Consider the following 72,089-nt stretch of genomic DNA (forward strand, 5'->3'; position numbering starts at 1 on the left):
CTCATTTATCTTTTTAACTCCTTTTCCAGTTTTTATATGTTCTTTATTTTCTTCAGTTTCTATCCATGTTGCCATATGATATGGAAAACCTCTTTGTACTGCTTCTTCTTTAATTATTTTTATACTTTTAGAAACTAAAAAATAATCAATCTCTGACATAGCATTTCCTCTTTTATACGTACTTGTACTTATACTTCTTAATACCAAATTTCCACATCACAGGATCTCTCTCATTATTTTTTGTCTGATCTATCTTTTTTTTTTCTTTTTGCCCCTTAAATCACAATTAAAATCACCTGTAATTATGTCTATATTAATCACTGAACTTGCAAAACACTGACACAACAACATGGAAAATAAACAACTGGCCAACATAAAAAACAAAATGCATCATGTCAAACTCTCCCCCCAGCTAAATATGCCAACTCTGGTATTGCACTACAGTGGGGAAAAGGGCAAATTACCCAATGTTGGCCAACTGTTCATTTTCCCTGTAAAAGACATTGGTAATATGTGGCGTCAGTGCTTTTAACTTCGGTGATGTTGTCTTGCTCATTTTGGTTTTGGGTAAGTGGGGATTTGATCATTTCAAGTAGACACCCTACCTCACATTTATTGCACCATTCCAATATCCCTATCTTCCTTACTAAACTCTTTATACAATTTACATTAACTACCAGAATTCTAAGATTATTTATCTCTTTCTTTAGTCTGTATGAGATCATTTGTTTTGTTATCAATTTCCTTTCTGTTTAACTTTTAATCCTAAATCTTGGAATTGTATTTTCCTATACTTCACCCTTTTTTCAACTGGCTTTTTTTTTACCACTTTTCAATCAACATCCCTCTCATCACTAACTTCTGATTCAATTTCAAATTCAAAATCTTTTCTTTCATTGTGTCATTACATATTCAGTCTGTTCTTCTTCTTCTTGCAATTTAGATTCCTTAATCCTTTAATTGTCACTTATATTCTCTTGCAAACACAACTTTTCTTTTTTTACAATTTGCCCCTGAATGTCCTGTTTGCATTTATAGCATTTCATTTCACATTTTTATATCATGTCTGTAACCCCTACATACAACATTTTTCTTTTTATCACAATTGCCCACAAAACTCCCTTCTTTTCCACAAAAGAACTCGGCTTTAGGTTGCCCCTTATTTTTTTACAACAGCTCTATTTCCCTTTATCATACTAGGAATTTGAATGATTTTATCATTTTGTATTTTCAGTATAACATTGCAGTCCTAACCTCCAGTGCATAATCCACTGTTATCCAAAACTTTTGAAATATTCTTAACTTCTTCACAAGAAATTTGCAATACATTTTCATTGACAGTCTATCAGTCTCTGAAATTGAATGTTCACCTTCTTTTGTGTTTCATGATAAAACAATCTTAACAATATATCTATTTTATATATATATATATATATATATATATATATATATATATATATATTCTTCATATAGTTTCCCCTAAAATTCTCTAGTCCTGTAGCTGTTTCGAAAAAAAATGTCATAATATGTCTCTTTTTTATCAAAATAAATGATCTTACCTCTTGAGCATTTATTCGTAATGGAGCAATTACTCTGTTCCATATCTCATATCTGTCCAGTTCCTTCTCTTATTTACCTTGTACACATGCTACAATCTTCTGTGTTCCTGGTTCCCATTTTCTCATATTTACCCATTTCTCTTATTTCTTTTTTCTTCTTTACTACTTCCAGAAACAAATTTATCTCAAATTCCTCCACCTCTCTCTTCCGAATGCTTTCCATTGCTTCTTCTCATGATAGGTTGTTTCCACTAAACACGAGTAAGAAAAAAAAATCAGTCTTATTTATTTTTTCTTTCAAGAAAGTCATAAGTTGTAGCCAAAGCTTTATGTTCAAAGATGACACAATAGTATCTCACAATAAACTAATAAGCCAGTTGTTAGAACTACAATGGGATACAAAATGCTGTGCTTCAAATTCCTCCACCTCTCTCTTCCGAATGCTTTCCATTGCTTCTTCTCATGATAGGTTGTTTCCACTAAACAGATAATTTTCTTCAAGTAAGTTAACCAATAAATTATCCCACAATCCTCCCAATTGGAGGATTGTAACTATAACTTCCTCTTTCAATCGCTCATCTGTGTAGGATGCAACTGCAGCCTGAATAAACCTCGTTGAATCATGAAAACACAGATTCTGGCATGACATATCTATAGATTTCAATAAAGTTTTCTGAAAATCTGGGGCAGTTTTACTCGTGTTTTACTCGTTTCAATTATTCTTGTCTACCCTGACACTGATGACGCTGGTGGATTTTTAGAGACTATATTGTAGGTAGACTGACATATTACCTAGCTAGACTTTCCAGTTAAAAGTACGAACAGAAAATGTAAGTCTTTGGAAGTTCATTTGTTATAGGAGTATTTTTATTGAACAGTACAGACTAGAGATATGGAATGATCATTCGTGGGTATATTCCCAGCTACTTTGTTGATTTTTTTTTTAAGAGGTGCATTTTCTTCCCTCATCCCTTTTCTGCATATGAAGTCAGGCTGGCCTGTGGGGAAAACCAAAATATCTTCATGAGAATATAGGGAGGATATTCTAGTCTGGATAGAAGGTACCCCAGCTGAGAATCAAACTGAAGACTCTCCTACTGTGATGTGGCAATGCTGAAATACATATGAAAAGCCAATTCAATGCAAATCAAATATCTAATGCACAAGGACTCCCTTATTACCTTTCACTTTAATGCTAACACACATGTGAAACAAGGTTTAGTTCCTATATTTCTGTGTTTGAAATATTTTATGCTACATTTTCGAACTGTACAGCATGCTCAGTTGCCTACTTTTTTCTATTAGTTTTATGGTATAAGAATTTATGTTTTTTTTTTATATGATCCCGACATCAGCTTGAACATGGTCCAACTGCAGGGCCGGTGTTAGCATTTTGGGGGCCCCAGTAGATGTCAAGTTGGGGGCCCCCTTGGCACTTCCAGTCTACATATCACCCTGTCACTGCCACTGCTCCCAAGCAACCTTTTAGTTCATGCTGCAAACTTTTAAGAATAGTAAGCACAGATTGACCTGTAACTACAATGCTCTTACATTACAACAGGGCTATTTACCACACTATGTTGGCCCATCTCACAAAGGGACATTTACAGTTACTGTCATTTAGTTGTAACAACGATACATTGCAGCAACTGTAGGTCTGGAGTTAGGTGAAATGGCGCCCTAGGCCTACTGTTTTAGTCACTCCCTCCTAACACACACACACACACACACACACACACACACACACACACACACACACACACACACACACACACACACACACACACACACACACACTTCAGTCTTCCCCTGTTTTCCCCCACCTTGAGCTCCCTATTCTCACAGTTTGCCTTACTCTTCAGCTTTTCAAGAAGCCATAACTTTCTATATTATGCTCTAAAGTGCATTTTAATTTATTTTTCTTTTTACACAAACCTTTAATCCAGTGATGGCTTAAACAGAAATTATGATTAAGGAAATAAATTATGTTCCTGTTCAGCTTTAGTTTTCCTTGCATCCTTAGAACACACCTTTCCTGACCAAGTAAGCACAGTAATAACCATTTAGGAAATAACTCAAATAAGCCAGGGCCCAAGAAGCCATAGGGTTATAGATGTTTGGGGAAATAGTTTAGAACATTTTCCTAGCCTTTTAATCCAATGGTAATGTAAACAAAAAACATGAGTAAGAAAAAAAAATCAGTCTTATTTATTTTTTCTTTCAAGGAAGTCATAAGTTGTAGCCAAAGCTTTATGTTCAAAGATGACACAATAGTATCTCACAATAAACTAATAAGCCAGTTGTTAGAACTACAACGGGATACAAAATGCTGTGCTTCAAAAGAAGAAAAAAAAAACATGTACTAAAAAAAAAATAATAATTTATTCTAGCGCCTCGGTGTAACCACCTTCATGGAATACAGAAGTTACAAAAAACACTCCTTATATATTACATTTCTAATTGCATCTCATCAATCCATTAAACAATCAACTTTTAAAGCAAACTTTTCCAATTCAATTAATTATTTAAACCTCTAGGAATCAATGTATTATACTTTAAAATATAAATACTTTCTTTATACAATAGTCTTTGTTTCAATAATTCATCTGTACCATCCATGCATTCAACTTGTTCCAAAATAGTACATTGTAACAAATCAGCATTACTTTCATGGAACATTTTAAAATGTGTAGCAATTATTTTGTCTTCCCTACAATTTTTGTATGTCTCTTAAATGTTCCATAAATCTCATACAGAACTCTCTCTTTATTTCACCTATATAATATAGGTGACAAGAACATTTTAGGGCATATATAACTCCCTTGCTTTTACAAGAGAAAGTGCCTTTAGGTTCAAATTTTATACCATTCATCCTGTGAAAAGTTGTCACAATGTGGGTGCATATATCGCACCTACCATATTTTAACATTCCCTTAATGGGTAGAGCTCTAACTATCCCTATGGCTGACATAGTAAACATACCATGAGCAACCATATCTCTTAGATTTTTTTTCCCTAGTATAAGAAAAAGAAGGCTTTCGTGGAAAAATATTACCTAAAAACTTATCCTGTATTAGATACTTCCAATAATGTTCTATTATTTTTTTTCCCCACTTTTGATATTATAACCTGTTACAAAATATACAGGATCCACTGTTTTATTCTCTCCTGTATTGGTCCTAGTCAAAGAAGTTGATTTTATACTCCCCTTCTAAACCTTGATCCTTCCATCTCTTTCCAAACCCTATTTTGGGCTTCCTGTATGTCACCAATATTGTAGCCTCTTGCTATAAACATTTTAATGGTCTCATTCATCTTTTGTGTTAACAAAGCTTTGTCGCTACACAGTCTTGAAATGCAAAGCATCTCACCATAAGGTAAAGCCTTTAGGACATGAGGTGGATGTCAGCTTGTATCCCAAAGATACTGGCTGCCATCTATAAATTTTCTATGAATATTTGTAACAATTTTCCCACTATTTCCTTTTAATATAAGATCTAAATATATAACTCTATTGCCCTTCTGTAAACCATCAAAAGCTAAACCAAATGGATTTTTATGCAATTCTGTTATGAAATTCTCTACTTCTTTCCAGCCATTCTCACATACAAAAATCTAATCATCTATATAACGAAAATAAAACTTCACATATTTTTGCATAAAATCTAACTTAAACAAAAAAGAATTCTCAAAAAAGGCCATAAAAAGATTTGCATACATGGGGGCAAAAGCTGCCCCCATTGCTGTACCTTGTTTTTGCCTATATAGTTCATTATTAAAATAAAAATAATTAATTTTTAAACAAAGATCTACCAAATCTGAAACAAAATAAGAAAAAGGACTATCTCCTATAAAATATCTAATAGCCTTTATACCATTTTCATGTTTGATACTAGTATACAAGCTTTTAACGTCTAAAACCAACCAATATTTCTCTTTATTCCATATTATAGAGGAGATTTTGGCCAAAAAATCAAAACTATCCTGTACATAAGCTGATGATTTTTGTGCATAAGGCATCAAAATAATATGTAACACTAAACTGATGTTATACAAAAAATATTTACATGCAGATATTATGGGCCTACCAGGGGGGTTCTCTAATCTTTTGTGAACTTTCGGCAAGCAGAAAAAAACGGGTCTATATTACATCATCGAACGCTGAAAACAGCGAACGATGAATGATCGACCCCATTTCACTGAAAGTTGAAAATATCGACAGCTCAGAACAGCTGTTCCAACAAAAAACAAAAAAAGTAAAAAGTTAAAACACATACACACCTACCTTAACCCTACTTCTAACCCAAAATAAAATAGTAAACAGTTGAAAACATATATCCACCTAACTTAACCCTACTTCTAACCCCCCTCACAAAAAGTAAACATATATACACTTAACTAAACCCTACTTCTAATGCTAAAGTGTACGCTAAATACATTACTAAATATGCACTTACCTTAACCCGCACCCTAACCCTAAGGTCAGTAACTATTGCACATTTACGTTTGGGAGCCATAACAGATAAGGGAATCTGTGAAACTGCACTCCGAGACCGCACTACAGTGCAAAACACGGCAAACTAATGAAACGGCCAAGCGACTTCTTTCCCAGGGAAAGAATTTGCTGAAAAGCCACTTTGCTATTTTGCCTGTTCGCTATTTACAGTTCGGTGAAAACGCACTCGATAGAATGCATTTTCGATAACGTAATACGGACCTGAAAAACACAGCCTTCTCACTATTTCTATTAAACAATCTTTCTTTCACATCTTTCTCTGTGAAATAACCGAGCCTAACACTTTTATCCAACATCTTTTCATAAATAAGTAATGCTTGTTTGTATTCCTTCCTATCACACTTTATATAAATTTTAGTATTTTCTAAATGTTCCATACACATCCTATAATACTGTAAAACATTCATAATTGCTATTTTGTTGCCCTTGTTCGAGGGCTTTATTACTAGATCATTCCTATTACATAAAGCTTTTAATGCTTGCCATTCTTTTAAGGTCAAGTTATAATTTATATCACTTTTTACTATTTTTTTTACAAATATTATCACCATCAAAACTAATCATAGAATTGAAATGAGATATATGCATGTTATCAAAAGGGTGTATATCTAAACACTGAATGCTGAAAGGTTTGAATCCCAAAACCTCGAACTTGAAAGATCGATGACTGAAAATATCGAAGCCACCGAACATCGAATTCTTTCCCAGGGAAAGAATTTGGTGGGACATTTCCGCGGCTTCACTATTTCCTCCACTGTGGTGTGATCTCGGAGTTGGTAGATTTAAGTAGGGGCCATTGGGGGGTGTGGGGGCAAAGCCCCCTACATTAGAAATAGTTTGTAGTGTTTGTGTGTTTCGTGTTTTGTACTGGAACAGCAATTTTTTTTTCCCAGGGAAAAAAAACGCTGTTCTCAGTCTTCGAGGTTTTCAGCTTTCGTGGTTTTGGGTTCGATGTTGTAACATTTTAAGTTCTGACACTTCGATGTTATGATATAGACCCTTATCAAAAGGGGGAATAAATTGCTTACTATTGGAATACCAGATACATCTATTTTACAATAAGCATTCAGACTTACCACATCACTACTACCTTCATTATTTAAAAATTAATTTTCATCCTCACAGCATGAAAAAAAACTTATATCAGAATCACTATTAGAAAATACATCTCTATCACATAAAATAGATTTGTTTAAATGCATGGAAAAATGGTACCTCAAATACAATTTACGTACAAACCTAAACATTTCCTGCTTTAATACCTGGCTTCTAGGTATTACTGTAGGCACAAATTTCAAACCAAGGTTTAAAACAGCTATTTGTTCCTCTAACAAACTACATTGACAGAAATTCAATACTAAATTTGATTCAGAACATACTTTAGTGTCTGAATCTTTTGTTATTATAATGTCCTGTACCTTGTCCTTTTTCAGTCTGTTCTTTGTCCCCCATCCGAGCTGTAAAAACAAGGTACAGCAATGGGGGCAGCTTTTGCTCCCATGTAAGAAAATCTTTTTATGGCCTTTTTTGAGATTTCTTTTTTATTTAAGTTAGATTTTATGCAAAAATACGTGAAGTTTTATTTTCGTTATATAGATGATTAGATTTTTGTATGTGAGAATGGTTGGGAAGAAGTAAAGAATTTCATAACAGAATTGCATAAAAATCCATTTGGTTTAGCTTTTGATGGTTTACAGAAGGGCAATAGAGTTATATATTTAGATCTTATATTAAAAGGAAATAGTGGGAAAATTGTTACAAATATTCATAGAAAATTTATAGATGGCAGCCAGTATCTTTGGGATACAAGCTGACATCCACCTCATGTCCTAAAGGCTTTACCTTATGGTGAGATGCTTTGCATTTCAAGACTGTGTAGCGACAAAGCTTTGTTAACACAAAAGATGAATGAGACCATTAAAATGTTTATAGCAAGAGGCTACAATATTGGTGACATACAGGAAGCCCAAAATAGGGTTTGGAAAGAGATGGAAGGATCAAGGTTTAGAAGGGGAGTATAAAATCAACTTCTTTGACTAGGACCAATACAGGAGAGAATAAAACAGCGGATCCTATATATTTTGCAACAGGTTATAATATCAAAAGTGGGGAAATAAAATAATTAATAGAACATTTTTGGAAGTATCAAATACAGGATAAGTTTTTAGATAATATTTTTCCACGAAAGCCTTCTTTTTCTTATACTAGGGGAAAAAAATCTAAAAGATATGGTTGTTCATGGTATGTTTACCATGCCAGCCATAGGAATAGTTAGAGCTCTACCCATTAAGGGAATGTGAAAATGTGGTAGGTGCGATATATGCACCCACATTGTGACAACTTTTCACAGGATGAATGGTATAAAATTTGAACCTAGAGGCACTTTCTCTTGTAAAAGCAAGGGAGTTATATATGCCCTAAAATGTCCTTGTCACCTATATTATATAGGTGAAACAAAGAGAGAGTTCCGTATGAGATTTATGGAACATTTAAGAGACATAAAAAATTGTAGGGAAGACAAAATAATTGTTAAGCATTTTAAAATGTTCCATGAAAGTAATGCTGATTTATTACAATGTACTATTTTAGAACAAGTTGAATGCATGGATGGTACAGATGAATTATTGAAACAAAAACTATTGTATAAATATAGTATTTATATGTTAAAGTATAATACATTGATTCCCAGAGGTTTAAATTATGAATTGAATTGGAAACGTTTGTTTTAAAAGTTGATTGTTTAATTGATTGATGTAATATATAAGGAGTGATTTTTGTAACTTTTGTATTCCACGAAGGTGGTTACACCGAGGCGCTAGAATAAATTATTTATTTTTTTAGCACATGTTTTTTTCTTCTTCTTTTGAAGCACAGCATTTGGTATCCTGTTGTAGTTCTAGAAATTTGTGGAGGTGGAAGTGTTGTTGCAAACTAATAAGCCAGTTGTTGTCTGGACACACAGGTCCTATCTGGGAACTGCCTGTCTTCCTACCCCCCCCCCCCCCGACAAAAAAAAACAAGGCTGCCTATGCATCCCTCTGGTGTTAGAGTGGGATGAAAGCAGAGGTTCAGATTGCTACAATCATGCATTTCAAGTGACTTCTGACATACATAGCATGGCTCCTTAGTCCTCACTCCTAAACCTCAAAGGCAGCCACTTGTGTATGTGTCAGATGTGTGTTTGTGAGGAAAGTGAAAAAATAATGATTATAGTAATGTAATCTTCTTTGTTGCTCCTAGACAGTATACTGCTCCTGCACAAGCTATAGTAAGCTTCTTTGTACACTTCTGAGATCTGTGAGAAAAATGAAACAATGACAACACTGAATGTCAGCCCAAACATAAGCTATAATAACCTCATGTGCACAGCTCTAAGATCTGACTGTGATGCAAATTAAAGAAGTAATAACCATACATCACCCTTCACATAACTTACAGCAGCTTTCTGTACACAGACATCAAAGCAGGCTAAATGGGTGCAGCTGAGAGCAGAGGCCCTTATCAGCTTTATCCTAACAGGGTCATGTCACGGTCCTTTTCAAGTTAAAGAGCAGAATCAGAAGGTAAATACATTTTTTTCCTCCTCATTTTCCCAACCAGCAACAGCTTTTGTGGGACCCCCACACAGTCAAGGATAATTAAGGGAGCTCCAGTATCCAGTTATACAGTCTGGGGAGTGGGCCCCCGGACTCTTAGAAGATTTAAGTGTCTGAATGCTCTGTGATATATTTTATGCATTACTTTTGAAGTATAATTACTTGTTAGCTACTTTTTTTTACAGCTACACAGAGGAATAATGTATGTGTTGTAACATTATGGGTGTGTGCACAGATAAAAATCACTGATGTGTTTTATACACACACACACACACACACCCACACACACACACACACACACACACACACACACACACACACACACACACACACACACACACACACACACACACACACACACACACACACACACACACACACACACACACACACACACACACACAGACATGCATAAGCCAAAGCAATACTAGTTTTGTACTTATTTCAGCAAATGGCAATACATTGTGCTACACTGGTACTGGCATACAAGATCAGTGACTGCCATTTAGCAGTCATCAAACAGCAGCAGGGGTAAGTCACTTTTACCTCAGTGAGGAGTAATATGGAGCTGTCATTGTCCCTGATTTCAAAGACCTTCCTATTTTTCTCATAATTTTGCACTGTCTTTTGTAAAAAGTTTGATTTGCTTGTAAATCGTTCAGGATTACAGACAGTCAATAAATCCAGACATCAGAATTTTATACTTATTGTCCAAAAAATGTATGTTGATGCATAAGATGTTATACTATTAAATTTTAATCAAACTAGAGTAATATGTACAACTCGTTCATGATTTAGTGCCTTTATGGGGCTATTATTGGTATTATGCTAAATTCTTCTGCAAAGAAGTTGAAAGCTATAGTATCTGGTATTCTGCCAGTGCTTATAAAACTCCCCGAAAGAGAAAACCATCCCTGAAAATCAGAAGCAGAAGCTTTTCTTAAGGTCCAAGGTTTGCACTGAGATCAGTCACTGGGCTGCTGATCTCTGTGTTTACCTTGCTTATGTTCAATATCAGCTTTATCCCAAGAGAGTCATATAACAGACCTGTTCAGGTTAAAGAGCATAATCAGGAAATTAATGCACATTTCTCCTCATTTTTCCCAAACTAGCAACAGCTTTTGTGGGGCCCTCACACAGTCAAAGATGATTAAGGGAGCCCCCTTGCAGCCATGGGTATTACAAGTACCTAAAGCTGGCTATGTTGTGATTTTAGTGGAGTGAATATACACTACCAGGGTTTAACTAAGCCAGGGGCACTATGTCAGTGATAAAATTTGTAATGGAATTGTGAAGCCTGTTGCTTGATAAAACTCTGTTACCATAAACAGAGATATCTTTGAATTTTAAAGGAGATATTAATACGAGTTATTACTCAGCTGGTTTATTAAGTACATAAGGTTGCTGTACTAGCTTTTGTTGGTTTGACAGATATGTTACAAAATATCAAGGTAAGATAACTTTCTGTGGTTGGGGGCCCCAAGAATAGGGGGCCCCCAGCGACCACAGGGTTCGCTGGTGCCTAAAGCCGGCTATGTCCAACTGGGTTAGTGACTCACTGCTCTACTGTACTTTACCACAAAGGGCGGGTCTAAGATCCGTGGTGTTCCCCAATTGCGGGTTTTAAAAGCGTGGAAGGCTTCCTTTTTCTTTTCTTTTCTTTCTTTCATTCTTTTTTTTTTTCAACTTGGAAATATCACATCGTAGAACAAACAAGGCAACACCGTAGCAAAGAATTTCTGCTTATAGGGGGTAAATAAAATGGAGACAAGGTCTGGGATTTGGAAATACTGAAAAACAGAGCAGTACTTAATGGCAGCTCATTACAATAAAAGCCATAGACTGAATTGCCACTACTTTATCCAGTATGCTAAAATGCATTTACCTTAGCAGTGTGAGTATCCAGGTTATATTACCATGAGCGCAGTACACCCATGGTAGGCAGTACGGCCAAATTCCAGAATGCAATGCAGAGTATCCATAAGCAAGAGTTATACCACTAGCAGTCTCATTGCACTCCATGTCCCAGTAACTGCACTCAAACTGGTTAGTATGTGTCCTGTAGTCACATGAAAAAACTCCAATGGAGGGGTGCAAAACATGAATGACTTGATGAAACTGAAAGTTAGGTCCTTCCTGACAGGTAGAATCAGAAACTATGCTGCATTCTTCTACAGAAGTAAGAACCAGAATTGCCTTGGTAATTGAGAGGTGATGAGGATTAAAGCACCCTTTCTTTTCCTTTCTTTGCTTCTAAGAGAGATGTTCAGGGGGAACTGGAGGAAAGGCGGATGGAAGCTTTCTTTTCCATCTTTTTGCCAGTGTCAAAAACTTTGAAAGTTAAGCAATGTCCCTGATGGCAGCAAGGTTTTACTCCACTTGATCCAACACAGAAGACAGAGATGACATTCTTTTGAACTAAACTTGTGGTCATCACTGAAGTGTACCAATCCACTGAAATGAGCTGCCAGCACACTTCTTTCCCCTAGTAAGTGAAAGGCCACTGACTAAAGGTTCAGAGACAAGGCTTACTCCCTTAACTGCATAGCTACTGATACTGTCTTTTGCTTCTTTTGTTTTTATCCTTACTTCATCATAGGCTTTGCTTTGGGTACTACTTGAAGAATGCATGCAAGAAGACAGTTCATTTTGCTCCTCAGTGACTGCTGAACATTAAATCTGTCACCATCACCTCATGACATGCTGTGCCTTCATGCAGATAACCATCAAGGGATTGTATAGCCTTTACCAGGTTTTATGCCCAAGAAATACTTAAATCAGTGTGTAATATCTACAGAAAAGAGATGATACTCATTTTGCAAGTGATGTAACCCAAGTCAGTCCTGCCTCTTTGCAAGCAGATGCATAACATCAGGTCTCTAGTCTCCACCAAGGATCCTTAATGGCATGTGCACTTTGGAGGCACACATCTCTCACTCTCCACAGGGAGACATGACTGGACATTACCCCACCATTCCTGTCCTTCCCTAGCCATCTCTTCTGATGCCAAGACTGCTAATCAAACCTGGGCCTTCTGGATCATAGTCAAAGCCTATGTATCCATACCACTGAGCAGATGGAGAGTAGGACAACTTTTAAAGAATTTTGAATGATAAAATCACTGCCAAAACCTTGCAAACTGATGAGTAATTTTATCTGTGATGAGGACCAGGTCTCTTAATCCAAGAAGAGGTCTGTGAACTCCAGCCCCCTCCCCATTCTTGTTTAGTGCATCTGTTGACAGAACCTTGGATGCAGGAAGAGGATGCCTACTGTGCATATGTCTTCAAATATTCACTGTGTTTAGCCTTATTAAGGGACCCATCTGTATATCTTCAAATATTTGGTGTGTTTAGCATTAAGGGACACATCTGTATGTCTTCAAATATTTGGTGCCTTTAGCTTGATTAATGGACCCATTTGTATGTCTTTTTTTTGGTTCCCCTTCTGCTTCATTCGTTTTGGCTTATCCCAATGTCCCTGTTCATACTGGGACTACTAGCATCTCCTACAGCCCCCAGGCTATCTACAGTCAGTGGCTGTTTCTGTTCTAAGGGTGGGGCCAATGTGGAACCTATTGGAGTCCTGCAGTCATGCTGTTGACTGCTTCCACTGGTGTCCTGTGGTTGTGCTGTTGACTGCTTCCACTTGGGGTATTTTTTTCATTTATGGCCTACCCTATGATTTCCTTCTCCTACATTTGCTTGTTCTATCTGAAGGGAACTTCCCCTATGGGCCACACTTCCCTGCAGAGAACACCTAGACGCATGCCCTTCCCTCCCTGCCAGCACCTCTAATGCCTGAGCTGATAAATGAACCAGGGTCACTTGTGCCATAGTTATGGCTTTATCCTCTGCATCATGGTGCTGGCATGTATGTCATGCTGTTGAGTTCCTTGTACAGTTTTAAGCTGCCTGAAAGTAAAACTAATGGAGCTGCCAGTGCTATAATTATATCTTGCATACCAAATATTACAGGGAGAAATGGCTTGCCCCATTTCTGCTCAACAGAAGTAATCCACCAGTCCAGTAGTCTGAGCAGAGAGAGTTAATGAAATCTTCTTGTTCAAGTCGTCTGTCAACTGGTCTTACAGGCTTTTAAATTAATATAGGAACTCCTGAAGTGATGCCTCATGTTCTGCACTATGAAAAGTCAGCTAATTTTTAACTCAAAATGATCAGGAACATTCTGGCCAATAGCCTGGCCTGATGACAGTCCATTCAAACATCATAAGTTTCTGTATCCTTTTTTGTATTAAACAAATGTGAAATCTATGGAGCAGGGCCCTCAGAAGCACCTTTTACTGAGCTGGGACCAGGTAAGACTTTTTCTTGTTCTTTGTGATACCCAGGAAGTCCAGGAAAAGAACAGTAATTTTCAATCCAATAAGTGAAAAATGGACAAGGATTGAATGAGGAAGTTGTCCAGGTTATCGTATATGTGAACCCCACCCTCATTCGGAGGGTCACAATTGCTAGAGTAGGGCACTTATAAAATTCCTTTTGGGGGCTGTTAACCCAGGAGGTAGGACTACAAACTGACATGATCTGTATAGTAAATCTCAGGAACCTTTTGTGGGGATTGAGCATTGTAACATGCCAGAGAATATTCTTCAGTTACAGAGTAACTATCCAAGTCCCACAGGACAACAAAGAAAGGAAGATCTGAACAGTGATAATCCTGAACCTGTACACCCTGATGTACTTGTTGAGGTTGCATAAAACAGCCCTTCCTTTGTGGGTCTAATAAAGAAGCAAAAGTAATAATTTGTAAACTTGTAAGAGGAAAACCCCCATCCATTACTGTTTCTCAACATTTATTTCTTAAAAAATTATTTTGCCTTGGAAGGTAGGGTCTTGGCCATCTTTGGAGTAGCATGGTATAGAGAAGTTGGAACCTGACTATAAAGTGCCTCTTATCCAAAGATCACCAAAATTCTTACCAATTGTCTAAGCATTTTGAAATCCTGCTCCAAACCTAAGAGTCTCCAAAATGGGTGGAAGAAAAGGAGGGGTCACTGTGTTGAAGAAGTGCAGGATTATTCAACAAGTCATCTGGAAATTTCTTCAAAGAAGACAAGGCATCAGGAACAAATACCTGCCTTCTGCTGTGCTCCTCTTGTACTAAAACATTGGCATGACTCCTTCCGTAAGTTCTGATGCTGACTGACTAACCTTTTTTATGGTATCTGCAGATTAAAAGCCTTCCCCTAAAGGAAGGAAGCTTACTACCTCTACCCTAGAAATTGTCATGTCCATAGAGTTGGCAGACAGGATTGTAGTCTGTTATCCCTGGGAGTTCTAATCATGACTGAACATAGATATTCTAGAACCAAAAATAATGTCATTAAATGCCATGCAACATCTAAGGAACAGCTGTGTTGGTAAGGCTGCATGTATAACCAAGCATGGTTTTCTAAACACAGCCTGGTACATTGGTTTATAAAAGTGCAGAGATATGTTAGCAGCAACATTTAATAAGTTCTGCCTTTTAGTGGACTCATCAGGCACAACAGTGAACTAGTTAGATAAGGATGTGACTTTGGATTTCAATAATTGATTATATATAAGGACATTTGCAATGATTACAGCCACAAAGCCAAATGAATGCAATATATTGCCCAAAGAGAACCAATGGAATGTAGTTTACTGCCCCCCCCCCCAAAAAAAAACAAATCTCTATTTTAATCTTATTTATCGTAAATACACTGAAAGGTCTGAAACTAGCTTTTTTGCCATCCTTAGCTGAAGCCAAAATGTTATGGGCCAGATCAGGAAGAAGAGATTAAAACCACCATTTACAATCCAAATCCAGAAAAGTAATACATGGATGCATAAATATTTTTTTATTTATATTTATAACTGGGCTATAGCACTAATCCACATGGACCGTTTTCAGACTCCACCTTGGGGCATTGTTTCTCATAAAGCACCAGTATTTTTATAAAGTAAGGGAGCTGAGAAAGAAATGCTTTTTAATGGAAGTACACCAGTCAAAGTCAACTTGTAAAAATTCTGCCATTCTTTTAATACGGTGGTAGTAGTCTGCTCATAATGTTTAAGATAGTAACCTGAAGAATCACCAGCATTTAAATCATCTTGAAGTGCTTTTTCATCTTGAACAATGTGCCATTCCAAGCCTTCAAACTTCAGATCAGCACTGCCAGAATCATTAACGTGAGTTATAATGTGAAGGGGTGGTTTCTGACAAAAGGCTGTGCTATGGTTTTAAAACAGATCTTATCAAACGTCCAAATGCCTTGTGGTCACATTCAGAGCAGATTTATTATTCCTCTCAATATTGCTGCTCTGAATAGAATTTACCTCAGTATAATCTATTGGAATATTAGTTTAATTTGAAAAGGGTGGTTGACATTTAAATCTCATGTTTGCTGACTCCACATGCTCATTCAGCAATGGGACACTGAAATCCCAGGAGGTCAGTACTTGTTGGCAGTTTTATTTTTCTTTTCACTCTACTTAATTCTTCAGTGATAAAATGGTCTCAGATGTGAATTTGTCAGATTCAACAGTTTCACAAGGAGATGAAACACTTACACTTTTAAAAGTTAAGTGTTACAAAGAAAAGGCAAAATTTTAAATTAGACCCTGACTTTGCAGTAAGCAAACCAGGGTATGAACACTGGTAAGAAATACAAAATATACCACCAGAGTTATTTTACGTAGCCTGAATCAATCTCCTCCCAGTTGTTCTTCAATTATAGTAAAAGGAAGCTGGTAGCTTAAAGTAAATCAGTTTTGAGTCTGTAAGTACAAAACAAGATAAGGTAAAAATATAACTAATTTGATTTAGAAATAATAATTACAATATTCTAAGCACAAAAGCAGCCAATGTGAGTTAAAGCCAAACACACAACAGTGTCCATGAAAGGTAGCTGCTTCCTTCAAATGTTCTGAAGTCACATATTTATAATTTTTTGAGGTTCAGATGTTCATAGGAGATTACCAGGCTAATGGCTGAAAAGCCCTTACCTAGATTTTGCCCAATTTTATATTCCCTAGGGGAAAGATAACAAGGGTCAGCAAGCAGGGTTTTCAGTATTTTTACAGACTGCCTTTGCTCATAGGGAACTTAGGCGCCACCCCAGGAATGAATATGAGATTTCACAACCATCAGTCCAGACTGCATTTGAAGATGGTTAGGGAAGGGCTCTGCTTCACATGAACAGGAAGCCTATTCCAGTGGAGGGGCACATATCTGTCTATCCAGCATGATCTATTCATGTCAGAGATCAGGTTTAGATCTTTGAAGCGGGTAACCCTCATACAGTTAGTTTTGTAAATTTTCAACATTTCCATTAGGGATGGGTTAGAGACTGCCTTGTAGGTCAGACACAGATTATCACTCAGTAATCGGTAGGAAACTGAATACAATGTTAGGACTTTTAATTTGTTAACATATGACATGTTGGTTATACCATGTATTTTTTTGGTGAGAAACCGCTGAGGATGGTCCAGCTGTTGCAGGTGCCTGACAAGGTGCATGCCAAAGGGTGCATTATACTTGATTATTGGTCTGATAAGGGCTGAGTACAGTGGTGGCATTACATCCTTAGATCTGGATGCCACGTCCTTATAAGTAATGATCTGAAGAAGGCTTAAGAAGCTGAAAGTGCTTTTCTCAGCTGGGAATTGTGTGTGTATTTAACATTTTTATTGTTTTCCTTTGAATAAAGAATGTTTTTATCACTGTGACACAGTGCAAGCTTGTGGTGGTGTACCTTGAAAACTTTCCTACTTACTTTAGGTTGTGTCACACAGAAGGATTTCCTCATCACTCTTGACACATGGTGGTCAAAGTTCAGATTACTTTCTAAGTGCCCAGATCTCTCACCACTTGCTCCACTCTTAAGGTGGTGCTATCAATGTTGTCATTTGTAGGGGTATTTGAGTTCCCAAAGGGTATTCTTATGCATTTCTTCACATTTAGTTTGAGGCCATAGCTTTGACACCAATCATTAGTCTGTGTCAGACCTTTCTGTAGGATGCCAGCATTGTTTGGGTAGTCAGTGATTGCCCCCAACCTGCAGTCATTAGCAAACTGGGTCAGCCAAAGGCCATCTACATTTGCCTTGACATCTGAGAAGTATATTCCAAACAGCAGGGGGCCCAGCATTGAGCACTGTGGTACTCCATTGGTGACTGGCCTATTGATGGATGTGGATCCACCCGCTCTAACAACATGTGTTCTACCCATGAGCCATCTGGTGATATAGAGGTTTACACCCAATTTTGTGAGTTTACCTATGATACCCAAGTGGGGTATTTGGTCAAATGCCTCAGTCAGTTCATGGTAGGTGCTGTGCACTAACTTATTGTCATCCATGGCCTTGGTGGTCTTCTCAAAGAAGTGTACCAGATTGAGCAGGCAGGATCTGCCCTTGATGAAGCTGAACTGGGTTGGGTCTAGAGTCTGGAGATTTCCTATGTTGTTGTTAATCAGGTCCAAGATTATCCTCTCCATAGCCTTGTATATGAGGCTAATCAGACTTATAGGTCAATAGTTTCCTAGGTCAGTTAATGCCCCCCCCCCCTTGTGCAGAGCAATGACTGTTGCTGTCCTCCACTCTACTGGGGCAAAGCCTGTCTGGAGCCTGCCTAATTTATAAGCACAAGTATTTGTCCATTGTCCATCAGAATGCTGAAGAAAATATTGTTCTTATTAAAAATAAAAACATTTTTGAGAAAAAAAAAAGAATGCTGAAGAAAAAGATTTCTTTTCACAAAAGATTTAAAGGAAATCTGCTCTAGATTACATTCCTTCTTCTAAGGTTTGTTCTAGAAGTTTGGATTCTGGCTTGTGGCATTCTGCCTCCATCTGTTTTCCAGTTACTGGCAGTATGGCCAGCCATTAGACCTTTAAACAAGTTGTATACCAAAATAACAAAGGTTATAATGAAGATATAAATGGGTGAAATTATATCTTACCAGCAGAGCATTTGATGCAATCCAACATGAGCTCTTTCTGTGTCACCAGATTAGTCAATGTTATGTTGAAAACCTTATAATAAAATGTTTTTAGCTTCATAGCGTAAGGTCCAGTAGCCCAATGATGAGCCTTGCCCAGTTTACCAGTTACCTCAGAGTACTGTCTGGTTGAGCACCTTGCTGTGACTCCCACAGTGGATAAATGGAGACTGAGGGAATCAAACTATGGACTACAGGAAGCAGTCTGACAGACCAACTAGTTTAATAATAGACTTTTCAGGAAGAAAACATGCAGTTTCTTCCTAACCCCCATTTTATATCTGTCACTTTTATAGCAACTCCTTCACACAAGAACTACCTGGCTTAGAACCTGTGCTCTTCCATGATATCTAGTATTAAATCATGGTTTCTCATTCACTCAGGCATTAGGGTTAATTTCCAGCAGGATATCGGTAGCACAACAACATGATTCAAGGGAAGGAAGTTTGTTTTAAATGCAAACAAAATCAAGAGCTAGCTCTGTGGTGTAGTGGGATGAAGCCCTGTCTATAACACAGATTATTCAACCTCAGTTAGTGCCTCAAGCACCTGTAGCAGCTGGCTAGGGAGAATATGATTGAGAAACTGCTATCTGCTTACTCATCCTGGAGAAGAGGAAGGCAGCTGCGACTCACCACTTAGGTGATACTTAGAGAGATGAGTTGGTGCTGGATCCATGGAGCATGAGTGTGTATGCACATAAGCTGAGAGAGCATGTGGGCATTAGCACAGGAATGGAGCTCACTGTGCACAGCAAGGGAAAGAAAGAGGCTGCTCCACTAACCTGGTCACTTGGCCCACTCCAAATAACCCAAGTCTTACCAGAGGAGAACAAATAAGATAGTAATGCACTTTTGGCATGAGCAAATGGTTGCAGGTCTCTTGCTTAGCCTGGGAATTTCTGGCTTTTACCTTCATGATGAAATGAACTGGTCACTTGGATGAAGGTAGTGGACTATTGGACAAGTCCAGTGGGTGAAAGAAAATCACAAATCCAAGTCAGTGATATTTAACACTGATGCACACCCCCTACTGTAATGTCTTCCCTGGTTATGTCAGACCACAAAATGGTCTACTTTAAAGTAATAATAAAACCTGGACCCCCAGCTAAACTTGGAATATTCAAAAACTACTGTAAGGCTAACCTCCTGCTATTAAGTGATAACCTGGCAAAATTTCAAGCCCTCATAACCCTGAAAACACTGCTGCCTATGCAGAACTGTTCACAGAAATCCTGTATAAGCATGTTAATAGCAGCATAGAGGCAGCTGTACCCACCAGGAAGAAGTACAGAACTAACTCAGAAATCAAGCCACCCTGGTATAATCAAAAAATCAATAGGCTGTATAACAGAAGGAAGAAAATCATGGCAAAAAATTAGGAGGCGCAGTACTCAGCAGGATAAAAGCACTCTCTTCAAACTAAACAAAAATCTTGGAGGACAAATAAAGTCTACCAAAGCCGAATTTGAGGTGAATTTGGCCTCCCAGGCTAAGGGCAACCACAAGGCAAACTTTAGCTATGTTTGCAACCTCAAAGGCAATACACCATTGTGTGCAGAGCTCATTGTAAATGGAGTCACCTACACTCAGCCAAAAGATATAGCAAACCTACTAGCCAATAAATTCAGCTCCAACTTTACCCCTATCTCCCCCTCAACCTTCCCTCAGGAAATACCATCAAATATAACTCCCCCTGCTATCACTAGGGAACAGGGCCTTAATACTCTATCTAAGGCCTAGAACACTGCTTCAATGGGCCCAGACAATATCCCAGGATACCTTCTAAATATCATAAAAGGTGACCTATCAGGGCATCTGGAATTGCTATTTAACTATAACCTCCAAACAGGCTTAGTGCCTCATGAATAGAGAACAACAACAGTCATCCCTCTGCACAAAGGTGGACCATATACAGACCTTTGAAACTACAGACCCATAAGTCTCACTATTTATATATAAAGCCATGGAAAGAATTATCATAAAAATGATCAATAGTGATACAGTAAACCTCCAGACAATGGATCCAACCCAGTTTGGTTCTGTCAGGAGCAGATCATGCCTACTCAACCTGGTGGACGTCTTTGAGAAAGTCACCAAAGCAATGGATTAGGGCAAAATGGTTCACACTGCCTACCTTGACCTGGCCAAGGCATTTGACACCCCCACTTGAGCATTGTTGACAAACTCAGGTTAGGTACAAACTCATATGTCACCTGGTGGATAGCCAACTGGCCCACAGACAGGACTCAGGAAGTTATAATTGGGGAGTCCACCTCTACAAAGAGGTCAGTCACTACAGTAGTCCCTCAGGGATCAGTCCTTGGACCTCTCCCTTTTGGCATTTACTTCACTATAGTCAAGGCTAATGTCAGTGATCTCTGGCTGACTAAATTTGCAGATGATTGCAAATTAGCAGCTGCCATTGAATCCCACACTAACACAAATGCTCTACAGGAGGGGCTGACACAGACAAACAACTGGTGTCACAGCCATGAACTAAAACTAAATGTCAAGAAATGCATAATAGTATCCTTTGGGAAGTCATCCACCCCTGGTAATTATCATATTGACAACACACCCCTTAAAGTTGACACAGCAGTCAGGGACTTAGGGACACACATAGATAGTAATCTAGCCTTTGACCATCACGTGTCTACAGTGGTGAGGAAATCATTCCATGTTGCGCAACTTATAAACAAAGGTATGGCATCTAAGTCCAAGGAAGTCATTATTCCACTGTATTTGGCATTCATCAGACCTATCATTGAGTACAGTGCCTCTTTTGGTATGTACCTAAACAGGCATATCCAACAACTGGAACATCCACAGAGGTTCTTCACTAAAAGAATACAGGGCATAAGTAAAATATCCCATGCAGACCACCTCAAGGCTCTATCCGTGTATTCTGTCTCCACCAGGCTTTTGAGAGGAGAACTATGCCTGACATACAGGGCATTGTCAGACCCCACTCTGATGGACCTCCTGCATATCTGCCAAACAAACAGCACCAGAATTATCCATTTTAAAGACTTAAACCTTTCCTGGGATACAACTAGGACCTGCTGGAGTAACAGGTATGTATCCCAGAGAATACCCTATCTCTGGAACAGGCTTCCCATCCATGTGAAGCAGAGTTCCTCGCTAACCCAATTCAAGTGCAACCTGGACAATTGGATGGAGAACAGGAAATTCATCCCTGGCTGGGCACCTATGTCTCTAATGGACACAGGCAACCTGTAAATGGTTCATTTCCCAGGCCCTAGCTTGTAAATGTTTCATTTCCAAAGCCCCTGCTTCACTTATCAAGGGTATCAAAACTTGTCAGAGATTTGGGATGCATGGTTATGCATAAAAAGGCCCTTGTGGTCATTAGCCTCGTAAACACCTATGAACACTCAAGATATGCTCAAACAGGTCCAAAATGGCTTGTCCATTAGGAGTAAGAAAGGGGAAATACTACAAATATTTACAGCATCAGGTACTTGGATGCATGGCTTTCCTTTCTTTTGCCATGGAAGTACTGTAAATAAGACAAAAGCCAGGATCCATTAGAAGCTTGAACTTGGTTGTCAGTCCTGTTGGTACTTGTGCTCTGAAGCTAAAGCTCTCTTACCAGAATTAGAGTAAGAACATAATCATTATCTGGCACGCTCATACAAAGTTATGTACCACCTACAGATGTTAGCTATCAGAATATGGGCATGCTCATACACAGTTATGCATCACCTTCAGATGTTAGCTATCAGAATATGTAGGTTCCCATTGCTGAACCTCAAAAGGAACATCACTGAGTCTCATAACAAAAAAACAAAACAAAAAACAAACAAACAAAAAAAAAAAACAAAAAACAACAGACCAGCTCCCAATAAGGGAGGAGGAGGGAGAGAGAGAGAAAGATAGAAAGAGAGAAATTATATATTGCTTTGTACTCTATACTTTCCAAAACCCAGTTAGAGAGTATTTACCCTTTGTAGAAAGGGACTGGGAGTCCAGTGCTGTGGCAAAGGGAGAGAAAATTAACTACTGTGAAGATGAAGAAAGTTCTTGGGGAAGAGGCTGCAAATTATTCCTGCCAAAGAGGTCCAGATAGACAGATATCAACAGAGACTGTTTCTGAGCAGTGTAAAACTATGTCAAAGGTATTTGCTATACATTTATTTAAACCACAAGACTTTATTTTACTTGGCAGAACCTGCTTTATTTTCACTTTTATATTATAAACTGCACTATTTTTATAAAGACTGGTGGTCTTGACTGCATTAATCTTCCACATTAATGGATTGTGGTGGGTATTTTGGCATTGGTTATTAATGCTGAAGTCCTGAGATCTCCTGCTGCAAACATGAGTGCATTTTTCCCAAAAAGAGAGAGAGAGTCTTAGTGTGTGCTGGAGATCTTGTGTACCTGTGTATGGGTTCACATGCCAGGATGAGCAAAGTAAAGCAGTTACTACACACCACCAAGCTGTTTATTAAAAGAGGAATGGTTGTTAGATGGGGAATGGGAACAAACACTTCCTATTCACTTACATTTATTGTTATTGTTATGCTTCATTTTTATTTTCCTTTATATTTTTAGGTTAAAGGAATATATGATTTTATGAAGATATGAACTTCACTGTTTGCAGTTAGTTAGATGATTTATTTATTTATTAATTTAACATTTGTTTACTAGAAAAGTCCAACTGGGGCAGAGCTCATTTTCAGCAGAGGCCCGGAGAGAAATAGTCCAGATGCATGTCTTTGGAATTTGATAGGAAACAGGAGCACCCAGAGGAAACCCATGTGAACAGAAGGCATCCCAGCTAAGAAGTAAACTGGAGATCCTCTTGCTGTGATTCAGCAATGGTAACCTCTGCACCACTGTGTCACCCCTATGATAATCCATAGGGTTCTCGTCATGCTGTGATTATTTTTGCATGTTTTGGATTTACCCTGCCTGTGAGATCTCTTGGACTAGTATCTGCCTTTACATTCACTGTAGTTAATTTTTTGTGCTATTGCTTGTTAATGAGCAAGACTTGAGGAAATCTGGCAGGCACGCATTTGCTTTTTAAAGTCTGAACATCTGAAATGTGTGATTTTATGATGAAATTAATTTTAGACACATTTTAATAGTTATTTATAAGTTTAGCACAATTTTAATGTATGTAAAGAGGGTGAACAATGTTCTTAACATAATTTATGTACTGTTTTTTTAAATTCTAAAACGTGCTTAATTGGGAAGATTTAAAAGGAAGCGAGGTTAACATTTGCATGGTTTCTGATGAAGTCTCCCATGAGAAATGAAAGTGCTTAACAGGATTGTGTATTGAATCAATTTTATTTGTTCATATTTATTTTTATGGTAATAAAGTATTATCACCAGCGTTTTGGTGTTTGCGTTGTTCGCGCTGCATTTTAAGAAGGTTCCTGCTTGCTTTGGCATTTCAAGCCCTGAGTTTGTTAAAGGTTACAGACCACAAAGCCACAGCCAAAAGGAAGGTCACAGGAACTAAGTTGATGGGTTACCCAAAAAACTGTGTCACCATTGCAACAGCTTACCTGAGGACTTCAAGAAATATGTTGCCACCTTCAAGAGTCTTGCCAATGCAGAGAGATGGGATTGAGCATACCGGGCCATGATCTTAACATAGTTAAGTGAAGAACCTCTGAGAACCTTTACAGACATGGAGGAGACTGCATAGTAGGACTATGATAAAATCTCACTAGCTGTAGTGTTACTTCAGAGACACAAGCCAAGACAATTTATAGCTGAAGATTTTCTTATTACACAATGATAAGGTTATAATTAATGGTCAATTATGTGAAGTTACTATAGACCACAATGGCTTTAACCAAAGGTACAGTCACAGGAGTTAAGTCACCACTGAAGCCACTTAACTGGGGGGTGGACTTCAAGAAATATGCTACCACCTTTGACTAACTTGCCAACAGGAGGTATGGAATTGAGCAGACTAGGCCAGGATCTTATCTACAAAGTTAAATGGAGAACCACTGAGAGTCTTTACAAACATAGAGAGGTCTGAGTATCAGGACTATGATACAGTCTTGCCACAAATGGTGTTATTTCAGAGACAGAGGCTAAGAAGTTTCATAGCTGGACATTAATTTATGATTATGCAGGTCAACATAATAACAAAAAAATGAAAGAATATTAGCAACTGACAAATTCAAAATGTCTTTACCTTCTGCTTCAAGAAAATGGAGGTGCCAAACTGACCGTAAATATTCTGAGAGTTTTGTTAAGGCAGTAGAAAGGCTGTTATGCCATGAAACAGTGTATAAATCTGGGCAGTTAGATCTGTGAAAGCCTTTGTCAAAGTTGGGTAACAAACAAAGTGTAACAGCTGTAGATGCACCCTGTTTTAAATATACAAAAAAGGGTCTCAGAGCTAGATTTTATACTGTCGACAATAGCACTGTTAAACTGTGAAAACGATACCTCTGAATACATGCTACTAGTTTTGTTATGCCTCTAGAATGTGATATATTATCTTCTAGTATCATTGAAACTGCAATCTGTTACTAAACATCTGCCACTTTAATTAAATGTAATGTCTTAATTGATAGAAGAGAAAGTACAGTTGTGTAAGTTGAATTAACCATAAAGTGGATGTTCGAATGATCACTGCTGCTGTGGCCTTAGCTATATGGGTTGTATCCTGTCCAGCTTCCAAAGCTTCAGGGCACCTTCAATACACCCAACTTGAGCTGAGCTGACTAAAAGAGAAGTTTAGGCATGAAGCCCTTCAGCACTCTCCTGCCAGCAGAAAAAGTAGTAACAAAAAATAAATGTCCACACCCTGGCATAAAAAAAAAATACACCAAAAAACAAGCTGGGTGGAGGGAGGTTCAACTTACATAACTGTACTATGCTCATCATATTGATCACTGCTCAGTTACATTAGCTCTATGGGTAGATTACCACAGCTAACTGCATTTGGGAAGTGGAAGGAAAAGGGTCCAGGAACCTCTGGAGAATGGTACTAGCAAAGCTTAATCTGGACCTAGACAAGGATCAAGTTTAAAATGCTTTGTAAAAGTATGAACTGAGGACCAAGTAACAGCTATTAGAATATTTCTAGAATCCATCCCTTTCCAAAAAGCTATAGATGAAGTCAAGGCCCTGGTAGACAGGGCCTTGACCCTGCCTATAATAGATTTGTTATGGTGAGTATAACAAAAGGTAATAGCCTTAGACAACAATTTGGAAATAGCTAAGCTCTGAGAGATACTAGTTCTGTTAAGATGGTACCTAAGTCACCTGTGGACATCCAAGGTATGGCATATCCTTTCTCCCTCATTGGTAGATTCAGTAAAGAAAATGGGGAGATGGATAGTATGGCCTGTAGTAAACCTGGATACCAGTTTACGCATAAAAGAATTATTACTTCTCAAAGAAACCATGTTCCTATGGAAAATTAAGTAGAGTTGACTCACCATAAGAGCCTGCAACTCAGTTACACTTCTTACAGAGGTCAGAACAATCAGTTAAACCATTTTCCATGTTAATGACCTCAAGTTAGAGAGATTAGCTGGTTCAAATGGAGCAAGTGTTAGCTTCTGTAGCACAAAATTATGATTCCAAGGAGGGGACACCAATTTACTTGGTGTTCTCTGATGCAAAACCCCTTTCAAGAACATACTGTCATGAGACTGCCTTGAAAGAGGAGAACCTATGGGCAGACATGCTGAAATGGCTGATAAATAAACTTTGATAGAAAAATATGACAGACCATGGAATAGTAACACACAAATATTTTAAAATCAGGGAGCAACTAGTCCTGAATGGGTGCTGGTTATGTTATTCTCACCAAGTAGAAAATCTTTTCAGTTAGCTAATATTTGATTTTCTAATAGCAGGATTTTTTGTTTCCATTAGTACCTGTAGCATGTCCTCAGTAACAGGTGCCTAAAAGAATTAACACCTTATCATCCAGGTGGTCAGCTGAAACTGATTGATGCTGGAGTGTAACAAACCCCAGTGTTCTTGTATGAGTAGATCCAATCTGTGAGCAAGCTTGTGGTAGTTGCCTCTGGCCATTGCAGAAAGGAGGAAGAACCACAATTGCTTAGGCCAGAAGGAAGTCATCACAATGATTTTGGGGTATTTCTTCTGAATCTTCAGAAGTACCCTGGATATTAGTGGTAATGGTAGAAAAGCATATACAAACACTCCTGTCCAAAGAAAAGAAAAGGCATCTGCCTTCCAGGCCTTCTTGCATAGAGTCCTGCCACAGAATCTTGACAGTTGATTGTTGGAAGACCCTCTGATCTAGTTTCCATTTGTGAGTGTCTACCATGGTCCTGCTCAGCTTGTCTCTGGCACAGGTTTGCTCTGATGGAATGTGGGATGCCTGTAGAATGAGATTTTACTGTGGAGCTATACCCAAAGCTAACATGTCTAGTCTGCAAAGGGGGTACATGCTAGTTCCCCTTGTTTCTTGGTGTACCACATGACTGTGGTATTGTCTGAAACCACTTTGAAGAGGTCCTGGAGGCCAAAAATGGTTCAGAGAGTTGAGTGCCTTGATCAGGGCAAAGTATCTCCCAAATATTTATGTGCTTGCATCTGTCCATGAAACTACTACCCAAGCGAAGTCCAAAGCATATGTGGTGATTGACTGTTTTAGAGCAGGGAGGAAGAAGGGGAGACCTGGTTTTAAGTATATATGTTGTCTCTACCAAAATATTTCTCTTCTGACAACCCCCCTGCGATTTGAAAAGATAAAGGGTGTTGATCTGGGACCAAAGGGATTTCAGATACATCTTGCCATGGTTATAATCAGACTCAGAGATGCCATGAAACCCAAACTCCTGAGGTATTCCCTTACAGTGACTGAAGTCTGAATGGAAAACCTTAGAAACAGAGCTACATAAGGTTCTATGTTTTCCTGTTGAAGAAAAGCTCTTTGAACTGAGGTGTCTATTTGACATTTCAGGAACACAGTCCTGTGTGAGGGAGTCAATAAAGGCTTCTTACTATTCACTTGGAATCTCAGCTTGTGTAAGAAATCTCGCACCCAAGAGAGAGAGAGCGAGGTTCCTGACAGTTTGAAAAAGACTCTGCAAAGATAAGCAAGTCATCTAAATATGAAAAAATGTAGACACCCTTTACTCTGCAATGAGCTATAACTGGAGCTAGACAATTTGTGAACACTCTTGCTGGAGTGTATAGTCCAAAGGTTAATTAAGGTAGAGAACTGATAATGTGATCCAAACATACAAAGCAATTAGAAATGTCTGAAGTCTGGATGAGTAGGGATGTGATGATAAGCATCTTGTAAGTCTAGTGTTACCAACAAACTTGAAAGAGGAAGAAGAGTTAATAGGTTGTGAAGTGACATCATTTTGAATTTGGGCAATATAACAAACAGGTTTATGAAAGAAAGATTCAGAACTGGTATACAAGCATTTTCTTTATTTGGCACTAGGAACATCTTTGAATAAAAACTAATAAAAACTCTTACCCAGGTGGGAAGGAGAAACTCTGGTTCCATCAATCCATGGGACAGCATGTGATGAAGAACAGATGGAAACAAAAAAGTCTGATTTGGAGGATAAGGAATGATGCCCTGGAAAAGAAGAATTTCCTCATTACCATATGTAATGTTGATGAATGATAGTTGGAATCCATTTGCCTGAAGCAATCTATTGCTTAACAGAAAATTGGAGATTAAGACTTTCTGGAAGAAGAAGGGGCCAGGGTGGGAGTGGGTCACAAGGTCTATTTATTTATATTTATTTATTTATATTTGTTTATTTACTTATTTTATTTATTTATTTATTTAAGTATTTATCAGGCTGTGGATGGTATTTCATTACTGAAACTAAGTAGAAATTCCTTAAGATTCCAAGAGCAGGATAAGTTATTTCTTACACTTATTTCACTGAGCTGCACTTCTGAAATTCTTATAATTGTGCTATACAGTTAATCTACTACATTTTGCATTGTTGTAAAGCTTTTTTTTTACTGTTTCACTGCATTTATGTACTGTTTTATACTGTTTTAACTGTATTTTTCATTTCTAGATACTGTTTCATTACTCTAATTGCATGTTTACTGAATTACTTAACTGTAAACTGCTTTTTCGTACTGAGAGTTGTATTTTCTGTTTGTGAGTGCTATATCAGAGCTTTTCTGTGCATTTTTGATTTTATGAGGTTTCTGTGTTCTAGTCTAGTCTGTTTGCAGTTCAAAGCATTCTCTAGAGTCTGCTTGCTCCTTGATCTGTTTAAAACTTTCATTTAGTGGCTACAGCTAGGAACTGTAATAGAGTGCATTGCTATAATTGCATTTTTATTTAATTACTAAATTGTAAACTGCTTTTTCATATTGAGACTTGTATTTTCTCTTTGTGAGTGTTCTTGCTATGCATTTAAAGTGAGGTTTCTGTGTTCTACTCAGGTGGCATAATCTTGATAGAGGCCTGCAGTTGTCTAGCCTTGTAACTTTGTTTGAGTTTCCTGTGTTTCTGGCAGCCATTTTCTGTTGATAGTTTGTCTTCATTATTATTGAAAGTAACAGAGTCTCCTGACCTTCTGTAGTATGAGTGATTGGGTAATAGCAGGGGCTAATAGGACCGAGTAGTAATTTGATCTTCTAACTCTTCCATCCTTACTGGTATATAAACCCTGTGTCTGGAAAAGGTTGTGCTTGTATTTATCAGGCTGTGGATGGTATTTCATTATGGAAACTAAGCAGAAATTCCTTAAGATTCCAAGAGCAGGATACGTTATTTCTTAATTTTTTCACTGAACTGCACTTCTGAAATGCTTATAATTGTACTATACATTTAATCCACTACATTTTGCACTGTTGTAAAGCTTTGTTTTACTATTTCACTGCATTTATGTACTGTTTTATACTGTTTTAACTGTATTTTTCATTGTTAGATACTGTTTCATTACTCTAATTGCATGTTTACTGAATTACTTAACTGTAAACTGCTTTTTCATATTGAGAGTTGTACTTTCTGTTTGTGAGTGCTCTATCAGAGCTTTTTTGTGCATTTTTGATTTTTTTCAGGTTTCTGTGTTCTAGTCTAGTCTGTTTGCAGTTAAAGGCATTCTCTAGAGTCTGCCAGCTCCTTGATCTGTTTAAAACTTTCATTTAGTGACTACAGCTAGGAACTGTAATAGTTTCCCAATCACCCTCCCTAGTGTTGTGGTGGTCTTATACTTGGTTGCTTTGCAGTTGTCTGCCCATACTGTATATTTGACCTGTGACACTCCTTCCAGTCTAGTGTCATTAGTTCATTCAATCTAATCGACAGTATTTGTGAAGGCCAACCCACTCAGATTCTTAACCTTGAATTAACTTCTGTTCCAGCTTTCTCCATTTCCACTTTACTGAAAAAAAATTCTAAGCTTGCTTTTCCCCTTTCCTGTAACAAGTCAGAGTTGCTGTATCCAGGACTGTTTGTATGCTCCTGAGCCCCCCCCCCCATGCTTAACTAGGGTTAAACTATTCCTAGCACCATAAAGTCTGCTCTTCAAATTTTCCCTTGCAACTAGCCAGCTTTTTAGTTTTAGCACTCAGATCTGTTTCTTTGAGCTCAGCACTTGTTCAGAACTTGTTATAAGCACTAAATAAGCTGCAAATTACTACATTACTCAACCTTCCTCACTTGTCTAAAGGAAAACAGTTTTTAGTACTTAATAAATAAGCTCCTATCCAAGCATGGCTAAAAGTCAGCTCCCGGTGTTTTCTCCTGTCTACCTGATGAATCTGGGCATCTTGGGGCAATGCAGCAATTGCCTAATGTACACAGACAACCCTCTCCTCCTACGACCCAACACTACGATCTGTGAGAGATACACTTATATAGCCAAACTGGAAACAAAGCTCTCTTCACAGAAGACTGGAATAGACATCAAGAGGAGAAGGTAAACACTTGCACCACACCACACTCATCACATAGTCCGTCAAAACCTACACCACCAAAACACACAGAGAAGCACAAACCACACACCTACATTCACAGAGGCTCTCAATAAAAATCTGCCCAAACAACCGAGACCTCCAAAGCAGAAATGCAAGCAACCTCCACCCCCCAACGCAACCCAAATGACACATAGCCCACATACTCACTCAACTACAGCCCATAAGGCATAACATACCCAACACTCTAGTCATAGGTGACTCTATAGTCAGGCACACTGATGTTCCACTCACCAGGCTAAACAAGGAGAAAGTTACTGTCAGCTGCCTGTTTGGTGCCAGGATGCACCACATAACACATGCACTCAGGTCACTCCACAACAAGTACAAATATGACTCTGCCATTGTCCATGCTGGTGTGAATGACCTGAGATGTACCTCCCTGGACTATATGAAAAGAGACATGGAGGAGCTCTCCGATCTCATAGCCCAGGCAGGTATGACCCTAGCCCTGAATAGCATCCTGCCATTACCCAGAATGATACCACAGTACAAGGACAAAATGATTGACTTCAATGATTGGCAAAGTTTCTGGTGTCATTCTAAGGGAATCCAATATCTGTCTGCCTGTAATGACATGATCGACAGACCACGATGCTTTGCCAGAGATAGCCTGCACCTGTCGCTCTTGGGGTTCCGGATACTGGCAAAGGCTCTTGCCACCCCTATAGTGCCTTTTTTAGGCAAGGTTCAAATGACAAATTTACCACCATAACAAGAACAAGCAAGCAAAATCTGAGGGTAATGCTACTCAATGTTAGAAGTCTAAACCTCAAAATGCACTCACTCGAGGCAATCCTTAAAATGGAGAACATTGACATCTGTGCAGTGACAGAGACCTGGTACAAAGTTCCAGAAAGCACCCCTGCATTACCAGGCTATAATTCATACCACACCTTTCGGACACCTAACCCGGAGCGAAACACTAAAGGTAGAGGCGTGCCCATATTCATTAAGGATATCCACACCTCCAAGCTAGTAGCTCAGCATAATGCATCCGAGATTATCCAAGTTCAACTAACTCTGGGCAAGACCGCAATCCAGATTGTAGCTTGCTACAGACCCCCCACCATGTCCCAGGATTCCCACTCCTCTTTTCTTGATAAAGTGGAAAATATTAGGGTACAACCCAAAACCCTAATAATGGGTGATTTCAACTACCCCACCATTAACTGGGAAAACTGCTCATGTACCAACTCTTTTGCTCAACGTTTTCTGGAATTCATCAATTCCAATGCCTTGGGTCAACTTATCCACACCCCCACCAGGGGCAGCAATATCCTAGACCTGGTCAACACCAACAAGGGCGACTGGTCTTCCACACCAGGGGCCAGTTCCTTGTTGGTCAGATCTGACCAGAAGCTAATCATCCTAGACATCCACATCCTGCTCCCACCCCCCATCAGGAAAACAATCATAAAAAATTTCACCAAAGCCAACTTCACGCTTCTTAAGACAGAACTGTCAAACTTCACGACACCCATGCAGATGGACAATAGAGGTACGAATGCTGAATCCTACACAAATGCACTTTATAAGCACTTACATGAGTGCATGGATCGTGCTATCCCTAACAGAACCAAGATGCTATCTTCCAAAAAAAGGAAGCCAGTCTGGTGGTCTTCTGCCATAAACAAACTCTACAACAGAAGAAGGAAACTGTTGCAAAAAAGAGTAAAATCCCATGATTGGAGGAACTCCCTGGTCAGCCTCAGTAAGAAGCTGAGATCCCTCATAAAATCCTCCAAAGCTAGTTATGAAAACAAAATCGCCACTGATTCTAAAGACAACCACAAAGCATTCTATAGCTATGTCAAGAATCTCAATGGCAACACTCAGATCTGCTCTGAGTTACAGCACAATGGCACTAAATATACAGACCCAACTGATATTACCAACATCCTGGCAGATAGGTTCAGTGCTAACTTTACCCCCCTCTCTCCCCCTAAAGGGCCCATCTCTATACCGGAAGAATGCAAAGTTCCTGTAATCCCGGCTGCACAGGCAAAAACCTCACTCTCCAAAGCCAAGAACACAGCATCCATGGGACCTGACAACATCCCAGGCTGCCTTCTACATGAACTACATAATAAACTGGCACTCCTCCTAAGTACCATGTTCAATCATAGCCTCACCTCAGTCTTTGTGCCCATTGAATGGCACATCACGACGGTTATCCCACTCCACAAAGGGGGAGCCATGACAGACCCTGGGAACTATCACCCCATTAGCCTGATGAGCCTGGTCTGCAAGGCCATGGAACGTATCATCATGGAACTCATTAACAAAGACATTGGAGATCTCCAAACTCTGGACACCACACAGTTTGGGTTTGTAGAAGGCAGATCATGTCTCCTAAACCTGACAGACGTCTTTGAAGCAGTCATCAAAGCCATAGATGAAGGTAAGGTGGTTCACACAGCCTATCTAGATCTTGCCAAGGCATTCAACACCATCCACCACTCTGGAATTATAGATAAACTCACTAAACTAGGTATAAATCCCTATGTCACAAGATGGGCTGCCAACTGGCTTACTGACAGATCCCACACTGTGAAAGTAGCAGACTCCAAATCAGACTTCAGACCAGTGACAAGTGGAGTGCCACAGGGTTCAGTCCTGGGTTCTCTCCTGTTTAGTATCTACTTCTCTGAAGTACAGGCTAACACAGAAGGTCTTTGGCTAACTAAGTTTGCAGATGGCTGCAAACTAGGAGACATAATCAAAATTCCTAATGATGTGGACATCCTACAAAAGGGCCTCACTGAGACAGTTGCCTGGTGTCAAAGCCATGGCCTCAAGCTCAATGCCAAATAGTGCATTGTCATTCCCTTTGGTAAAAAGTCTGTACCCATGAACTACCACATAGGCAGTAGTCTACTTAACACTGAAAGTGTGATAAGAGACCTTGGGACACAGGTGGATGGTAGTCTCTCCTTTCATAATCACATCGCCACAGTGGTCAGGAAATCCTTGTACATGGCACACCTCATCACAAAAGGTTTCTCATCCAGAAAAAAAGAGGTCATTGTTCCCCTCTACTCATCACTCATTAGACCCATTATAGAGTATAATGCCCCTTTTGGTATGTACCTCACAAGACATCTACAACAACTAGAAAGGCCGCAGAAATACCTCACAAAGAGGATTACTGGCCTCAAACAGATGCCCTACGCAGACGCAGACCATCTCAAAAAACTCCAGCTTTACTCCGTCGCATATTGCCTACTCAGAGACGATCTCTGCCTAATATACAAAGCTATGTCAAACCCAGAGCTGTTTGACATGCTCCACTTAAAGAAATCCCAATCCCTCCGAGCTACACGCTCTAGGGACCTAAACCTTATCACCACAATAAAAAGAACATGCTGGAGGGATAGATTCCTGTCCCAGAGACTTCCCATACTTTGGAACAGACTACCTATCTATGTCAAACAGAGCTCCTCATTAGCACTTTTCAAGAAAAATTTGATGATTGGATGGGTAATAGGAAATTCACCCCAGGGATCACTTCTCTGGCTCTGCTTGACAGGGACACAGGAAAATAATTTTCTTGGGTGACAAAAGCCAGGGTACCTTTTTGGCTAGGCTTGTATAAGCCCTAGGGCCAATAGCCTAGTACCTACCTATGAACCTATGAACCTATTAAATTCAGACATATTGGACTGTCCTTGCTTTTGGGAGGTTAGACACTTAGTTTTAGAGCTCTCTTGCCATTCCTCCTCAAACATCTGTTTATCTGAATTGTGTTGAGACCGTTTATTTTGTTTACTGCTAAGAATGGAAGAAGAGAAAGAAAATCTCTTGGACAATTTTGTAAAGGAGAGCTGAAAATCTTACAGATTGTCTGGATCATCTTGCCTCTTTCATCACACTTTTGGATTGCTTCTGTAGAAGAGGGGCCAGACACTAAATCTCTGTCCAAGGGAAAATTTAAAATCTCATTTTTAACATTATCTAGAAGGTTCTGAGAATGCAGTCATACAAACCTGCTTAAAACAGTACCAGTGGCCATTGCCCTGGAATAAGTACCAACGGAGTCATAAATACACTACAAGCAATGAGTATTGACCTGTACAAAAGAAGAAACAAAGTTATTTAAAGCAGATTTTTCCTCACAAGAAGCAACTGCATGTAAACATTCCTCATTCTTCGTATTTTCACAATTTGTCAGAATAAACTTTAACATTTGAACCTGAAGGTTCCAAATTCTGGGAACCAATGTTGCTGAGGTAATACACGTTCTCCCACACCTATCAGTAACTTTCCCAGCCTTATCAGACAGAGTAGGTTTGGAATTAACTAAGTGTTTAGCAGCAGTGGGATCAACTAAGGCTATAGTTGCTGGGTCAGGTTTGGGAATAGTGTATAATAATCTAAAAGACTGAGGAGTTTAATACATTGTATCTGCATTTTTTGCAGCAACTGGATGACTAACAGGAAAACTGCAGGCAGTAACACACTCATCCTCTAAAGCTGACAAAGCAGGAAGAATGGGTGTAGGTTCAGGAAAATCCTTCTGTAACAACTCACGGTATTTTCTGAGGGGGTGAGAGATCTCAGTGTTTTTCCACTGAAAATACTGGCACATTCTATCAATTGTCGCAGAGAAAAAGAAATAAACCCACACAGGGAGAATCAGAAACTAAGCTTTTCTCTAGGTCTGAATCAGAAATTTGAGGAGAAAACCCTGAATCTGTCCTTGTATTTTCCTGCTCAGATACAGAATCTTGAATTTCTTCAGGAAAGGAGGCATCCGTCTTTCTTTTCCCAGAAACTACTTTACAAGAAGGATCAATAGCCTGAATTAAACCGTGCATCAGATCGAGTAAATTACTCCTGTCTAAAGAAATTTGAGAAGGAGTAGATACATGCTTGTTTAATTTGAGAAGGGGTAGATACATGCTTGTTTAATTTGAGAAGGAGTAGATACATGGTTGTTTAATTTGAGAAGGAGTAGATACATGCTTGTTTAATTTGAGAAGGAGTAGATACATGCTTGTTTAATTTGAGAAGGGGTAGATACATGCTTGTTTAATTTGAGAAGGGGTAGATACATGCTTGTTTAATTTGAGAAGGAGTAGATACAAGCTTGTTTAATTTGAGAAGGAGTAGATACATGCTTGTTTAATTTGAGAAGGAGTAGATACATGCTTGTTTAATTTGAGAAGGAGTAGATACAAGCTTGTTTAATTTGAGAAGGAGTAGATACATGCTTCTTTAATTTGAGAAGGGGTAGATACATGCTTGTTTTTCTTTTTCTTTTGGAAAGGAAAAATGGGACCAGCCATGTGACTAATTGCAAAAGCTACTTCCCCATGGATGGGCACAGCATTCTGGCACAAAGAAACCTTCCCTGTTCCCTTTCCCAGGACCAACAAGTATGCCTCTTCTTTACCCACTGAGGGACTCCAACAGCTGTATAGAGGCCATGGCTAATCCCTGGTCCATACTGTCTATAGGTTCTACACCAGAGGGATCCATGGTAAAAGGAGTGGTCCGAGGTACAACAAATGGCCACAGCAGAGTCATTCACATGCAGCTGAGGGAAATTGCTAGCCTGCTATGGTGCCAAAGGCTTGTTTGCTTAACTTTTTCTTTCTGTGGCTGGAAGAAGGACTGACCATGGGCCTGGTAGTCTGCTCCATGGTCAAGCTGAAAATCATGTCTCTTTCATCAAGAGGTCAAGCAGCAAATGCCTGCAAAACTACCAGTCTACAAAAGTTACTTTTTTAATGGAAATAACACAGTAAAAAGCAGTTAAACACCATGCCAGCCCCACCAAGGAATAATAAATATAATTTCTCTACAGAAATATGTTTCCAGTTAGTTAACACTACTTTTAAACTGACAGAAAAAAAGAGTGCTCCATTTAAAAGAATGTTATAGTCTCAAGATAGTCCATTAAAGCACAACACTTCTAGCTTTATAATAATTTTCCTGGAGAGGAAAGTAATAAAACATCAATACATTTAAGAAAATATAATTTTTTTAGGCCAAAGGGAACTTATCTGCCCAGTAAAGGAAAGCACAAGCTGACTGTAGATTCTAAAAATCCTCAGAGGAAAATACTCTTCAGCAGCAGTAAAGTTCTGAAGGGCTTCATGCTCAAACTTATAATTTAGCCAGCTCTGCTCAGCTCGAGCTGCTTGACAGTTTGGTCATGTGGAAGGTGCCCTTTAACTTTGGAAGCTGGCTGGCCATTATTATATCCTTGGCAGGATATAACCTATATAGCTAAGACTACTGCAGCAGTGATCAATATGAAGAACATCTGCAGGGACTGCGAGGCTCAGGGAGTATGATAACACTTACAAAACAGCTGTATGCATATAAAAAGAAAACTATTAGTAGCAAAGGTGCAGAAGTGGTTTGCATTTATGGAGATAAAAATAGTATGCTACTACTCAGAAATATAAACTTGGTTTGGAAAGGTAGCTCATCCAATTGCTTTTGCTCCCATTTTAATATATGTCATTATAATAGAGACATATTTTCCCCATGTTAAACTGCTGTGGAGGCAATGGGAAGAATACTGACACTACAGTGCAGCATGGGGGCTGTACTCCTGACTGTGTCATACTTGGATGAGACATTAAACTGAGCTCCCATCTGCCTGAGTTGGTAAGAGCTCAGGTGGCTCTAAACACTTTGGGAGGGTTAGTTTACATATCTTCATTTTACAAATCTGCATGCTTTTCTAAAAACATGTCAGAAGAAACATTCTAATATCATCACAATTTCACACACACACAATCCCTTATTACTCTCCCATCCTTTTATCCATAACTGAAATTGTATTTATTTCGTTATTTTACCATATCCCTTTTGTTATATTGCAACTCCCCATTACACACTTGGTTTTCCATAATTACCATATGTGTGAAATATCTCTTCTGTAAATGCCTTCCATTTTCACTGTCCCACTTTCTAAGGATTTATAATGTCCATATAATATTATATCCATATTTATTTTCTCCACCCTCCTTTCTGGTATGTATTTTATGCCAAACTTTTTTTATCCTCCAACAGTCCAGAAAAACACGTGACTTATTGTTTCCTCTTCATTGCAAACTTCACACTTTCTTTCCTCATATATTTTATATTACATTGCTGCACTTACAGGCAGTTTATTTAATATCAGTCTGTATATATAAAGTCATTTACATTACTGCTTCCGTCTTTTATATGTTTTTAACCTCATCTTGTAACACATTCTATGGATCTATCTTATACCATTTCCCTTTAATACTTAGCACAATTCTTTTCTACTATTAATCATTCCAACATCATTTATCTTCCAGTATCTAATTTTTGAAATATATTCCATGACATATCCATCTTCTTAATCCTTTTTTCTTTATTACTCCTTGCAAAAATCTCCCCATATCATGTCTTCCGTATTTTCCCACAAACTGATTCTCCCATCTTACCCATGAATTGCTTAATTCAGTATATATACAGTGAACACAAGAAAAACAGGGTTAATTAAATCTAACCCCTTGTTACTTATTATATAACACACTTCTTTTAATAAGGTTTAATTTCATCCCCTCAAAACCAGAAAAAACACTTTGAATAATCTTTATTCTAACTTGCCAGGGAGCATATAAACTCCTCTTAAATAACTTAATTTCCCTAAAAGTGCAGAATGCATAAGATAAACTTTCTTTCCAAAAGATAACTCATATTTTTCCCAAACTGTTACTATCCTAATTAACTGCCTCATTGTTCTCTCTCACCCTACTTCACTACCAAATATTTTAACCAACACCTCTATCTCTCACATATTAAAATACTCTGATTATATTTCCATACTCTTTACTCCTCTCTATATTTATTTCCATTCCTGAATTCTTTAATATGCAGCTTAAATTAATTTACTTACCCAAATATTGTTCCTTACCACTAATAGTGTATCACTGCATAACTTAAGACTAATGGAATCTCAGCTCTTCCCCTATACCACATTCTAGATCCATTAACCTCTTTGTCTGGATATTGAATAATACCATTCATCATTGTAATCATGGGGCAACCCTGCTTAACCCCTTTTTCAGTTTTTTGTCTTTCTGCCTTCCACCTATTCATAATCATTCTTATCCATGAACTGACATACATTAACTATAAGACTTTTTTCAGAAATCCATACTTTCCTAACAATTCCCACATCTTATCATGTCTGTTGCTGCCATATGTCACAAATTACCACTTTTCTTTCTATCTCACTCTATCTTATACTATTTTCTTTTATCAAAATCAGCATTTATTTTATATATTTACCTTTAATATAATACACTCCATCCATCACCACCTCCCTGTTAACTTCTTTAAATTGTTCCTAAAAAGTACCCATAATAATTTTCTAATTTATATTTCCCTAAGTCATTGGCCTTCAATTTTTCAGATTCCTCTTTTAATTTTTCTTCCACAATGGCTTTATAATGCCTAAACATATATCTTCCTCCCATAATCCTTTGCTGAATTAGTTGTAGTATTTTATTTAACCAGTCATGAAGCACTTGACTAGGACACTTATTATCAAGATAAAAGAAATAACCAATATCATTCATCCCTGATACAGTGTCTACTTTTCCTTTTCTAGTTATTCTGTTCACATCATTTATTTTAATATCAGTTTGTAATTTCACCTTCACATCTCAGAAACAGTTTTCTCCTCTCACCTTACGGCTTCTACCTTTTTTTCCTTATACATAGTAATTAAATACATTTGCAACACATTCATAATTTCATTATTTTTCATAACAATCCCTCCTTCTTAATTTTCTACTTCCCATATATTTCAGTGCAATTAACTATTTTCCTTAAAAGAGGATTAACTTCTTTTATCCATTGAGTTAAATATTTCTGTCTCTTTAATACATCCTTTATGACCATTTTGTTTAATCAGATATATTTATTTTGTTCATAAACTAAACTATATCCCATAAAGGAACAACTTCTTTATATCAATGATATCTCTTCATAGTCTTCCTTTTTGTATAAATGCTATAGTTTTTTTCAGTTTCTGTGGACATTACTTTATATTTTCATTTGTAACTTAACTCATCATTCTGTCCAGGTTTTAAAAAAAATCTCGTTCCAATTTGATCTTTAAATAACTTGTTCCACTCATATCTTAAAACTTTTAATTTACTACAAAGTCTCTCAATCTCTTGATATCTCTTCCTTCCATCACAAAAGCCTCATTCTTCCCCAAAACTGTCCATACTCTCAAAACGTGCTAACATATTTCACTCTCAATTTCTTTTAAACTTCTCTGCACAATAAAATCTATTTCAGGTTACACCTTTACCTATGATAAATATGAACTCTTTCTTTTCTATACCAGAAAATGTCTCCTATAATTTCTGGGAAATTTTTCACATCACCTCCTAATTTTTTCTTTCTTCCTCTCAAATTACAATTGAAGTCAATGATAATTACAATTTCCCTGTTCACTTTTAAATATTTTAAGTCCCTTAAACATTTTACATCTTTCTTTCATATTTGTACTTGCATGCATCACGATTAATCTGACATTACTTCTTCTAACAATACAGTCTAACACAATCATTCTAGCAAAAGTAATTTTCTTACTGTCTACAACTTGCATTTGTGTGAATCCTAATATCACTACATTTTCTTAACAAGTTTCCTTACCCAAATACCACACAACCTCCATTTCACATTGTTCATGAAATTTATATTTTTGAAAATGTGTATTCTTATTTCTAATAAACATATATATCTTCTTATTGTTTTACACCATTGTAGTACTGCTAAACATTTTTCAGTGTTTCTTATACTCTTTACCTTTAATGTAAGAACTGAAAAATACCCATTATCCTTCACTGTGTCTGTGTTTCTCACCAGAATTTTTTTCTCTTTTTACAATTAACCTTGCTACATATCAGACTTATTTATTTCTCTTCATATTATGGGGTCTCAGACCTGTTATCCTGTTAAACATTAATAACTGTCTGTCCACCTTCTCACTATCTTAATTACCAGAATCTTCTCTTGACCCTCTGTCATGACTTTCTTTTTCTTTAACTGCATGCATATATTTTCAACAATTTCCCTTCCTCATTCAGTACAAATGTTTCCTTGATGTTCATCATGTATCTTTTCCTACTGTTGCACTTACTTGGTGTCACAATCAAACCTTTAATGGCCCTTATTTGTATAGTAATAATATAATGTTTCACAATGTCTAACAAATTCCCACCTTGCCCACACTGGTTACATTATATTTTTGGGTGTTCATTAGTAAGATGTGAGTCTTCCTCACAGTACGTTGACCACCATGTTTTATTGTTTTCCTCACTCCTTCAGCAATATTAACATGAGATAAATGCCTAACAACATTACAGCATTGTTATCATCCTGTAAAGTTACCCATACTTGAAATGCCTTATTCCATAAATTACTTTTATTAAATACATTTGATATCGATATGAACCTATGAACCTATTGCACATTTTTTACATATCCTTTGTAAAACACGTTCTCTTCAATCACAATATCAGTCCTGAAGTGTATTCAAAGTCTATTTCTTTTTCTTTTTTTTTTAAATTTGCAATCCCCAAAAAAATCATTCCATGGATGTTTTTTTCACTTTTAACTCTAGTTAAGAAATGTTGCATCAGATTAAATGACTTAAAAGTGATATTATATTTTTTTTATTTCCCAAAGGAATTAGGGACCAAATGCCTTTTACTGAAAAACCTAAATTCTTAATTGGTTTGCCTTATATATAATATATATCAAACTTACATTTTCTTTAGAAGGAATTCAAGTAATGTGATGCCGTTATGATTTCTTCTTAGCAGCAGCCACCACTTCTGCATAGTTCCTTCTTGGCTCCTGCAGAACTGTGTCACTCTGCATCACATTTGCATCCTTTGTTTATTGTTACTTACAAGCAACAAACTAAATCTTCTGGAATTTGTTGCTACATATTTGAGAGCCATGCGTATGTCCTTACATTGTTTCCTTGTGAGTTGCTTATCCATTCCCTCTTCCTAATCTTTTCTTACCTCCTCTGATATAGTTATGGTGCAATATTTCATATCAGCTATGGGTTATCTCTTTTTTAACAACAGTTTCTTTTCTAGATTCAACTAAAAACTTTACAAGAGTAGGTCTTATACTTAGGATTCCCCCATTCCTTTATCTTTGACTATATTCTGATATCAATCCCTGATAGGTAAGGCTGTCTGTAGCCTGTAGACCAAATCTTCTTGGCCTCTTTCTATTCTGTTACCTTTCCCTCTCTAGTGATTTGCTGCCAATACCTTGGTTCTTTTGCCAGTTTTCCCCAGTAAATTCTAGCGTCCTCTTGCCTATACCCCTAATTGCAGTCATTCCTATCGGCAAAATCTCCTTTCTCCATTCTCAAGTTGGCTTAGTTCTTAGAATACTTTCTGCTCTTCTGTATGATTGTTGTTATTCTCCTTAATGATCTGCATCCAAATCCCACTCTCTCTTATTTCTTGAATTCCCACCTTCTTCATCATCATCCCTTTCCAATTTGAATTATAGCTTTCTGTTTATGTTATGTATATAAGCCTTAACTGTGCAGCTCTAAAATATTCCTTCAAACCAGGTAATCCTAAACCACCTTGTTCTATTGGAAGGATCAACGTATTCCACTTGACCCTTGCCCTCTTCCTCTCCCAGATATATTACTTAAACGCTTCATTAATTATTTTTCACAACTTCTCTTGGTTGGTAAAAATGTGCCTGACGTGTATAAAACTAAAGGGACTAAAAACTTCACCACTGCTTCTCCCTTGCTATTCATATTCATAAACAAGAGCTTCCAGTTTCTCAGTTTTTATATCGCCTTTTAGTGTCTTTCCCCATATCCTTAGCTGCTATAACAGAATCCTTTTTAATCCATTCTTCTAAACACTTCATTTTATCATGTCCCCATAAATATGGGTATAGCTGAACCAGTTGATGTGTGGGTACATAGTTGTTTTATCTTCATTAATTTTGTATCCTGAAAAGAGATGAAACTGTCTTAAAATGTTCCTCAACACTGAGATTTCCTTTTCTAGTTTTATGAGGTACAAAATAGTATCGTCTGCAAATAAAGTCAACTTTACTTGATTACAATACCAATTATATCCTTGATTTTCTGAGTTCCTTATTTTCTTTGTCAGTAAATTCAAATATAAAGCAAACTGCTCAGACCTGAGGTATTATTTGTTACTAAAAAATTTGGGTCTATATTACAAGACCGAAGACGCATTCTTTCGAATGCATCTTGGTCGAACATAAAAGGCTGAAAACGCAAAATATTGAAGCGGCTGTTAAGCAAATTCTTTCCCTGGGAAAGAATTCACTTGGTCGCTTCGGTACTTTGCCATTTTCGGCACTGTAGTGAGGTCTCGGAGTTGGTATATTTAAGTATGGGGGTGTGGGGGGGGCGAAGCCCCCCACTTAATGTTTGAAATTTTTTATTTTTATTTTTGCTGTTAGAACAGCAATTCTTTATCGCCGTTCTGACACTTTGACTTTGTAAGCTTTCACTTACATAGGGTCAATTAATCACCATTCGCTTTTTTTAAGCATTCGGTGATCTAATATAGACCCAAAAATTCACGCTTGTAAGGGACAATACCCCCTCCCATCCCCAAGTATGGTTACACCAACAGGATAGAAACATAAAGTTGCTTTTGTGGCCCCTATCACTGCAGCTATTTAAATTCCAAGTGCAACACAGGCTAGTCTCAACCCACAATAATGTGGTTGTCCTGTCTCATGCACACAGCCCACCCAGTAGGCATGAAACAAACAGTTTCAATCTGAAGGGTCAGTTGTAGTGTAGCATATTCATTCTCACCAGCAGAAGAGTATATTTGACCAAAACATGTGTAAATAATAATGCAAATAATGTCAGTACTCTAAATGCAATAAGTGTTTTGCTAAGAATTTGCCTGTTGCAGACCAGATAAATTCTGGCTGTATTATTAAGAAAAGTTTTCTTTTACTAGTTGTTGATGTTATATAAAATGAGGACTGAAGGACAACCCAGACACCCAGCATTTGACCTTTGTGGAGAAAGTGCTTAGGAGTCCAATGCAGTGACTCTGGAAGACAGAATCAGCTACAGTGAACAAAGATTGTATCGTAGCAGAAGCTGGGGACTATGGTCTTTTTTACCGAGATGATATTACAATCTAGTAATGGTTCTGGCAAGAAAATGTTTGTCAGTTGTTGGGCAGAATGAAAAGGGCAGGGGTAACTGTTAAGGCCAACAAGTGTTAGATAGTAATGGCAGACATGTCTTATCTGGTTCATAGAGTAAGTGGTTGTAAGATTTTTCCAAAGCTCACCAAGGTGGAGGTCATTCAGGCATGGCCTACACCTGCTATGGAAAGGCAGGAGAGAGCATTTCTGGGGACAGCAGGGTACCAGAGGAAGTTTGTCCTCCACTATAGTATGATCGCTAATCTCCTTACAAAACTGAATAATAAACCAGATAAGGTTGTCTGGACTCTAGCCTGAGAGCAGGCATTCCAAAGAGTTAAACTTGAGTGGGCCCCCAGGTCTAGAAGACAGTCCTGACTACAATTAGGAATTTATTGTGCAGATATATCCTTGAAACCATGGGGGTTTGAGATGTAATTAACCAGATTTCCTTAGAGGGAGAAGAACAACACAGCGTATATCTCATCCACAGACTTCAGCCTAGGGAGAAATCATATGCAGTTGTAGAAAAGGAAAGTTTGGGTATAGTCTGGGCTCTACAAAACTTCAGGTCCAACCTCATCTTTATTATAGAAAAATAATCTAAGCTGTTTACACAAAAAGAAGAAGAGCAGCACAGAGAAACTTCAATAAAATGAAATAAAAACTGAAGTAAGAAATATCATTCAGTATGCAGATAACTCTAAAAATCTAAAATGCATTAACATATGTAAAATAAACTACCAAGAATACTATTTACAAAATCAAAGTGCCAAAATCATAATTGGTGATCATAATCAATGGTAAACGAATAGTCTAAATGTTAGCTGGTACAAACAGCCGCAATACGCCCTGAATTTGACAACACATTCTCCAAACAAAACTCTGGTAAGTTATAACATGAATCAGCAAACCATCAGTTAATAAAACTTACAAGTCAATAATGTGCACAACTTGCAGGGTCCATAAAAAGAAAGACACAGCAATATTCCACAGAGCAGCATTGTGAAAGCACAAAAACTGTTAAAATATTGTGAAGTATCCAATCTGATTACAAAGGCATCCCAACAAAATAATCCAAGCTCTAAATTAAAAACTCAGAGTTAGTCAAGCAAGAGCCATTCAGGAATTTTCAGCAAAAACAAGCTTCAGCAAAATGAAATATCAAAAAATAGCATTCTTCAAAGTATGGTAGTAAAGCATGCTGCAAAGCACAGTCCTACAAGGTCAAATAAGCTGCTGGCCAACCACTGATAATGTTAAAATGTGAGAGAGTGTCCACTCCATAGCAGACCTTGGCACACCTTGGCACAACCACCACAAATAGTACCATCTCCTTGACATTTCACAAAACTACCAAGTAATACAGTTATTGTCTAGTAATTCTATAATACACCCACTAAGAGTGTATTAAATTTAGGGGGCCAAAAATATAATGCTCTGAATACAGGCAGGGAAATAACCAAAAGTGGAACCAGAATTAATTTGTAGGCAGCCATCTTTGGACATGTACTGAGTTTTGAGAGACCATCTAGATTGGAATTAACATTATGGCTCCTGTACTTGATAGCCATACTTCAAACTTACCTATATGGCAGAAATGTCACTGTGGTAATAGATCATTACCCTTTAAAATAGTTACACAAGGGAAGTGGGCAAAATGGAAAACTTCTTTAATGGAGTTTAGTATTCTGTAACATGACTATAAGAGGGATATTTCTAATGCCAATGCAAATGGATTGTCAAGGAAGGGAACACAGTAGTATTCACTGATATCTTAAGTGCTGTTTTTCAGGGCATTTTAAAAAAACTTGATTCAGGTCTTGATAGGGGTGAAGATCAAATACCCGAGAAGAAATATGCTACTGTTTTCTTTATCAGCGCATAACAGATTTGAGAGCTGCACTTACATTTTGTAAAATCTACTTCAGTTAAACTAAAAATATATTTTATATATATATTTATATATTATATATATATATATATATATATATATATATATATATATATACATACACACACACACACACACACACACACAAATACACACACACACACACACACACACACATATATATATATATATATATATATATATATGTATATCTGCAATGTGTGATTTTGTGTGGCATGAAATGATAGGTGAACTTGTGACCTTTTGTTATAAAGTGAAAAAAATATAAAGTTTTCTGCTGGGAATTATTGCAGTTGCACAATACTGGCCATGGTGGTATGGCGGTAGCGTTGTTACCTCACAGTAAGAGGTTCTCCCGTTTGATTCTTGGCTTGGCTTGGGAGTGCCTTCTGTGTGGAGTCTGTATGTCCTCCCCGCGGCTGGGTAGCATTCGAAAGACATGCGTGTGTAAATGGGCGTGCCTTCATTGAAGGTTGAGCATCGAGCTGGCACCTCGGCATTTCATAAAAATCTACTACCAATCACTAATGGACCGGAGTTCCACTATGGTGACCCCTTACCGGGAATAGCCGAAAGACAAACAACACACAGGATGTAAAAATGTAATTATTCTACCTTGTGTTTACAAGATTTGTTCCTGGGCCAGGAAATTAGAAAGTCATAAAAGAGCAATTAGACACTTCTGCTAAGGAGACAGCTAACCAAGGCTAGGGAATTCTTTAATATGTAAATTTAACATTTTTAAGTTGCATCCGTAGTCTGTAAGAAAAGATATAAACCATGCTCTGTAGGACAATATGTAAACCAAATAGCAGTGCCAGAGAAAAAGACATAACTACCCTGGTGCTGCTGATGTACAGACTTATGAGTTTTGTTTCTGCAGCTCTCTCTACTTTCATTGTAGAGGATTCAGCTATTTTAGCATACTGTCCTTCCTTCACTTTCCTCAGAATGATTATTTTCTGTTTCCATGTACAGTTCCATCTCTCTTATTCTCTCTCTCTCTCTGTACATTAACTGTTAACTGTAATGATTAACTCATTCTTTCTCAAGTAAAGTATTTTCATTTATTCCTTTTCCGAAAGTTTGTGGCTAGTTGTCTTTTACTTATTTATTAATTGATAGGCAGGTATTTATTACTAAATAGCGACAATCTTCTGGTATCTGCCGCTAAATGGCCAGACAGCTCAGTGGCACATTTACATTTGTTTATTTATTGTTTGTCTTATAATCAAGAATAAAGACTAGACTCCCCCCGTCCTGGTAATGTAGGGTAGTGGCAATTTACTGCTTTGTGCCAGGAAGGAATGCTGCAGTGTTGGAGAACATGACCAGCCTTCTGTGTAAATAAATATGTGTATGTGTGTGCATGCATGTGTGCATGCATGTGTGTATGTGTGTGTGCATGTGTGCCCGGGTGTGAGTATGTGTTTGTAACAGTCTATTTAAAGTACAGTTAATGTGGGCAAGTGAGCACTGGAAGATAATAAAACTCAAAACAGACTGGACAGAAACAATCTGGGAAACAATCCAAATATTCTGTTTGGTGGGGTGTTCTGCACAAAGCCCATTTCTGGGTGTGAATTGTGTAGGCCCATGTCCAGGACAGCACTGCATATTTTCTGCATGTTCTTGTGGCCAAGGAAGTTGTGTAGTGATCCATACTCATGTGCCTTTTGTATACTTTAATCTGTTGGGTATCTATGGTGTGATTCAAGACATATTCCTAGCTGCATCAGATTTAATATTGCAAACTTATTAGATTAAAAAGCTAACTGTGCTGGGCAGTGGAGTGGATCCAAGAAATGTAGCGCATGTCCACTATGTAACCTTTCCGGAAGTTATATATAAATCTAGCAGAGATCATGGTCACATTTTTCAGCTGTGTTATAATGATGTCTCGTGTATGAAAATATAGTTATGTGATTGCTTTGAGTTTACATTTTTAATCAAGTATTCTTTTAGTATTAGACATTACATGATTATGTAATCAAATGAAAATATTGAAACAGTCATTTCATATTTCTACCTACAAATAATTAAACATGTAAAGAAGGCAGAAGCTGGGCTGTTGATACTTACCTTTGGAAATTATTTGCATTATACAAAGGGGCCTATCTATATCATAGTTAACTTGCAACACTGGATGCATGTTGTTGTCCATTTTTCTGTTGCACTTTATTCCATTTTTGTAAGTCAAGTGTACTATTGCTATTCACTGAAGCTGAAAATAGTAATTATTTGTAAATATCTGTAACTAAAAGGCCTGAACCGTTTTAATGAGAGACAAGGCTTCAGTCCTTGCTTTTGCAGAAATGTGGTTAGGAAATTATTATTTTTGTTTTTTTACAAAAGGAACTTTTCACCTTTCTAGCATGTTTTATTTTCCACTGAGGAATTTGCCCTAATAAAAGTACCATCCCAGTATGTTAAAGTACATAGTTTGTGCAGTCTTTGCACATTCCCTCAGCTGTATCATATATTTTGTTTAGCACAATGATGGGTATGTTTATCTTCCCTATCTCCTTGCAAACTGTCTTTCCATATCCATAAAAAAAAAAAAAAAAAAAATATATATATATATATATATATGATATTGGCTTTGTTGCTTGGAAATTCAGTAGTCCATTGTAAATGCATTGCTAAAGGTTTCAGTATCCTCATTTTCACTGAGAATCCATTAACCTAGACTGCCCTTGTCACTCCAGAGACTACAGCCATGTTTCAGAACAAGACTGTGAAGCCTGTCTAATGACATAGAAGGATAAAGCCCTGACTATATATGACCCATGTGACCCAGGAATGATTACTGACTTGGGCAATAGGCAGTGTATCAGGAATAATGCATATGCGTGTCCTGGGGGAGGGAGAGTGATGTTGTAGGAGTATCACTCAGTAAGCCATAGTGGAATTCATGTTTGGAGTTATTGTAGGGCGGGACATATCAGATAGCCAAGGACTCAGGTTTACTCTAAGTCCCAAGGTGGACCCATCCTCAAAGGTCACTCCTCATTGCCCATTCTGCCTCATAGTATAATATCACTATACCTAGGGAGTAGGGCCTAAGAAAAAGCTCTGACATGCAAGATGGCAAATGCAGTGTTGCTAGCTGCTAGCTCAGCTCTGTGTTTCCACTTTCCTTTCCTAACCTGCTAACATCCAATGCAGTCCCAACCCCAGGACGTAAGTTAGAAACATAGGAGTAGCAACAAGTTGCTCACAGTTAGAGAGAGATGCGTGTTAGGGACCAAAAAAGGGAGATAGTGAAATGAAATAAAGGCTTCACTGTATTTTATAATTTCATATAGGTTTTCGTCTTCACGGCATTTAATCTGTGATTTCATCAGAATGTTAAAATGTAACTGTTATGTGCTACAGAAAACATTTTCATTTGTGTCGCATGAATTGCTGGGGCATTTACAGTAATACTCAATCATTTTACAGATAGAAATTAAATATTCTCCACTTTTCTTACTAGTATGAACTAGAAGGTTTATGCTTATGTTATATAACTCAAACTTAGAAAAAACAATCAGATGATTAACAACCAAACTGTTTCTTAAAGCAAAATCAGTGTTCTCAGTTTTACATTAATTATTGATAAACAATAAAGCATATACTATCATTTAAGACTATTACATTGCTATGTGCAATTGACTGTGCTAAGCATAGAAAAGTAATAGTCTTAAAAGGAAGTACTTTGCTATGCACTCTCAAAAGTGCTAAACATCTCATCTCAGACTTTCAATATAGTTAGTTATGATTAGCCCAAAAGCAAGACAGCTCTTTCTTTCTTTCTTTCTGTATTCATTTCCATACCATGGCCAAAATGGTTTATATCCTAAAATGTGATTTTGTAATCTATGTAATGAAGAGCTTCCCTGATCAAAAGGCAGAATATGTTATTTATTGAGCAGGGTTCCAAGACAGCTGCACTGAAAATCATAACCAGTAGATATACAAAGAAGATCTCAACCTACAATAAAACCTATGAATAGCATAGCATTCTTTCTCAGTTGTTCAAAATTTTCATCTTTGATTTCTGGCAAGGTAATTCTTTTATGCTGCCCTAGAATAAAGACTTCAGTAACTTTTGGGAGAACTTGAAGTATGCAAATGTGAGACTACGCCACAAGGGGGCAGTAGAGCTGTCACTGAACAAAATCAGCTTAGACCACATAACTGAAATCTCCCATCTTTTTCTTAAGATAGAGGTTACACAAAGATTGTGCTACAATTTTGGTGTACATGTTTAAGAACAATGGATATAGGAAAGTTAGTTCAGTTTGGAAATAGATGCTGCTAACTTTGCATCAATATTTTGATATTAGACTTTCAGAAAAGTAATTAAATTAACTTGCAAATGTGAGAGTTCTCATTTTCCACATTTATGTGCATCTAAAAATTAGATTTGTAAGTTCAAGTTATCATCAGGGACTTGAAATTTTGGTTATTTCCATAGTTTGACTTGACATGAAGGGAAGTAGTTATATCAAACTCTACAAACTGCAGTTTGTTATACTATACTCAAATGCATGATTTCCTGCTGCATGGTATTAATTCCAATGATCTTGCACACCTGCCTATCTACACACATGTAAAGGGTTGTTTGCAGTTTTGGTAGCCCTGTTCTAATTTTAATCCCTTAGTTAGTATATTTTAAATAAAACTTTCATTGTGATCATTTTAACTTTGGATTTTGAGGGAGTTATAAACTGGCCAAAGCAATGCCAGCATACATTGTTGTCATTTCCAATGGATGACTGAATCTCATGAAGCAAACCTACTATATAGTGCTTCACAACAATGCTGAAACAGTGTGCAGTGTTCTGTTTAAAATCCCATTACCAGGCACATTCCTGCAATTGTGAATCCAAAAATCTAACACAGAAATTTAGTATTCACCAGCTGATAAAAAACACTTGGCTAACACACTGCAATCCCTTTTCCACTGCAGTCTAAAAAAATGAGGCTTTCATCTCAGTATATGGTCTTGTAAATGTGTAGTTTCTCTTTCTTCATCTTGTTGTGGGAGCTAAAAAAGAAAATGTCACTCTATTTTTCAGTTTCATAGCTAAAAACAGAAAACTAATCTTACTAATGATTTGCTAATACATTTGTTAAAGTTTACATTTAATTTAGTCATGCTATTTGCCTAAAATGTAATGTATCTATCTATATATAGTATACGTTGACTTCTGAGACATACTAGGTATAAGTTTTTCTCCACCTAACTGGTAGTTAAAATACTTTATGTCCATACATTTAACTTAAGAAAGATAGACCATCAAACTTTCTTGGGGGACAACCTGGGTTTTCCCCTAAACTGACAGAAATGCCACAACATATGCAACAGAATGATGGGAAGGATATCTGAAGAACCTTGTCAAAGGTACGTATGTATTCTGCCTCAGCATTTCTTGACTGCTGTATTAACATTTGCTTTTCACTGCCAGCTCTGCTGTTGTTAGGCATTAGCATTTTTCATATATAGTAAAGCACACTGGAGCCAACAAGTTGTTTCTTGTTGTCTTACTCAACAGCTACTAAAATTTAGATTAATACCTACCTGCATTGATCTTTGATAAAACTGCAGGGAAACTAATGGAATATTATGGTTCATCTGTTTCATTTGTTCAAGACACTAAAAGAGAATCACTACAACTGTGAAAGATTCATCTTGTTAACAAAGTGTGGTATATTTGAGAAGGTCTACTAAGTTTGAGCTATATTTATTTGTCTGCTATTAGACTGGCTATGTCCTCTGGGTCTGAATGTCTGACATCAATGACTATTAGCTCCACACAGTGCAGGACATTGTTTCTGACATTTTTAACATAATTAAAGAAGGCTTTGTGGTTATCTTTTGCCTGGTTCGCTAATTTTACCTCATATCTGGCTTTGTTTGATTTGATCAGGGTATGGAGTTCATTGTTTAGTTTAACAAGAGCATTTTTTACATTTTGTGAGGTGGATTTACTTTTGCATTCAATTAGTTTTTTTTTTCTTTTCATTATAGAGTCTGTTTATATCTGGGTTCTGCCATAGGAGTTTATATTTCAATTTGGTATTGCATTTGTTTCTGACAGGGTCAGATACATCTATGCAACTATTTACATGTACATAAAATTTGGCAGTGAAAGATTTCACATAAGCAGTGGGATTATTAAGACAGAAGAGGCTTTGAATTTAACCAGGTCATCACTCAGTTTTAGTAGATTAGACTTCATATAATCTCTAATTACTGGGGTATTAGAAGATGCTTTATTTTAATATAATATATAATTTCTTCCCACAATTGGTTGGAAGAAAATCTGACCCATATTGGTAGGGACCAAGCCCAGGATTTTATTGTCCCTGGTTGGGGCATAGACTAACTGGCCCAGAAAGTTTGTTCTACTGAAGTCCAGAAATCTCTGGTGTACATATTTGAGGATGTATAAGTCTCCCAGTTTATAGAAGGGTAGTTGAAGTCTCTTAGCAGAGTGGTGTTTGGCTTAGTACATAAGGCTCCTTAGAGATAGGTAGGAGGTGTCACAAAAGGAGGTACTGCCAGCCCAGCTAGCTGGAATTTTGTAAATAATTATATGTAATTTGTGTATATTAATATGCTTTATATAGAAATGTAACAGAAGGAGATACCGCCAGTATAGCTGTCTGGAATTTTGTAAATAATCATATGTCATTTGTGAATATCAGCAGGATGCAAGTGCTTGTGTTACCACTATATTAGAGCTGTATGTCCTATTGCATAGACATGTGTGCTGAAGAGATATTTTTATACACTATTGTAATTGTTTAGATGTATATGTTTTAACGAGAGATTAGCTTGCAAAACTTATGAATAGTTGAGGTTAAGTTTCTTTATAGCTAGGCCATAAACAAAATATGATATCTCTCAGTTTCAGTGCAGTAGCAGACACACTGTCTAGAGCTAGAAGTTTTTTTGTATTGACTTGAAAGAGAAGTAATTACTAGGATTGAAATGTGGAAGTGTTTTATTCCAACAGGTGCACAGCTCTGAGCAGAAGCCTTTGTCTATGTATTTTCACAAGGAGATGTCAAATGGTGCAATGAGGGTTTAGCTTGGGAACTAAAGTCATGTGACAAAAAGTGGTGTCATCCAAGCTAACCCAGCAGTAATATTTGATATTAATTTAAGTACTCTCTGAGAGAGAGAAGGCATTTTGTATTTTGTCTTTGACCTAACAAGAACATCCACTCATCACGTCTGCCTACTTGCTGTTCTGTAAGTATGTTTTAGGGCATAGTAACTCTTTTAACTTCATACAGGAATATAATAAAGTATCGCTTAGATGTTTTCTTTATTTATTTGAGACTGTCCTGCAATGTTGTTTTAAATATTTCCTGTGATTTTGATCTCTGAGTATTTTCTTGTTCTTTTATTATTTATTATTAAATATATTTAAACCTTTTAATTGTGGCTGGTCTGTTTAAAGATATTTAAGCTCTTAGCGTACTTGAATATCTATTTAGTGACACTGTACAGGTCACTCCTAAATAGCCTTGATCTTGCTCAGACTACCATTTGGATTAATAGTAACATTACATAGTAAGATTGGACACCCTTTGTTAAGGGCCATAAAGTAGTTGATAAGAGTTGGCTGGTGGCAGTGAAAATGCCTTATAATATGAACAAAAGGGGCCATAGCTAGCAAACCTGTGCCAGCCTTTCCCAGGAGTGTGTGTGTTTGTATAGAAATAAAATCTCAAAGTGTGTGTGTGTCAGCTGCCTGGATTGGGATACAAAGCACTGGTTGGACAGAGAGGGTGCTGGAGATCTTGATTTGGCCACTCAGGTGAGATCTCAACTCTATAGCTGTGCCAGTGGGGAGTCTTATTGGGGATGTGGAGAACGAGAGAGAGAAACCAGCCCCAGACTGACTGTGATCTATGTGTGCTCTTAAGGGAAATTGCACTTTACTGTGTGTGTACTTGTCATCCTTTCAGTGTGTACATTCCCCACTTGTTGCCAGTGGTGAGGATTGAGACTCCTAGATTACTGGGCCAGTGCAGGGGCATCACAGGAGGTATAAGCTGAAATGTGGTGGTTATTGTGGGGGGGGGGCATTGAAGGTTCCAGTAAGTAGCTATGATAGGATAAGGCATTTTATTAGAAGCAAGTTGTACATAAAGGAGTTCAGGTCATTATATTGTCTAACAAGTCTGAACATGAAGTATTTTTTAAGAATATGGAGAAGCCACTGCCTTTAGTGCCTTTGTCTAATGTGGTGGGCCTGAACTTGTGATAGACATTGAAACCATTCACTGATGGAGTGTTTTCAATTGGCTTTTTTTTTTCTTTAAATGTCTTATCACTTAAGATACAGGCCAACATACATTAATAGTAAAGGAAACAAAACACATTAACATTTTTTCTATTTACATACATTGTACATCATATGTTTTCTTTCTTTCTAAAGATCATCAGTCCAACATTACATAAATTACCCAGTTCTTGACTTCCCTTAAAACATACTCCTCCCTTGCACATTATTTGGCATGTATTGTCCCCACAATTTATATGTAATTTGTTTCTTCTTTTTTCTAAAGATCTCTCTCTTCCAGTTCTTTTCATCTCTTTTACAATATTCAATATTTAAAATCCATTTGGTTTAGACTTTGATTTCCATTTTCTGGTAATTACTATATTCTGAACCAATAGCATTGAACTTAATGAGGCCATGCTATGTCTAGGAAATTCAGATCCTATGTCCCAGCTCAAAAGAATCACTTCCTTAGTTACAGCCATTTTCTCACTCAATATTTATTTCAAGAGTACTTTGTAAAATCTGCCAACTCATTACATTCCCATATGTTTCCAGCTACCTCTTTCTTCCCTATCACACCTCCAACATTTGCTATTCAACTGAGAAAAAATACTTTAAAGGCTGCTTGGGGTATAAAATACCTATGCAAACACTTCCAAGCATTCTGCCTGTGTTATATATCTATATCTATATATCTATCTATCTATATATATATATATATATATATATATATATATATATATATATATATATATTGATATATTTAGGTTCACTTTGGAATCTCAAAATACTGAAATATCGAATTTCAGTATCTCAAGACCAAAGTGTCGAATCTGCAGTTGTGCGAATCTTCAGAATGTCGAATACGGAAATCTCGAACCTGCAGTGGTGATGGTGGGTTTGGTAAGTGTAATGTTTTTTAAGGGTTTTGGGGAGGGTTTGTGTGTGTGTGTGAGTGTGTTGGAGAGTTTTAGGTGTGGGTTAGGGTAGGTAGGTAAGCGTGTGAGTGTGTAAGTGTTGAGAGTGGTCATGTTTGTATGTATGTGATGTGTGTTTGTGTAAGGGGGGTTTAGAATGTGTGGTAGTGGGTTTGCTGTCTTCCGGTTTTTAGTGCGACCTCGGAGTTAGTATATATAAGTAAGTGGTGTGCAGGGGCTCAGCCCCCCACATGGGGGGTGCAGGGGTGCTTGCCCCCCTGCTTATAGCAAGGGTGTGTGTGTGTGTGTGTGTGTGTGTGTGTGTGTGTGTGTGTGTGTGTGTGTTTTAGTTTTGTTGAGTTCGTGTGTGTTGTTTTGGTTTGTTGTAGTGTCGGGAGGAAGGTGTGTTTGTGTTTGTTTGTTTGATGCATTGTTTTTGTTATGTTCGTGGTTTTAAATTTTGCGGTTTTGAGGTTTCAGGTTTGTGAGTTTTCGGCTTTATAATCTCGAGATACTGAAATTTGATATTTTTGTATTTTGGGATTATAAAGTGAAACTATATACATATTTTATATATATATATATATATATATATATATATATATATATATAATATTCAAATCAGATAACCCTGAACCACTTTGTTCTATTGGAAAGATCAACTTATCCCACTTAAGTCTTGACCTCTTCACCTCCCAAGATACATTACTTCAACACTTTATTAATTATTACCCACAACTTTTCTGATTGATAAAAATATGCCTAACTTGTATATAAAACAAACCAGAATAAAACATTTTCACTGCTTATATCTTACTATCAATACTCATAAACAAGAGTTTTTAGTTTCTCAGTATTTGTATTGCCTTTTGTTTGGTCTCTGCACACATATCCTTTGCTGGCATAACAGAAGCATTTTTAATCCATATACCTAAATATTTCATCTAATCGTGTCCCCATAAATATGGGTATTGTTAAATCAATTTTGATAATTGATGGCATTAGCTTTTGTTTTATCTTTATTAATTTTATATCCGAAAAAGACTTGAAACTGTATCAGGTACAAAATAATATCTGCAAATAAAGCCAACTTTTCTTGATTACCATAAATTATATATTTGACCTTCTGAGTCCCTTGTTTTCTTTGTCAATGACTCCAAATATAAAGCAAATAAAAAAGGGGAAAGAGGGCAGCCTGGGCTGGTTCATCGGTTCAAATACAATTAGAAAGGAGCCCTCCCATTTTAATTCTTGCCTCTGTTCCTTCATATATCCTCTTAACCAACCTTATTGTTGTATCAGGGAATGCAAATGCTTCCAATGCTCTTCTTATAATATCCCAGCTTATTCTGTCAAATGATTTCTCTGCACCAAGACCCATCAACAACAGTGGCATTTTCTTATATACTGCTTCCCCCGGGATCATCATTGTTCTATTAATGTAGTCAAAGGTTTGCTTATATTCCATAAAAACACATTGATCTGTATCTATCAATTGTGGAATCACCTTTGCTATTCTTTTAGCCATTATAGACATAACACTTTATAATCATGGTTTGGAATTGAAATGGGCTATATGAAGCTAGATCTAATGGGCCTTTAAAATATTTTGTTTTCACAGCCGCCACAGCTTTCTTCCAAGATATTGGTACTTCCCTTCCTTTTAAAGTGCTGTTAAACAACTGTCCCAGATCATCTTCCCTTCCTTTTAAAGTGCTGTTAAACAACTGTCCCAGATCATCTTCCCTTCCTTTTAAAGTGCTGTTAAACAAACTGTCCCAGATCATCTTCCCTTCCTTTTAAAGTGCTGTTATACAAACTGTCCCAGATCATCTTCCCTTCCTTTTAAAGTGTTGTTAAACAACTGTCCCAGATCATCTTCCCTTCCTTTTAAAGTGCTGTTAAACAACTGTCCCAGATCATTATCACTTTCCTACCTCCGAACTTCCAAACCTCTACAGGAAAACAATCTGTTCCTGGAGACTTTCTTACAGCTTAATTATACATCATAATTTTATCTCATCTCTTCCTATCTTACCTGTTAGGTGTTGAACCTCATATACCTCCAACCTTGCATAATTCTTTCAGAAATATTTCCACTTGAGCTCTTTCTTGATTTCCAGTGTTCTCAGCTTTATATACATTTTCATAAAATTTCCAAAATCTCTATAATGCCTAGTATTTTCAATAGTTTTGAAACAGGTATCTTTGATGGTGCATATATTAATGTTTTCCAGGGTAAGAATGATTGTAGGGAACTGATTTTTTGTTAAGGCTCCTAGCACTGAGCAGCAGAATCTTAATGTTATCCAGAATGTTCATCATTCACAATGCCTCAGTGACATGTGTGTTCTGTGCCTGCACAAATACCTAGACTGCTGGCTTTCCAGAGCTCAGAATTCCTTCCTTTAGCCCTCTGTTTGAGGGGATTGACTAAGCCCTTCACATCAAGGGAAACCTAACCCTCTGTCACATAGAATCAGTTATTCAGTCTTACTGCCAGCTGTACTTACACAGTGGATTCTCATCAGCAGCCTACAGTGGTGGATTATAGCTTACAGAAACTCAGATAAGATCCTTTAGGGAACTTCCCTTCCTATTTATTACTTTTGATTTCTTTCTGTTTTATTTAAAAAACGATCTCTCTCTCTCTCTCTCTCTATATATATATATAAATAGATATGTAAATATTATTGTGTTAATTTTAATTTTCATATTCTACTGTCTACTACTGCTGTTAATTTCTCTGGGAATTCTAACTTAATACTGTGTTGCCTGTATGCCTAATACTGCTTTTAAGCAGTTATGGGGCTTTTATAAAGTATTGTATGACTTATAATGGGAAATTGAAGATTCTGTGATGTCAGTTGAACATGAAGACTCTTGTTTCTGTTGATGTTCTTCATATTGATCATTGTTGCAGTAGCCTCACCTATATGGGTTATATCCTACCAAGCCAGCTTCCAAAGCTTCATGGCACCATCCACTTGCCCAAACTGTCAAGCAGCTCAAGCTGAGCTGACTAAAAGACAATTTTGGGTGTAAAGCCCTTCAGAGCTTTACTGCCACTGAAGAGTGTGTTCCTCTGAGGCTTGCAAGGATCGATGGTCAGCTTCTGCTTTCCTTAGGGAAAATCATTCATAAAATTGTTACAGATGACAGTGGGAGGAAATTCCTCCTTTCCAGGGAATCATTCCTCATCCTGCAGATCAGACTCTTTTTGTTTCTGCCTGTTCTTCATCACATGCTGTCCCAAAGAGTGAAAGAACCAGTGCCTCCTTCCCAGGTGGGGGCAGGTTTTAATTCAAGGAGTTCCTAGTGCAAAAGAAAGAAAATGGAGACAAGTTCTGGATCTTTCTTTCCTAAACCTGTTTTTTGATATGCCCAAATTCAAAATGATGTCACTTCGCAACGTGTTGCCTCTTCTTTCAAGTTTACTGGTAACACTTGACTTAAAACATGCTTATCATCCCATTCCTGTTCATCCAGAATTTAAGCATTTCCTAAGGTTCTGTGTGTCTGGATCACATTATCAGGTTCCCTTACCTTTGGACTATCCAATGCACCAAAACTGTTCACAAAGTGTCTAGCTTCAGTTATAGCTCATTGCAGGCTACAGGGTATCCACATTTTTCCATATTTAGACAAATTGCTTATTTTTGCAGAGTCTATTTTAAAATGTCAGGAATCTCTGTCTTGGGTGAGAGATCTCTTTTGCAAGCTGGGATTCCAAGAGAACTTTTAAAAGTATTTTTTGACTCCCTCACACAGTATTGTGTTCCTGGGATGTCAACTAGACACCTCAGTTCAAAGAGCTTTTCTTCCATAGGGAAAAAAAACACAGATCTTTATTTTGATCTATTTCTAAGGTTTTCCACTCAGATTTTGGTCACTGTGAGAGTATACCTCAGTATTTTGGGTCTCATGGCATCTAGGATTCTCATAATACCCCTGGCAAGACTCCACAAGAGAAAGATACAGTGGTATCTGAAATTGCTTTGATCCTAGCATCAACACCCTTTATCTTTTCAGATCCCAGTACTGGGGTTTGTCAGAAGAGAAATCACTTGAAGGAGACAACAGATATCCTTAATTCCGGGTCTCACCTTTTCCCTCCCTGCTCAAAGCAGTCAGTCACCACAGAGGCTTCAGACTTTGCTAGGGGAGCGGTTTCGGGAGAGATAAAATTGCAGGTGAGTGTGCGACACCAAGGACAGATCCAATATGCATAAATATCAGGGATATGCTTGCTCTGATGAAGGCACTCACTTCTTTAAATCCCCTTCACTTTCCAGAACCTCTTCAAGCTGGTATAGACAATTTCACAATCATGTAGTACATCAACAGGCAAGGGGGAACCAGGTCATATCCTCTTTGCAGACTAGCCATGTTAGCTTGGGATGGAGCGTCACAGCACAGTTTTACTCTACAGGTATCCTACATGTCAGAGCAAAATTGTGTGGCAGACCAACTGAGCAGGACCAGGGCAGACCCTCATGAATGGAAACTGGATCTGGGAGTATTCCAAGATTTGATTCATCTGTGGGAAGTCCCTCAACTAGACCTCTTTGCCTCCTCTCTGAACAATCAACTGGCAAAATTCTGTTCCAGGACTCCATAGATGAAGGCCCGGAAGACAGATGTCTTTTCTTTTCTATGGACAGGCATGTTCCTGTATGCCTTTCCATCCTTTCTACTAATATCCAAGGTACTTCTGAAGATACTGAAGGAATCCCCCCAAAATCATTGTGATAACTCCCTTCTGGCCCAGGCAACTGTGCTTCTCCCTTCTTTTGGAAAAGGACAAGGCAATTAACACAAGCTTCCTTGCAGAATAGATCTACTTACACAAGAACATGCGTATTTGGTATACCCCAACATCAATCATCTTCAACTTACTGTCTGAATGATAGGTTCTTAATTCCTTTTAGGCACCTGTTTTCTGATGATGGGCAGCAGGTACTAGTGGAGATAAGGAATCCTACTAGTAGAAAATCATATTTTAGCAAATGGAAAATGTTTTCTAGTTGGTGCAAGCAACATAACAAGCACCTATTCAGGGCTGGTTGTTCTCTGGTTTTACAATATTTATGTGAGTTACTATACTATGGCCTTTTTTATTCCACGATCAAGATTTATTTATTGGCGATTTCAGCAGGTTTGCCCATAGATTCTCCTTTTTCAAGGCAGTCACATCAAAGCATTCTTCAAAGGGGTTTTGCATAAGAGGCTTCCAAGTAAACTGGTGGTCCCTCTTTGGGATCTTAGTTTTGTGTTAGAGAAACTAACCCTTTTTCCATTAGAACCACCTAATCTGGCTGACTTGAGATTCTTAACATGGAAAATGGTTTTACTGATTGCTCTGACCTCTACAAGAAGAATATTTGAGTTGTAAGCTGTTATGGTGATTCAACCCTTCCTTGTTTCCACAAGGACATGGTTTCTTTGAGAACTGATCCTCCTTTTATGCCTAATGTGGTATCTCCCCATTTTCTTTCCTGAATCTAAAAATGAGGGAGGCAGAGCTATTCCAGACAGGTTCAAGGCCCACTCTGTAAGTACTTTGTCTTCTACTATGTCTTTGTGGAAAGGGTTGGATTCTAGAAGTATTCAAGAAGCTGCTACGTGGTCCTCTGTACATGCTCTTACAAAGCACTATAAGGCAGATTCATTCTGTCAGTCTAGATCATGCTTTGCTAGGACCATTTTCCAGTGGCTCCTGAACCTTTCTCCTGATACCTCCCGAATATAGTTAGCTATTATAATCTACCCATATAGCTAAGGCTACCACAGCAGTGATCAATATGAAGAGCATAGTACCGTTGTGTAAGCTGAACTTACAAGTTGATGTTTGAGTTATCACTGCTACAGTAGCTGCTTCCTCCCTCCATCCCCTTTCCTTTTTGGTGTGTGTTTTATGCCAGGGTGTGGACATTTATTTTTTGGTATTCTTAACCTTGTCCTTTTCAGGGCTCAAGCCTCCCTCTCTCTACTGACAGGAAGGCTCTGAAGGACTTCAAGCCCAAATGTGTTATTTATAGTCAGCTCAGCTTGAGCTGTCTGACAGTTTGGGTGCATGGTTGGTGCCCTGAAGCTTTGGAAGCTGGCTGGTTGTTATATCCTTGGCAGGATATAAGCCATATAGCTAAGGCTACTGTAACAGTGATCATTGGAACATATAGAGGTATGGTAAATTCAACTTACCCAACTATGCTTTTATTTGTTTCATTTGGAAGTTCTAACAATAAAATATTGCATTGTTTCACTTTTTTCCTTCATTTATATCAGAGACAGAGATTCTTGGATTTTGTAAACACAGACTCTCTAGACCAGATTGTCAATACAGCAGCAAGGGGTGCAACCATACTGGATCTGGTCCTCATTAATATGGGAGAGTGCTGCATCAAGGGCAGGTTATGCCTACTCAACCTAGTGGACTTCTTTGAGAAGGTCACCAAAGCAATGGATGAGGGCAGAATGGTTCACACTGCATACCTTAACTTGGTCAAGACATTTGACACAATCCCCGACTCGGGCATTGTTGACAAACCTAAGGTTAGGTACAAGCCCTTATGCCACCCGGTAGCTAGCCAGACAGGACCCAGGAAGTTAGAATTGGGGAGTCTACTTCTACAAAGAAGCCAGTCACAAGTGGAGTCCCTCAGGGATCGGTCCTGGTACTGCTCCTTTTTGGCATTTACTTCTCTGAATTCAAGACCAATGTCAATGGCCTCTGGCTGACTAAATCTGCAGATGATTGCAAATTATGAGCTGTCATTGAATTGCTCACTGACACAAATGTTCTCCAGGAAGGGCTGACACAAACAACTAGTGTCAGAGCCATGGATTAAAACTAAATGCTAAGAAATGTACAATAGTATGATTCAGGAAGTCATTCATCCCTGGTAGCTATCATACTGACAACACACCCCTAAGAGCTGCTACAGTAGTCAGGGACTTGGGGACACACATAGACAGTAATCTAGCCTTTGAACATCACGTGTCTACTGTAATGAGGAAATCATTCTGTGCTGTGCAACTTATAAACAAAGATGTGGCAGCTAGGTCCAAGGAAGTCATTGTTCCACTGTATTTGGCATTCATCAGACCTATCATTGAGTGCAATGCCCCCTTTGGTATGTACCTGGCCAGACATATCCCACAAATGGAACATCCGCAGAGGATCCCCACTAAAGGAATACAGGGCTTAACATGTTCAGTGCAGACTGCCTCAAGGTACTATTCCTGTATTCTGTTTCCTACAGGCTCTTGAGGGGAGATATATGCCTATTCCTCCCTAATCAAGTTCAAGTGTAACTTGGACATTTGGATGGGGAACAGGAAATCCATCCCTGGTTTGGCACCTATGTCTCTAATGGACACAGGCAGCCTGCAAATGGTTCACCTCTTAAGCCCCTGCTTACACTTATCAAGGGTACCAGAACTTGTCAGAGATTTGGGATGCATGACTAGGCTTAAAAAGTCCCTTGAGGTCATTAGCCTAGTAAACACCTATGAACCTGTTTGATATCTACTTCTGATTTAACACTGCTATAGCTGTTGTTAAATAGCGATTTTACTGCAAATTATTTGATTTTCTGTGGAGACCTTTTCATTTCTGACAAGGAAATCTCTGAGTAGATGCTTATTTATGCTCTTTTAAAAGGTTTCTGTTTGAGTTAGAGGCATATATTTGATTTTTGTCTATTATACTTGGTACTGTGACTGTGTGATGTTTACTACACTGTGCAAATGAACCAGAAGAAGAATATGAACAATAAGAGCAAGGATTTGCACAATTTAAACTGCTTTCTGCTATATCTTATGCAGTCTAGCTCTATTTGCTGTGTGGGGAAATTATTTGTATTTTATATTATTGCCTTCCTAAGTCAGCTCTTAATAGTGTCAGTGTATTATTTTGCTAGTATTTTTCCCCTGACTTGATGGATCCTGATATGGGTTCCTCTCATCAAATCTAGTTGCATCTAAAAAGAAAAAAAATTCAATAAAAACATGCCTCAGCCTGCTGGTTGTGAATCTGTTGTTGCCTTAAGCTGGCCTGCAGACCACTTACCTTTTTCCATGTTACCCTTTGGTGTGAGCCCCCAGCCTTCTATGGATTCCGGATACTGGCAAAGGCTCTTGCCACCCCTATAGTGGCTTTTTTAGGCAAGGTTCAAATGACAAATTCACCACCATAACAGGAACAGGCAAGCAAAAACTGAGGGTAATGCTACTCAGTGCTAGAAGTCTAAATCTCAAAATGCACTCACTCGAGGCACACCTTAAAATGGAGAACATCGATATCTGTGCAGTGACTGAGACTTGGTTCAAGGGTCCAGAGAGCACCCCTGCATTACCAGGCTACAACTCATACCACATTTTTCTGCCATCTAACCTGGACTGGAAAACCAAAGGCAGAGGTGTGTCCATATTCATTAAGGATATCCACACCTCCAGGCTAGTTGCTCAGCATAATGCATCTGAGGTCATCCAAGTGTAAATAATTCTGGGCAAAGCTGCAATCCAGATTGTAGCTTGCTACAGATCCCCCACCATGCCCCAGGATTCCCACTCCTCTTTTCTTGATATACTGGAAAATATTAGGGTTCAACCAAACCCACTAATATTGGGCGATTTCAGCTACCCCACCATTAACTGGGAAAACTACTCATGTTCCAACTCCTTCACTTAGCGCTTTCTGGAATTCATAAATTCCAATGCCCTGGATCAACTTATCCACACCACCACCAGGGGCAACAATATCCTAGACCTAGTCATTACCAACATGAGTGACCGGTGTTCCACACCTGAAGTCAACTCCTCTTTGATCAGATCCGACCATAAGCTAATCATGCTAGATATCCACATCCCACCCCCACCGCCCATTAAGGAAACCACGGTAAAAAATTTCACCAAAGCCAACTTCAGATGGACAATACAGTTACGACTGTTGAATCCTACACAAATGCACTCTATAAGCACTTACATGAGTGCATGGATCGTGCTATCCCAAACAGAACCAAGATGATATCCTCCAAAAAAAGGAAGCCAATCTGGTGGTCCCCTGCCATAAACAAACTCTACAACAGAAGGAAGAAACTATTGCAAAAGAGAGTAAAATCCTATGAGTGGAGGAGCTCCCTGGTCAGCCTCAATAAGAAGCTGAGATCCCTTATAAGATCCTCCAAAGCTAGCTACGAAAACAAGATTGCCACTGATTCTGAGGACAACCAGAAAGCATTCTATAGCTATGTCAAGAATCTCAATGGCAACACCCAGATCTGCTCTGAGTTAAAGCACAATGGCACAAAAATTACAGAACCAACTGATATTGCCATCATCCTGGCAGATAGGTTCAGTGCTAACTTTACCCCCCTCCCACCCCCTAAAGGGTCCATATCTTTACAGGAAGAATGCAGAATCCTTGTAATCACAACTACATAGGTAAAAGCAGCACTCTCTAAAGCCAAAAACACAGCATCCATGGGACCGGACAACATCCCAGGCTGCATTTTACATGAACTTCAGAACGAACTGGCTCTCCACCTAAGCACCATATTGAATCATAGCCTCACATCAGGCTTTGTGCCCACTGAATGGTGCACAGCAACAGTTATCCCACTCCACAAAAGTGGAGCCACCACTGATCCTGGGAACTATCGCCCTATTAGCCTGATGAGCCTGGTCTGCAAGGCCATGGAACGTATCATCATGGAATTCATAAACAGAGACATTGATAACCTCTAAACTCTGGACCCCATCCAGTTCGGGTTTATGAAAGGCAGATCATGCCTCCTGAACTTGGTCAACTTCTTTGACGCAGTCACCAAAGCCGTAGACGAGGGTAAGATGGTTCACACAGCCTATCTTGACCTCGCCAAGGCTTTCGACACCATCCCCCATTCTGGAATTATAGCTAAACTCACTAAACTAGGTATAAATCCCTGTCACAAGATGGGTTGCCAACTGGCTCACTGACAGAACCCACACTGTAAAAGTTGCAGACTCCAAATCTGACTTCAAACCAGTGACAAGTGGAGTACCACAGGGGACCTCTCCTGTTTGGTATCTACTTCTCTGAAGTACAGGCTAACACAGAAGGCTGCTGGCTAATGAAGTTTTCAGATGACTGCAAACTAGGAGCTATAGTCAAGTCCCCAAATGATGTGGACATCCTACAGAAGGGCCTCACTGAGATAGATGCCTGGTGTCAGAGCCATGGCCTTAAGCTCAATGCCAAAAAGTGCATTGTTATCCCCTTTGGTAAAAACTCTGTACCCATGAACTACCACATAGGCGGCAGTCTTCTTAATGCTGAATGTGTGATAAGAGACCTTGGGACCCAGGTGGACAGTAGTCTCTCCTTTGATAATCACATTGCCACAGTAGTCAGGAAATCCTTCTACGTGGCACACCTCATAACAAAAGGGTTCTCATCCAGGAAAAAAGAGGTCATTGTTCCCCTCTACTCGACACTCATTAGACCTGTTACAGAGTATAATGCCCCTTTTGGAATGTACCTCACAACACATCTGCAGCAGCTGGAAAGGCCACAGAAGTACCTCACAAAGAGGATTACTGGCCTCAAGCAGATGCTCTACACTGACCGTCTCAAAAAACTCCAGCTTTACTCTGTAGCATATCACCTACTCTGAGGTGATCTCTGCCTAACATATAAAGCTATGTCAAACCCAGAGCTGTTGGACATGCTACACCTAAAAAAATCCCAATCCCTCTGAGCTACACACTCTAGGGATCTAAACCTTGTCACCATAATAAACAGGACATGCTGGAAGGATAGATTCCTATCCCAGAGACTTCCCATACTCTGGAACAAGCTACCCATTTATGTCAAGGAAAGTCCCTCATTAACACCGTTCAAAAAAAAAATCTTGATGAGTGGATGGGAAATAGGAAATACACCCTGGGGATCACTTCTGTGGCTCTGCTCGACAGGGTCACAGGAAATTAACTTTCTTGGGTTGGCGTAAGCCAGGGAACTTTGTTGGCTAGGCTTACTTAGGCCCTTGGGCCGATAGCCTAGTACCTACCTATGAACCTATGAAACTATGGTGTGGTATGAGAGAAAGGCAGATCCTCTGGTTCAGGTATGGGAGAACCAAACCCTTTAGGTGCAGGAGAGGTTCATGCTAAGATACCCCTTGCCAGACATAATACTGTGCCCACAGATATTTGATTCTCTAGTGTTGTTCATAGTAAATAGTAACATAAAGTTCACCACATGGTAGACAATCTGGTTACTGCCTTGTATACGGCTGATGTGGTTTCCTTAGTTAAGAGTGTTTTATTACAGTCAGTTAATTTTGAAGGCTATGCTCCTATTCAGAATGGGGCTACTTTCACTAGACATGAGTCTAATGTCACATATTTTTACAGGAACTCTGATGCAGACAGTAGTGAACACTCTGAGACCATCCATTCTGATTCTTTGGAAGGTGAACAAGTTCAAAAAACCAGGCAGGTGTTCACGTTTCCACAGATGCTAGTCAAGTTTAGAGGTGTATTTGACCAGAAGCAATCAGGACCTACACCAGGGATTGGCAGAGTTTATGATCTTATTGAGATTGAGAATCCAAATGTTTTGGCTGTTCCTTCTCTGTTACCAGCCTTAGAAGACTCGATAAAACTGCATGTAAAACCCCTTTGGTTAGTGAACCAGTTCCTAAAAAGGTTTTGAGGAAATACAAGGTGTACTCTGATCTCTTTGTTTGTCTTTGTTCCATTGTCAGCTGTGCCAACTGCCTTGGCTTTTTCTAACCCTACACCACCAGATAAAATTGTCAAGTGGTTAGAATCTCATAGAAAAAAAGCTGTCTCACTCTAATAGTTTAGTTTTTAGAATTTTCAATTATGAGAGCTGCATGAGGAAATTAATTTTGCAATGAACTTACAGTTTAGATAACTTTGCTGTATCTTTGCCAGTGGAACAGAAGTGTTATATGAATGAGATTATTTTCTAATGTGACTCAGGTTTCTAAGCATACTTTAAGGAGTGTCTTGGAAGGTGCAGTCACTATTTCTAAAACTGAAGCCACTTCCGTTGCATTGAGATGGTTTGCTTGGTTACCTACTGCTCAAAACAACCCTCGTAAGTACGGCTGGTGCACAAGGCCAAAAAACATGAACACTGTTCCCAACAAAAGAGGCCAGCACCAGAATTTTTTTCTGTGAATTTAAAAAAAATGAGATTTTGACTGCTCCTTCAAGTTCTGAATTTATATTTGGTGTTGCTGCTACCCATATTCTCAAACAATGGAACGATAGAGGTAAATAAATGCATGGGATATCGAGAATGTTTTGTATTCCCAGGGTCTCCTATAACAATGTGTCTAACTTCAAAGGGTAAAACAAACAAAAATCCTAGATTAACAATAGTCAGGATACCAGGAGAAAATGGCAGGAGGGTAATGCTTCCAAACCAAAAAGGGGATTCCTTCCCCAAAAAAGATCTTTTCCCACTAAAGAATGACTATGCCAAGCCTCAGGACATCCCATCCCTTCCTCTTGTCCTTCTTCCCCTTTCACCTTCCCCTAGGCTTTAGCTCAGACCAGCAGCCTGGCCACAAATAGTCTCAGACAAGTGGGTTATGTGAATAATTCAGTGAGGATACTCTTGGCGATGGATGGAAAATCTTTCTTCCTTCAGGGAAATATCCCCATATGCTCCAGACAGGACATGCCTGTTCTCTCCTATTTTCCTTCCAAGTTGCAAATAGGGGGTTATAGAACCAGCTCCTCCACCACAAAAAGGAAAAGGATTTTACACCAGAATCTTTTTGATACCCATAAAGGAGCTATTGTGGAGACTGGTGTTAGATTTGGTATACCTAAATACCTTTCTGAAAGTACTCAGATTCAAAATGTTCACCCTGCAGATGGGCCTTCCCCTTCTTCTAGACTACTGTTTCATGGTGATTTTACTCCTGAAAGATGCTTATCATCACATGCCAATTGCTTCCAACTTCAAGATGAACCTACAAATGTCTTGTCTCACACACGAGCAAATAATTGTTTTCCTGGGGAGTATGAAGGAGACAGAAAAAAGTATAACCTTTCTTCAGAAGACATAGTCCTGACTATTCAGAACATTTTCAGGGATTTCTCTCTTCATGAAGCCTTCACAAGACAATTTATCAAAAGTCTAAGCCTCATGGCATCAGTGATCCTTATCACACCACAGGCCAGACCCCACATGAGAGAGATTCAATGGTACTTAAAAAAAATGTTGATCCCAGCACCTGTCCCTTGCAGTTCCAGGTGCCATTGCTGGATTTTGTGAAATAAGAGTTAGAGTGGTGAATTGATCAAATGACTCTCAATCCAGACCTACCCTTCTCCCATCAGACCTTGGTTCAATAAGTCAAGATATATGCACCAGATTTTGCATGGGGAATAGTGTACAGGGGAGTTCAAATGCAAGGCAAATGGGGTCTTTTGGGCAGTACAAAAGACTTAAGTGAAGAAGAAAAGTTAGCAGTTATTCAAACCTTAAAAGATCTTCACCACGTATGGTCTCCAGGTCCCCTTTTGTTGGTCACAGACAGCACTACAGTCATGTGGTATCTGAACAAACAAGGGGGTACAAGGCCATACCCTTTTTGCCAGTTAGCAATGATGGCCTGGGAGCTAGCCTTACAGTATCCTATGATTCTCCACTCCTCATATATTCCACCAGAGTGAAACATAGAGGCAGGCAGATTAAGGAGATCCTGGATGGACCCTCCTGAGTGGAAACTCAAGACAGAACTCTGCCTGGGTTTGGTCCAGATGTCAGGAACACATAAAATAGATCTGGTCACCTCCTTTCAAAAAAGACAGTTGGAAAAATTCTGTTTGAGACATCCTTGCAGCCATGCTGGGAGAACAGAAGAGTTCTCATTCTCTTAGACGGAAATATTCTTTATGTGTTTCCACCCTATCCATTGATACCCAAGCTACTTCTGAACATTCAGAAAGAATTACTAAAGATCATTGTGGTGACCCCCTTTTGGCCCAGACAGAATAGAGTCTCCCTTTTAATGGAAATGGCAAAGGGCAATTAACACAAGCTTCCTCACACTCTGCTCACACAGAGTCAGGAGTGACTGGTGCACCCCCAACTTAGAGCAATTGCTATTGGCAGCCTGTATGATTCTGTCTTGATGCCTTCTAGGCAATTATTCCATGAGGAGGTGCAGCAGGTAGAAGGAGGCAAGAATCTTATGTTTAGGCAGGACCTAACTGAAACCAGAGTACCAGGTATGGTGTCTACTCTTATGATTTTGAAATATTTTCTGAGCTACTCATTGATGGCTTATCAAATGCATCTATCAAGGTACATATTCCGGCAATCTCTGCTTGCCTCTCCATGGATTCCTCTGTTTCATCTCTTTTTGTGGTCAAACAGTTTATGAAAGGAGTGTTGCACATGAGACCCCCTCAAAAGCAAAGTCCTCCTCCTTTGGTTCTCAACTTTGTTCTTGAAAAATTGACTTTATCTCCTTTTAAACCTGCCTTTCAGGCTGGTTTGATGTTCATCACTTGGAAAGCCCATTTTGCTTTTTGCTCTGACATCTTCAACGTGAGTTTCTGAGCTGCTAGCTCTCATGTTGGGCCAACTTTATCTGATTTTCCACAAGGACTGTGTTTTCTTTCATGGCAAAAGTTGTTTCTAAATTTACCCTTGATTAAGCCATCAATCTCTCAGTTTTCTTTTCTGAACCTAAAAACAAGGGAGGCAAGATTCTGCATACAATGGATGTGCACAGACAGCTCAGGTACTACCTTGACAGAATGAAGCCCTACAGCGAATCAGAATAGCTGTTTATTTCCTATTCTGTGCCATATTGTAAAGGAGGGGACTCTAGAAGCATTTTAGAAACAGCAAATTGTCCTCTGTTCATACCTTTACAAATCACTGCAAACTGGATTTATTCTCAAGTTCCAGAGCATTTTTTGCAAGGAATATTCTCCAGGAGCTCCTGGATCCTTATCCTTCCTTTTCCCAGGTAGAGCAAACTTTGGGAATCTACTCATATGTCACTGAAGCAGTGTGAATGTTGAACATAGTAGAGATGCATACATCCCACTTACCTGTAACAGTAGATGTTTGAATGTCACACTGTGTCAGTGCCAGCACACACTCACCATCCTCCTTGTTTTCTGTATAGTTCAATGGCATCCAGTCTTGATGTGTTATTGATTGACTTTGGTTATTTGTGTTGGTGTTTTATGACTGCAAATTGGTTGGTTTGAAGCAGTTCTTGTTTCTGGTCCTTCTTGGTTCATCCTACATAGCACTAAAAGTCTGAACAACTGACTCTGGCTTCCCATGATGGAAGGTGCTTGGCCAATTCCCTATCACAGAGAATAAGAGGAGGGGATTCTGTGCTCTGGGAAGCTGGCAGTGTAGGTGTTTGTGTAGGCACAGAACCCTTGTGCCACTGAGGCAGAGTGAAATTTGAACATCTACTGTTATAGGTAAGTAGGACTTACAGAACTGTACTTTCTGTTCAGTTATGTTGGAAGCGGTAGAAAGCTGATTTTGCTTAAAAGAGCCACTAATGGGGTGGGCAAGGGTTTAATTAATTTATGAAAGCCATGGGGGAAAAGGTGTAGGCAATTCTTGGCAAAGCACTTGGAACTGTCTACCATTTTTCTCAGGTTGATATATATTGTACCCCCTTTGAATGACACTAGAAGCTAAGCCTATTTTTGAAATCAATAAGATTTTGTTTGAATTGTGGCACAGTTCTTAGTGATGGTAAAATGTTACTCAAGGCTGGCTTTATACCAGCCTTAGGCACATATTTCAGGAGCTTCATCATGTCTCTCTTCATATATCCAGGGAGGTACATCTCAAATCATTTACACCCACATGTCCTGAGACTGTGTCATGTGTGTACTTGTGGTGGAAGTACTTGTGTGCTTGCATTTGTGGCAAATCCTGGCATAGACAACCAACTGTGATACTCTCTTTGTCCCATCTGGTGGGTGATGTATTGGTATGTCTCATTATGGAATTACCTATGACTCAGATATTGGCTTGTATGAAAGTTTGCTTATGGGCTTCTGAAATTATTTATTGTAACTCTTAGATGTATGTTTAATGGTGGGTGCTGCCTGTGACATGTGTTTGTGAGGTTGCTAAGGGTACTTGCTTCTTAGGTTACATTTAGGAGGTCTTTGTGGTTTAAAAAGGTCACTTTTAAAATCCTCAACATATGTTGGTATATTGTGTTTGGTCTGAGTTGCACATGCTTTGTTTAGTGCTGGGTTGTATGATACTGACAATCTGCTTGTTATTTATTTTGGCTTTGTGTGAGAGCTTTGTCTTCTATAACACAGTATAACCAAATCTCTTACACACTGTAGGTGGTTGTCAGTAAGCATGATACAATAGCTTCATTGTAGCAGGATGCCCGTTTCATCAAGGTTGGCTACAGAGATGGCTGGAAAATGCAAATCCATCATTTCAGGTGTGTACTAATGTGGGCTGAAGGGATATTGTGCCTGTTTGTATAAAGCTGATTTACTGGAGATGCTACTTGTCTAAAATAAACAATTGAAGTCTACAGAAGAACAGCAACATGCAACCTGGAAAGACTTTGAGCTTCTTCACACAGCTATTGAATATGTAAAGTACAACAAGAATTGGTGGAGTAGATTCTATGGAGAAGGGGTGGGAGGATGACATAAGGGGTGGGAGGATGACATAATGGTTAAGGTGCTAACCTTAAAGACAAGAGATGCAGGGTTTGATTCTCACATGGGGTAACTGGCTAGGCTTCAAATGGCCCAAAAGGGCAGTTAGCCTAGTACTAATGTATGTATGTATGAATCTACAGTTGTAAATGCCTGCATCTGTACAGTGCAGTCAGCTCTGCCACTGATTTCTAACACACAGAAAATAAGCAGCAAAAAAAAAAAAAAATCAATAGCGCACACCAAGCAGTAGCACCTGAAACACACTACTTTAGCAGGAAAAACAGGGCAAGCAGTATCAATAAACTCGGCATTAAGCAGTTATTTCAAAGGTCACTTAGCTGGTGAACAGCTTAAGGGGACAGACTTTTAAAAATGATACTTAACTGAATACAGCTAATAAACAAGGCGAAGCAAGGAATTATGTTGTCAAATTACCATAAGAGGCTG

The sequence above is a fragment of the Protopterus annectens genome, chromosome 11.part0 (assembly GCF_019279795.1).
Source record: "Protopterus annectens isolate FY-2018-M chromosome 11.part0, PAN1.0, whole genome shotgun sequence".
NCBI classification, from domain to species: Eukaryota; Metazoa; Chordata; order Ceratodontiformes; family Protopteridae; genus Protopterus; species Protopterus annectens.